This window comes from Chenopodium album, chromosome 2 (assembly GCF_948465745.1).
Source record: "Chenopodium album chromosome 2, dcCheAlbu1.1, whole genome shotgun sequence".
Lineage (NCBI taxonomy): Eukaryota > Viridiplantae > Streptophyta > Magnoliopsida > Caryophyllales > Amaranthaceae > Chenopodium > Chenopodium album.
This window is the reverse complement of record NC_137835.1, coordinates 13,118,843-13,190,931: the sequence shown is the minus strand read 5'-3', so window position 1 is coordinate 13,190,931 and position 72,089 is coordinate 13,118,843. Positions and strand designations below refer to the sequence as shown.

General features: G+C 36.4%; 1 protein-coding gene, 1 long non-coding RNA gene and 1 pseudogene across 4 annotated transcripts; 2 read left to right on the top strand and 1 right to left on the bottom strand.

Annotated features, from left to right (window-relative positions):
* The first annotated feature begins 30,583 nt into the window (after positions 1 to 30,583).
* LOC145596278 (uncharacterized) lies at positions 30,584 to 33,393 on the top strand. The gene is made up of 2 exons (XR_014103136.1): positions 30,584 to 30,867; positions 31,569 to 33,393. It is a non-coding gene; the product is annotated as an uncharacterized LOC145596278 (long non-coding RNA).
* A 1,383-nt stretch (positions 33,394 to 34,776) lies between these two features.
* On the top strand, positions 34,777 to 41,811 carry LOC145596261 (ATP-dependent DNA helicase Q-like 2; annotated as a pseudogene). Its single transcript, XR_014103123.1, has 10 exons — positions 34,777 to 34,985; positions 36,389 to 36,609; positions 37,567 to 37,713; positions 37,781 to 38,023; positions 38,529 to 38,633; positions 38,744 to 38,848; positions 38,930 to 39,052; positions 39,151 to 39,239; positions 40,007 to 40,043; positions 40,134 to 41,811. The product of XR_014103123.1 is annotated as an ATP-dependent DNA helicase Q-like 2 (transcript).
* Positions 41,812 to 42,813: 1,002 nt separating this feature from the next.
* On the bottom strand, positions 42,814 to 50,044 carry LOC145596235 (E3 ubiquitin-protein ligase APD2-like). 2 transcript variants are annotated; one of them, XM_081652625.1, is made up of 10 exons: positions 49,633 to 50,044; positions 47,888 to 47,994; positions 47,593 to 47,718; positions 47,320 to 47,410; positions 46,936 to 47,010; positions 46,734 to 46,816; positions 45,414 to 45,560; positions 44,741 to 44,807; positions 44,066 to 44,372; positions 42,814 to 43,433 (listed from the first exon to the last, which is right to left on the bottom strand). In XM_081652625.1, exons 1-10 carry the CDS (start codon positions 49,913 to 49,915, stop codon positions 43,358 to 43,360), a joined length of 1,362 nt encoding a protein of 453 aa, XP_081508751.1. In that variant the 5' UTR covers positions 49,916 to 50,044; the 3' UTR covers positions 42,814 to 43,357. The 2 variants fall into 2 exon arrangements, with proteins under 2 accessions (XP_081508751.1, XP_081508750.1); XM_081652624.1 differs by having other exon boundaries at positions 44,735 to 44,807; positions 49,633 to 50,043.
* Positions 50,045 to 72,089: the final 22,045 nt, after the last annotated feature.

Here is a 72,089-nt window from a genome sequence, read left to right as displayed (position 1 = left end):
GAAGATTGAGAACGAGAGAACCCTAATTTCCTCTCAATAGTGGTATGGACTATGGGCTGGGCTAACTAGCTTAAGACTTAGGAGCGAATTTTTTTTTTCTTTTTTTTTTTTTATCGGGTAATCGGGTACCCGAAAATGAAAAGATGCGCCCCATGTCCCGACCCGAATAGAAGGCACTTTTCCCGGGTCGGGTACCCGACCCGAAAAAACAGTTTTTTCACCTAAATTCCCCGTCGGGTATTTACCGGGACATCGGGAAATCGGGTCGGGTTTTTTTGAACACCCCAATCACATTCCATGTAATAACACCCCCATATCTCCCTCTACGTAAATGCTATATTTATACGGATACAAATACCGTAGAGATAGACTTGGGCGTATTACCACCACGTGAAAACGTAAGGCCTAACTAATTACTCAAATTGCAACGGAAAAATAACTAACTTTTATTAACAATAAAATTAGTAGTCATAGTAATTGTTTCAAAATAATCCAATAAAAACTCCACACATAAATAAAATTAACTCCTAATTATGTGATCCCAATCCCGACCCTAGTATGCGCACGAACAACTCCACACCTGAAATTAAGACTGCTTACCAAAAATGGTAAACAGGGCGAACCAAAACAAAAAGGAAAACGGATTAGCACAAATGCTAAGTACGTATAAGTGCAAGGCATGTAAATACTTTTACTAGTCAAACATGTTTTCGAAATAACCATTTAACTTGTCATAAGTCACTTTCAAAATTAGACTTTCTAAAATTAAACCTTCAAAGGGTATTAATGTTCATCAATCAAAGCTTTCCAAACCAATAGATTTTCAATTTATAAACTTCCAATTTTAAAATATAATTCCAAACCAATTTTCCTCACCTAAGTGTGCACACTCCCCCAAGCAAGTTATACTATACTCGACGAAAGACCAGATCATACAAAGCTCATGATCTTACTTAACTAGTCCCGGGTAGAGGGACAATTAAAATATCAAATACTTAGACTCGTAATGAGCTGCAAATTTTTGATTAACTCAATCAAATGATTTATAAGTTAAACCAACTTTTGTTAAATCAATCAACACTTTTAGAGATCAAACCTTTAAATCATAAAATCATATATTTTAACTCGTCATAAAAATCATTAACTTAAATATTCATATGTAACATTTATTCAAACAATCATTAAAACAAACATTTACCAAACACGCATTCAAAATTGTATCACGGATCTAGCCACCTATACGTACCTTGATCACGCAAAAATAAAGGCACGACCACTAAACTTGACCACGGTCGAGAGACTCCTCCTACACAATAACATAACCTTAATTAATAAAAGGTTAACCAAACAAACACAAAGCTACGGATAATACTCTATTTGTGCATGAACTACCAAAACTATCAAAACTTTAATAGTTTATGTTAGTATCAAAAGTAGTGATATTAGTATCGAAATTGTAATTCTAGTATCAAAATAGCATTAGTATGATAATTTAGTAATATTTGTAACAATAGAAATAAGAGCAAGCAAAGACTGCAAAGTATCATTTTTTTTTCTTAGAAACTTGCGGCAAAGATGAAGGTGAAAGAAAGAAGATGCTTTTCCACCTTCTAAAGGCAGCTCACGGGGAGGCTTGTGTGGCGGCAGCTAGGCGGTAGAGGGTGGTAGTAGCTAGTTTAACTTGCGGTTTCGGTGTTGTTGTTGCACGAGTGTGGGAAAGACAGCAAGAGGAAGGTGTGAAGGCTTAAGAGGAGTGATGTGAGGATTTTGTAACGAATTGAGGGTCTATTTATAGTGTTTTGAGGGTGGAATTGAAAGATAGAGTTGAAGGAGGATTGAGATTAGCACGGGAACATGATAAATGTAAATTTGTTAAATGAATATGAGTGAAATTTAGTCTAGGTTAATTCATGTGAAAAAAATCCAATGGAAAAGATTAGAGATGGAATTAAGATAGATGCTAATTTGGTTAAGGAAGGTAGAAGGTAAAGTAAGATAAATTAAAAGATTAAATGCTTAAAGTTAAATAGGATAAAGCTAAGCCATGATATAAACAACTAGGCCTCAACAAACTCACGACCATTTTGTTTTTTTTTTTTTTTTATTAATAAAAATAAAAATCATAAATAATAAATATAATAATTGAATTTGATGATTAAATCAAGTTATTACATAAAATATAGATAATATCAAAACTAAGATTAGTTATAATTCATGAGATAATAATTAAGCTAAGGTTGTTAAGTATTGTTAAGGTAAAATCTGGAAAAATAATTAATTTAAAAAAAAAAATAGCGTACAACGTTAACTAACAAATTATGGATCAACCAAGATCATAATTTATTTAATTATTCCAAATAATTAGAGAAATTACTAAAATAATTAAGAAAATATTTCAAAAAATTAGGGGTATTACATTCCACCCAAATGTTTTTGTAGCCTAACCTTCGTGCGATCCTTAAAGCATATAGTACTGCCATTGCCTCTACAAACTCCGGTTGAGAACCCCACGCCCTTTTAGCTGCAGTACATACTAGCTAGCTTACCCTCTGCATCACGTCCCACCACTCCAAGACCAGCATTTCCAGAATTGGGAACATGAGCATCAGAATTAAATTTCACACAACCTGAAAGAGGAGGGTGCCAGGCATCAAAACTTGTAATGCGTACCTGACTTGCAGCACGTTGGAAGACCTTGCTGGCGTAGGAATTATGCTCTTGAACCAACCTGCAAAAATCCGCTGCTAACATGACAAAATTAGGCCTCTCATTGTCAAAGATTAGCAAGTTTCTACACCTCCACGCAGCCCACATCAAAACAGCCATTGAGCATGCCACGTCTGCTGTATATTTGCTAACAATCCACTCCTAACGCGAGGCAAAAGTATCACACGGAACACCAACTAGATTGGTTTGAAGCTCGCTCTTATCCCATATGTCTCGTGCAGCTTCACACTCAAATAGAGCGTGTATGATCGTCCCCTCCATCGCACCACATATTTGTCCTGAGCTTTCATTAACAATGTGACGATAACGGAGCCTATCTTTAATAGCCAAGTTACCTTTGACTGCACTCCAGATAAAATGTTGTAGTTTAGCAGGGCCACACAACTTCCATATTGAGTTCCACACATCTTCATTTAAGTTTCCAGTATATCCCTCGAAACTACCCAATTTGGCAAGCCAATAACCTGATCTAACCGCATAAATCCCATGTTTTGCCCAGCCCCTAAACCTCGTATCAGCTTGAGGTACAGAAGGTAACAGTGTTTCCAGGATAGCAGCGCACCAATCATCCCCGACAATATCAGTGATCTTCAAGGCATCCCACCCACTCCTATCATCATACATCATCGCACATACCATCACATTACCCCCCCCATTCGCACCTATGGGAATTTTGCATGGTCTTCCATCTACAAACAACCAAGTATCCTCCCAAATGTCAATATCCGACCCATTTCGTGCTACCCTCCAAGCTAAACCATCACGCAATAAGCCTTTTGCCCCCCACATGCTTCGCCATGAAAATCTAGGGTCAAACCCCCTGTTTGCTTCAATAACTGATGAATTTTTAAAATATTTTGCTTTCATGATTTTATGGAGCAAAGGCGGCTCATTCGTATGTAACCGCCATAGCTGCTTTGCAAGGAGGGCTTGATTAAAGCATTTAAGGTCCCGAAATTTCATGCCACCCCCAGCTTTTGGAAGAAACAATTTATCCCAATTTTGCCAATGTAGTTTCCTCTCATTCTCCCTAGAACCCCACCAAAATTTGCATAATAACGAGTGTATTTCCTCAATAAGACCACCCGGCACCTTGAAAATGCTCATCATGTAAGTGGGAATAGCCTGAGCCACTGCCTTTATAAGAACTTCCTTACCCGGTCTTGACATCAATCTTTCTTTCCAACCATTCACCTTTTTCCAAATTCTTTCCTTCAAGCAGGCAAAAATTGCTTTTTTAGATTTACCAATTATCGTAGGCAAACCCAAATATTTTTCATGCTTCTCAACCTCTCTCACACCCAATGTCTCAATAATCAAATTCCTCCTTTCTACTGACACACATCTGCTAAAAGCGACATCCATCTTATCTAGATTAACTTTCTGACCAGACGCTCTTTCATACATACTGATAATTTAAGAAATTTTTTAGCATTCCTGCAGAGTAGCTTTTGCAAACAAAATGTTGTCATCAGCAAAAAATAAATGAGAGACACTTGGGGCCGAACGACAAATTTTAAGCCCACTAATTTTCTTCTCTCTAGAAGCCTTCGAAATCAATCCTGAAAAAGCATCGGCACATAAGAAAAAAAGATACGGAGAAATAGGATCACCCTGTCTGAGTCCACGAGTAGGACACACATTCCCTGAGATATCCCCATTTACCTTGAAAGAGAAAGAGACACTAGAAATACACTTCATGACCCTAGTAATCCAATCAGCACAGAAACCCATTTTTTCCATCACTTTCTCCAAAAAAACCCACTCAACCCTGTCATATGCCTTACTCGATCATATCTAATTTTAGAGCTACAGACCCATGTCTACCTTCACCACGCCTTTTCATATAATGAAAGATTTCAAAAGCAATTAAGGCATTATCAGTAATCAACCTACCCGGAACAAAAGCACTTTGATTTACAGAAATAATGTCATTCAAAATGGGTTTCAACTTATTCACCAGATTTTATGATATTATTTAGTAAATCACATTGCAGCAACTAATCGGTCTATACTCAGTCAAAAATTTCGGATCATTGCATTTTGGGATAAGTACAATACAAGTCCGATTAATTTCAGAAATATCAACAGAACCACGCCATCAATTTTTGACAAGAGTAATAATATCGAGACCAACAATATGCCAGAATTTATGAAAATATAGCGTGCATACCATCAGTGCCTGGAGCTTTGTTCGGGTGCATTTGAAATAACGCCTCCTTGACCTCTTCTGCGCTAGGCTCAAGACTCAAACTTGCATTCATCTCATCATTCACAGTCAAATCCACTCCCACCAAAGCCTCGTCAAAACTTGAGGGGTTATCCGAGCTAAAAAGATGGGCGAAATAGTTAGCTATCTTTCCCTTCACACGTTGCTCGTCACTAACCTAATTACCATCCAAATTTGTCAGGCCCTCAATGCGGTTCTTCTTACGACGTTGACTTGCCTTCCTATGGAAATAAGCCGTGATTTTATCACCATCTCGCATCTCATTTGCCCGGGCTCTAGAATACCAGTAAGACTTCTCAAGTCGGCAAAGTTCACCAATTGCATTCGTCAGTCTTTCACAGTTTGCTAACATAGCAGCATCCACTGAACCTCCCTGCGCCGTATGAAGCTCCTCTTCAAGTTTTTTCAGCTTTTTCTTTGTGTCCCCAAATGCCTTTGCTGCCCATTTTTTGAGGTCATCAGCACATAGAGCTATGCGCATATGAGGAGCTAATCTCTCGCTGCTCTTCCAAGCATCCGATACAACATTTGTGCAATCCTCTCTTGCGAGCCACAACTTTCGAATCTGAACAATTTTTTCTTCCTAGCCCTTTCAAAATAATTCAGGTTATCAAGAAGTATAGGAGAATGGTCGGATTCTTCCCTCACTAAATGTTGCACCGAATGATTAGGGAATAATTCGCACCACCCATCATCACCAAGAAACCGATGAAGCCTTTCCCTCACAATCGTCTCCACCGTCTTCCCTCTTTTCCAAGTAAAAATGCTTCCTTTATAACCCAAATTCCTCAAACCACAATCATTAATGGCATTACGAAAAGCATCCATAAGTACCTCTCTACTCACCGTACCACCTTCCTTTTCCCTCATACTAACAATCTCATTAAAATCCCCAAACATAACACACGGGATACTACAATTATTCTTAAGATTTCGCATTAACTCCCATGTTTTATATTTATTTTCTGTTTCCGGCCACCCACATACACCTATAGCTCTCCACCAAGGCACACCATCCGGTTTTCATACATCCACCGCAAAATGATGAGGGGGGTAAGAGACAGTATTAATCATTACACCACGCCACCAAAAACCCATTCCACCCGACCTACCATTACTGCTAATACAAATTCAATTCTCAAAACCACAACGCCTTTGAATTTTTTCTAATCTACCATCATCTATCATAGTCTCCATTAAGAACACCACGTCCGGCCTCTCTCTCCAACATAAATCTCGGAGAGTCCTTTCCGCCCAAGGGTTGCCAATCCCTTAGACGTTCCAACTTAACAGTTTCATTGTCCTTCGAGGGAGTGGCTATCTCCACCTCCCTCTACTTGGATTTTACTGTCCCCAGTAACAATAATGGCATCTGTTTTCCTTCTTTTGTCCCCCAAAACTTCCATCACCTCACTCTTATTACTTCTCTTCTTATTATATGCATAAGACTCCCCCAAAGTTTCTGCTCCTGCCAGCCGCACCTCACTCCAATAACCCTCCTCCATTCTCTCAATTCTCTTCCATGATTTTTTATTTTTTAATTTATTCCCCCCCATTATTTTTTCCTGCCACTTCAAGTCCCAGACCATCCACATTTTTTGCCACCTCCAAACTCCCATTCTCAGCAACCAACACCCTTTCCATACCCCCCCTTACTTGACCTTAACATTTTATTTTTATCTCCTCCTTCCTCTATCATCTCTCTAAACTTACTTCCATATTCCACCACCCTTTCTTCACCCCCCTGCTTGCCATAACAGGAGTTTGCACTCCCATCACAGATACACTCTTCGGTCGAAGCACGGTTCTCATATTTTGCTCATAAAAAACCAGAGCCAGAGTGGCCTCTCTGGCCTTAGGTTGTAGCCGACTTTCAGACCCCTTTTCCTTCAAAAAAATCAGCTTTCTTGCTACCCCAACAAGTCCGAGTTTGATATGTTTTGGCTTGTTCCCCTTCGAACTCTCACCACAACGAGCAGCTTCCAATTTCTCGGTCCACAACCTTTCTTTCTCCCGTACAGCATATGATTTTTGTTGCAGTTTGGATGGAGATGCCCTCAACCAAGCGCCATATTGATATACAATTTTGCCACCCTCCTCTCTGTCCTCCTCCATCACGGAACAATCTCTATCTGTATGTGTAATACCCGAGATTTTTAAACCCGATTTATTATACTCTAATTTTATTTTATTAGCTTAGTTAAGGTTTTGTCTCTATTCTAACAGGAATGAATATTTAGTTTTAAATTTATTTTAAGACTATATTATTTCAGAAGCTAATTTTTGAAGGAAAGTAATTTATTATTATTTTAAAGTGTATTTCCGGTCCATAAAAATGTTTAAAGATTGCATCAAAATTTGTACTTCTTTTACTCGAGAGAGTGAAATTACCAAAATGCCCTTGCTTACACAAAAATGGCAAATGCCCTTATACACAGAAAAGACAAAACCCACCTCTTCGTAGCACTTCCTTCACGGCTAAGTAGTAACTTTGGATAAGATCAAGCTTTTTGTTTCATCCGAACTCACCTTTTCTTCTTATATAAGCTAATTAGTAATAAAGACCAATTTCAATTTTACCTCGTTGGTACTGCTTCCCAATTCTATTAATTCTCAAAATCAATCAAAGAGACTTGACTCGATTTTCCCACTTATAAGCTTCTCTTTCTTCTTCTTCATACTACTTCCATGGTGAGTTCATGGATGACGACTTTGACACCCCCTGATTCTATAAATAGAAATTGATATTCCATTGATTCTCAAAGCTCCTCGTGAACCTATTTTGTTTATATACCCAAAGTAAGTTAACTCCTTTCCTTTGCTTTTAATTTGGCAGTAAGCTTGACATCATACTCTTTGAAGACAACTCTTATTATTTTTATGAGAAAATGATGAAGTATAATTCTTTTGTGATTATAAAATGATTTTGAAATATCAAAGCAATATTTATTTTCAATGATTACGCTTATGTATGTTACTCTTAAAAGTATAGTGCTTAGCTTCATTTTCTATAAATTATTTTGTATAAGAAATGATGGTCTTACACTTTGTATTATTAACTCTTTAGAAATGGGTTTTGACACTAAATAGTAACCCAGTAATTTTATAATTAAAGAGTTTATAGTTTTAACATTTTTCTTTACTAATACGATACTTTAAATTCTTGTTTTATAAAGAGAAATCGTACCTTGGAGCTAAGTGAGAACGATAAACAAAAGCTTACAGGAAGGTTATCAAACTGTAAATTGAGGTAACGGCTATTGCTAGTACCCGCAATTCCCTTCGAAATGTGTTTATAAAAGCGTGATATCATTTTTGAAAGTTATTTATATCTCTGGATTTAATTACTTGCGGGATGATGAACGTGTTTATTAATGTATTTCAGTCTAATGATTTATATGAACGATTTTATTGATATACGTCGTTTTATTGATCTTTGGATCTCACGAAAGTATGTCATGAATCTATGAATGACTTATATAAAAGTTACACAACATGATAAATAACAATGAAAGACCTACTCCGTCTGGCAGTATATGTTTACAGGTTACTTCTCGGTCATGCATGTACCCATGGGGCATTAGCCCAACTATGTGACAGGGTAAAGTCGTATCCCCTAATCAAAAATAATTACCTAAATCACTAACTAAGGTAGATAGAGAAGTAGGGTCGATCTCCACAGGGAAACAAGTCTTTTTACTCCTAATTAAATATTATAATCTAAATTATTTAAGTAACCAATATTTATAATTAAGTAAAAGATTAAACTACTAAGGTTGAGAATGGGAAGAAAACAATATATGAAAGGATCTAGGGCATAGGTTCACCAATAAATAATATTCTAGGGTAAAACATAGTAATCAATCATTGACATTGCATAAATAACATGATTAACAGGCTCTCGCAATTTATTAATCAACATAGATCTAACAGGCTCTCGCAATTTACTAGATCTAAGTCCTTATTGAAAATAGCCTTTAATATCAAATTAACATCTGCTCGATTCATCAATTTAATATTGCTATACTTTTACAAGCCGCAATTGTAAAACATTAAAACAATCCAATAAGAAATCATCATGGAATACCAATAATCAATAATAGTCAATCATCAATGCATCAATTAACCAGATTGTAAAGGGCTCTCGCTACGTATTACAATCACACAATTAATTTACCGGTATTAAATCTCATCTCTCGAATCTTGACCTAACCATTTATAAAGTAACTTGCCTATTGAAACTAGACCTAAACACTAATTCTCATCTCTCGATTCTTGAATCAATATTGTCAAACTCATGCATAAAAGATAGGCCTAATCTAGTCACAGAGCATTAAATCAATCAATAGGTAATTAATCTAGCATTGATAATTAACAACAATAATTTACCCCTTCATATTATTTATTAGATCCCCTTAAACCCTAGAAATTAAACTACTCACACATAATAAAAACTAAACTAATCAAAGTAATAAAATAAATCATGATGAAAGGAATAAAATAAATAAGATTAAGGGAAAATAAATCGTTACCAAAATAAATCTGGAATTAATGAAAGAATTAAGAACAAAGGTTTAGAGAGAGTTTAAGAGAGAGAGAACTAAGTAGAGAGAGAAAATCTAAGAAGAAAGGTGCTAAAATCGTATTACGTAGGAGTATTTATACTCCGTACAAAAATCCTAAGCTAAAACAAATTAAAACTACGTTAATCATCTACTAAGAAAACATGCGCCCGATCGGGCGAGGCACCGCCCGATCGGGCGCACCTTTTTGACTCTAACACTAATCTCGCGCCAGACTAAGCTTCTCCCGCCCGGCCGGGCGCGCCTCCGGGCGCCAGCCTCTTTGGCCGGGCGGATCATTTGGGCCACTATTTGGACTTCGATTGGCTCCAATTCTTCGGGCCAATCTGGTTTTCCTCTTTGGGTCTTGAATACTCGGTCCAAATGCCCCAGTATCACCTATACCGAGCCCTTAATCACCGGTTCAATGGCTCTAACCGGCCCTGGGCTATAAACTCTGGTCGTGCTTCTCCAATGCTCGTGATTGCTCCAAAATATCTCGGGAAAATACTTCAAAAGTGTAAATCCCTGCAAAAGTCAACCAAATCTACGAAAACACTGGAAAACACCAATTAGTAATAAAAGTGGCTCTAAAGAGCCAAAAACACTACTAATTATGACCAAGGGACGGGGGTAAAATAATATATAAAATGGACACATCAAACTCCCCAAGCCAAACCTTTGCTTGTCCCTAAGCAAAGATCTCATCAATGAATCAATAAATATGCTTCACCCCAAAAGTACAAATCAAGCACAAACGATCCAGGGTAAATCAAATAAACATGCTTCAGAGTCAACCAATCAAATCCATCCAATTACCAATATTCCCTAACAATTGTCAAAAAGAGCAAACCACAAGAGCATATAGAATTCAAGACTAGTGCTCACACACTCAACGCTCATTTATGTGGCGAGTAAAAGATGTACTCGATCGCTCTCCAACCACCCCTTTAATGTGAACAATGCCCTCCCAATTCACACTCTCGTGTGTATAAAACAATGAACGCTCAATCCTACTAGTAGACTCGAAATATGCCAAATCATAACTTGCATTGATAGACAACACTTTCACACTCATACAATTCTATGCACAAAGGTCGGAAGGTCTTTAAAGCTTGTAATGTAAGGCTAGGGTAAAGGGTAGGATAAATTTGGGAATAAGTGAGAGAGAAGCTATGCTTAAAGGAGCCATATCCTAATAAAACCCATGATCAAAATAAATAATGATCATACATCTCCTACATAACCAACTCTAACATCAACCAAATATACTCCAAACAATATAAATAATCCCAACACTTACAATAATCACTCATAAAAATATGATAATGAAGAAATAGAGTGAATAAACAAACTTTATTTTTCAACTTGAATTTTTTCAATGAAGCTCTTTATTTTTCCTTTGATCAACCTCCAAATAGAACATTTGAACATTTTTTTTTCTTCGAAGTTCACTTATTTTTTTTCACATTTTTTTTTCTTTGAACTTCCTTTTTCTTTCTCATAATATCATGCTTTATTTTTTCAAAACAATATAACTCTCAAACTCATCAAAAATAAACATGAATAACAACAAAACAACTTCTCAAATCCCACCCAAATTGTGCACATAATAAGCACACTACAAACTTCCTCACCTCACTCACTAATAGCTCCCCCAAGCCAAGCTTGGGACTAGTAACCAATGGGGCAAAATAGGCTTGTAATGTGGCCAATAAACAACAAAAGGTCAAGGCAACAACATGGGTAGCAAGAAGGGAACAAATGTATCTACAATATATGGAGGCTACCTAAAGAACAAATGCCTTCGTCCTCCACAATGTGCATAATAATGAATCATATAAATATTACTAATAGTTGCAAACCAATACTCAAATTCATTGACATACCAGGAAATATGGAACTATCACACATTCCTTACCAAATCAACTAGTCAAGCACTATATTCACAAGTAGTTGGACAAAATTGACGCATGTTAAGGTTTCAAGGCAATCAAACATCAAATCATGATCAACTAATCCACAATGCCTATCATCAAATACTAAGAATCAAAACAAATTTTCTCAAGTAAGGGGCACAGGGAAGCATAATTTATAATTCATTGGAACGTATTTTTGGTTTTTTTTTATTTTTCAATTTTTTTGTATTTTTATATATAAAGAAAGCAATAAAACTAACCTAGAAAGCAAGAAAACTATCCTAATAAAATACACCAAAAATAAAAGAAAAGAGAAAAGGAAAAATACCAAACCAAAATCCCCCCCAAGCCAGAATCAGACAATGTTCTCATTGGCTCGGAAACTAGCCCAGCATAGCTAGTCCTCATCGTCCTCGTCCATCGAGCCGAAGCCCGCACCTCCACTGCCACCTGCACCACCTGCACCAGAAGAGCTACCACCAAAATAATCAGCGTGAAAACTCCCCCCCGCCGGTCCCCCTAAAGGAATGTCCTGCCCGTACCCGAAAAAGGAAGAATAGTTAGTGTAAATACCACGGGCAGTGGGATCCCTATCGTATCCCTGGGGTGGAGGCTGAAACCAGTCAGGGTGAATAGCGTCGTCGGGAATGTTGCCCCGACGAGCATAATCATCGTACACAGGGTAGAGAGCTCTACCCTGGTTCCTCTCTAGGTACCCTAACCTCTGGTCAATAGAGCCCACCATCCTCCTAAGGTTAGTATGTGAATGCTCGATACGTCCTAGGGCCTGACCTATACTCTGAAGATCCCAAACTGGGTTAGAGTCAACATGAGGGACGGAATGGGACATACGAGGTGGAGAGAAAGCCACCTCGGGCTGAGGCTGGGGTGGTGGAACTGGTGGTGGCTGCCCCCTAGCGTTGGCAACTAAAGCATCGTAAGTGTAAGAAAGTTGCCCTGGGGGAAAGGCGGTCAAGTCTGGACTGGGTAGGGGAAAAATGGGCAAGGGTTGCTCGTTCCTAGTCCGAATACATCAAAAGGGTGTCTGCTCGCTATCCGGTCTAACCCACCCCACATCCTCAAAATACCTAGCAGTCATGTAGGTATCTGGTCCGCAGTTGGTCAGCTGGTGGGGTCCGTCTACTACAAAACCGGCCTTTTTCACCGCTATTCGAGTGATAAGGCCACCTAAACGGATAGGGGACTTGGAAGTGGTGCTGGCTGTGGCATGCCGACTCAAGTGGTGAACTATAAACCTGCCTATGTTTAATTTCCCGAACCCGTATACATAGTGTCCTATGATGGCTAGTTCGTTGGTTTGAGCGTTATGAGGCTCGGCCCTACCTAAAAAACACAGACCCGTAAATCTTTGCTAGATTTTCGGGACAGGGTGGTGAATAGGTTTGGTACTAGCATGTTGGGGGTCGGGGGCAAGTAAACCAGTCAAAACATAATATAAATCACCCATTTTATAGTCTGCATGCCACTGGTGAGATAATTCAGAATTTAATTCAAAAATTTTACAAAATTCAACAAAAGTTAAACTAATATTTCTATTACTTAACCTGAAAAATAAATTAGGCCCATTCCTACTACTAACAACATGAAAAGTGGACAGGAATTCACAGGTAAGTTCTCGGTATGTAGGATAATGCATGTCAACAAATTTTCTCATGCCAATATCATTCAAAAATCGTTTAACATAATCAAACAAACCATATGATTCTAGGGTAGGGCGGTGTAACCACCGAGAAGGAATTACCTCACGACCGACCAAATGCTCCAATCGTTCTTTTTGTTCCCGGCTCACGATCCGGATCGTCGGCCAATACGGGAGCTGCAAGTCTGGGTCGTACTCCTCCCTCGAGCTGGAGCTCCTACCAAAAATGGATCTTGCCCTCTTTGAAGCCATGTAGAAAAAATGGGTCGAAAATTTATTGAATTAAAACTGAAAAATTTTTGTATGAGAGTGAAGAGGATGAAGAGAGGATCACGAATATGTAAAGAGTTTTGAATTTGGGTTGGTAATGGAGGAGAAATCTTAGAGAGAAGTTAGAGAAAATTTGAGTTTTTTAGAGAGAGCAAGTAATGGAGGAAAGAAGAAATGAAGAAAGAAAGAAGAAGAGAAGGAAGAAGAAGGCCGGCTAAGCTCGCGCCCGGTCGGGTCCCAGCTCGCCCGGCCGGGCGATCTAATTAGGCTGAATCCTTAAACTCGCGCCCGGTCGGGCGGCAGTCGCCCGGTCGGGCGATCTGAAGTGCTTTATGTTCGCGCCCGGTCGGGCGCCTTTCGCCCGGTCGGGCGATCTGACCAATAATTTCCACCTTTCTCTCGCGCCCGGTCGGGCGCCAGTCGCCCGATCGGGCGAATTTTAGGCCAAAATTACTTCCCTTCTCGCGCCCGGTCGGGCGAGGCTTGCCCGATCGGGCGGATAATTAAGTCCGTAAACGTCAAGTTTCGCGCCCGGTCGGGCGAATTTTATTATTTTTAAAACCTTGCTCTCGCGCCCGATCGGGCGGGCTTCGCCCGGTCGGGCCCGAGACTAATCGGGGGACGTTAATTATCTTCTTTTCTCTAAAAATTGGCTAATTCTTTTCCTTCAAACCTGTACAAACACTCATAAAACTCATTAAATTCCCTCATCTCTCCTCTCGTAAGAAAAAGAAAAAGGAAAAACTAGACTAAAAAGCATTAAAAATACGGGTTGCCTCCCGCAAAGCGCTGGTTTATCTAGGTCCCGCACGACCTTCTTACCAAGTACAATTTCTAGGACCCTTGGCCCAACGCTTGATCGGGTGGTTTCTCACCCGGTCTAGCGATGTTTAGGCTGCGATGCGGCTTCCTGACATAACCTGTGGGACGCCAAGTCGCCTTATCTGGTGGATCCTCCTTGACTTGGATTGGGGGATCTTCAATGCTACGCACTAAAAACCCTTCTTCGATCGAATGTTGCTTCAAATTGTCATTGCGTTCAACACTTGCAACTCGATCTGGCGGAACACTTACCATAGGCACGATTCGCACAACTTGCTCGATCGGTTCCACTTGTTCATCCTCGAAACCAAGACCAATGTTGTAGAGTGCTCTTTCTATTGCATCGACTTCATTCTGCCATTTTTCTATCTCATCTGAAAAGGATGCAACACAAGATACCGCCTCCAAGGGATCTTTTTCAAGAGCTTGGGGCATGTTAGAATAATTTACAACCACATTAACACTGAAACATTTCTCCTCAGTCACGGAGCTTTTAGGGGCATTATTCAGATTAAAGACCACTTTATCGTCCCCTACTGATAGTGTTAACTTACCACTTCTTACATCTATGACTGCTCTTGCAGTGTTAAGGAATGGTCTACCCAAAATAATTGGGGTTTGCATATCCTCAGCCATATCAAGAACAACAAAATCCATAGGTATATAAAATTTACCTACTCTAACGGGGACATCCTCTAAAACACCTAAGGGGTATTTGAAAGAACGGTCGGCCATTTGTAGAGTTATATTGGTAGCTTTTAACTTACCCATATTCAACTTAGAACACACAGATAATGGCATGACGCTAACACTAGCACCCAAATCACATAATGCATTATCAATCAAGAGATTGCCAATATGACAAGGGATAGAAAAACTACCCGGATCTTTTAATTTAGGTGGAGACTTATTTTGAAGTACGGCACTACACTCTGCAGTGAAAGCTACTGTCTCTACCTCACTAATAGACCTTTTTCTCGTCAATATTTCTTTCATAAATTTTGCATACGAGGGGATTTGTGTGATCAATTCAGTAAAGGGAACTGTTACCTTCAAATCTTTAACCACCTCCAGGAACTTACCAAACTGCTTATCCAAGTTTGTATTCAATTGACGATTGGGGAAAGGAAGTTTGATGATTGGCTTTGGAGCATTCTTATTCTTGTCTGGAGTAGCCACCTTCTCTGGAGTTTTACCCTGCAATGTAGAATTAGATGTGTTAGTATTATCCTTTAGCCCTGCAGGGCTATCAACTACATTGTTTGGTTTAATGGAATCAAGATTAGCATTATTTAATAAAATAGGTTCATCAACTCTGGGCATAGAGGGCCCTTCATAGTTTGAACCACTCCTTAGAGTAATTGCAAATGCTTGATCCGTAGGCCTAGTCGGCTGTGCCGGCAGGGCTCCCTGTTGGCGTGCTTGTAGAGTAGCGGAGAGTTGCGCAATTTGATTATCTACAATTTTATTATGCGCTAGAATTTGATCAATTGTCGCATCCCTACTCTCCATGTGCTTTTGCATATTGACCAACATTGCTCTAATTTCCCCCAAAGAAGGGTCGGAAGATGAGGAGGGTTGTTGTGGTTGGTTCTTCTGGCTAGCATTGGGATGATAATATTTCTGCTGCTGTTGCTGTGGCACCTGTGGTTCTTGTGGTGGTGGATTTTGAACATTAGTGCTCCGGTAGGAAAGGTATGGATGATTTCGATACCCAGGATTGTAAGTGTTGGAGTATGGGTTATTCTGCCTATAAGCTTGGAAGGCATTAACTTGCTCCACGGAGCTCCTGCAATCCTGCTCCCAATGACCTACAATACCACAATTTTCACAGAAAGCCTCATTAGAATTATTATTAATCGCAGAAACATTGGCTACACTAGCAGTACTGAGATTATCTAATTTTTGGCAAATAGAGGTCAGTTGAGCTTGCAAAAAGGATACAGAGTCGACACTATGTTCCCCTTTGTTAGCAAATCCTCTGGGATTCCCATATTGGGAGTTGTGTATCGCTATGTCTTCAATAACCTGACCTGCATCATCAACATTAAGATTCATAAATCTCCCACTAGCTGCAGAGTCTAAAATTATTCTAGAAGAATTTTCAATGCCGTTATAAAAGGCTTGGATCAATTGCCATTGTGCTAAATTATGGTGAGAGAATTCTCTTTGTAGGTCCTTGAACCTCTCCCAAGCCTCATATAAAGACTCATCGGCTTCTTGGGCAAAGTTTTGAATCGCACTCCGTAGTACTGCTGTTCTCTCTGCAGGATAATACTTGTTATAGAAATTCAAAACAAGAGTTTCCCAGTCAGTTATACCAAGTGTAGTTCTATTTAAGCCATTAAACCACAATTTAGCTTTTCCAGTTAAAGAGAAAGGAAAGAGAATCTCCCTGATTTGGTCTTGAGTGACCCCGGCTTGCCTGATGGTGTTGCAATATTGACAATAGTCGGCAATGTGAAGATTCGGGTCTTCACCCTTTGCTCCATTGAATTTCTTCCTCTCTATCATCGTTATAAATTGAGGTTTGATTTCAAATTGAACGCCATCAAGAGCCGGAGTAGGGGTGAGATGTGGAAAATCCGTAAGCTTTGGTTGTGAATAATCACTAAGCTTCTTTGGAGCCGTCATCTCTGATTCTGCGTCTGATGATGCCTCTAAATCGCTGTAATCAGTTGGAGGATCGCAGTGATTATTGTTATTATCACCAGAATCCGCCAGGATTTGCTTGTAGAAGTTTTTCTGTCTATGGAAGGAATGTTCGATCTCAGGATCGAATGGGATGTAACCTGATCTGGAACACCTGGGCATAAACAAAAACTAGAAGCAAATATGAGATTTGTCTCAGAGAACTAACGCTCTCTGAGACAAAAGGGAAATAATCTAGACTACAAAAACAATCAGAAATAAAAATAAAACCGTTTCCCCGGCAACGGCGCCAAATTTTGACAGGGTAAAGTCGTATCCCCTAATAAAAAATAATTACCTAAATCACTAACTAAGGTAGATAGAGAAGTAGGGTCGATCTCCACAGGGAAACAAGTCTTTTTACTCCTAATTAAATATTATAATCTAAATTATTTAAGTAACCAATATTTATAATTAAGTAAAAGATTAAACTATTAAGGTTGAGAATGGGAAGAAAACAATATATAAGAGGATCTAGGGCATAGGTTCACCAATAAATAATATTCTAGGGTAAAACATAGTAATCAATCATTGACATTGCATAAATAACATGATTAACAGGCTCTCGCAATTTATTAATCAACATAGATCTAACAGGCTCTCGCAATTTACTAGATCTAAGTCCTTATTGAAAATAGCCTTTAATATCAAATTAACATCTGCTCGATTCATCAATTTAATATTGCTATACTTTTACAAGCCGCAATTGTAAAACATTAAAACAATCCAATAAGAAATCATCATGCAATACCAATAATCAATAATAGTCAATCATCAATGCATCAATTAACCAGATTGTAAAGGGCTCTCGCTACGTATTACAATCACACAATTAATTTACCGGTATTAAATCTCATCTCTCGAATCTTGACCTAACCATTTATAAATTAACTTGCCTATTGAAACTAGACCTAAACACTAATTCTCATCTCTCGATTCTTGAATCAATATTGCCAAACTCATGCATAAAAGATAGGCCTAATCTAGTCACAGAGCATTAAATCAATCAATAGGAAATTAATCTAGCATTGATAATTAACAACAATAATTTACCCCTTCATATTATTTATTAGATCCCCTTAAACCCTAGAAATTAAACTACTCACACATAATAAAAACTAAACTAATCAAAGTAATAAAATAAATCATGATGAAAGGAATAAAATAAATAAGATTAAGGGAAAATAAATCGTTACCAAAATAAATCTGGAATTAATGAAAGAATTAAGAACAAAGGTTTAGAGAGAGTTTAAGAGAGAGAGAACTAAGTAGAGAGAGAAAATCTAAGAAGAAAGGTGCTAAAATCGTATTACGTAGGAGTATTTATACTCCGTACAAAAATCCTAAGCTAAAACAAATTAAAACTACGTTAATCATCTACTAAGAAAACACGCGCCCGATCGGGCGAGGCACCGCCCGATCGGGCGCGCCTTTTTTACTCTAACACTAATCTCGCGCCAGATTAATTGGTCGGGCGGCTCATTTGGGCCACTATTTGGACTTCGATTGGCTCCAATTCTTCAGGCCAATCTGGTTTTCCTCTTTGGGTCTTGAATACTCGGTCCAAATGCCCCAGTATCACCTATACCGAGCCCTTAATCACCGGTTCGATGGCTCTAACCGGCCCTGGGCTATAAACTCTGGTCGTGCTTCTCCAATGATCGTGATTGCTCCAAAATATCTCGGGAAAATACTTCAAAAGTGTAAATCCCTGCAAAAGTCAACCAAATCTACGAAAACACTGGAAAACACCAATTAGTAATAAAAGTGGCTCTAAAGAGCCAAAAACACTACTAATTATGACCAAGGGACGGGGGTAAAATAATATATAAAATGGACACATCACTATGTCAAGCATCTGCTCTATGTTATGGGCACCGGCCCATCGCGGAAGACGTTCCGCCATGTCATACTTGCTAGCGACTAGAATGTTAATATGAACGTTATATGTATCATTATATGAATTTTATTAAATGTTTTAAGATATCCCATTCTCCCTGTTTTGTTAACTAAAATGAATTGAAATGATGTTACACTACTAGAGTAGTTCATTACTGAGTCTTCGGCTCACCCGTTTCTATGTTTTTATGTTTTAGGTACTGCTGGGGATGATGGAGACGAGTAGTAGCGATGATTTTATTTTCAGTTATCACTTAATAGTAGTTATAGTTTTAAGTTGTTTAATTTGAATAGTAAGACTAAGCTACTTAGTAAGTTTGTAATAAGATAGGATTTGCTATTATAAAAATTAAGAATAATGTTTGTAATAAATAGATTACTATGTTTTATAAATCAAGTTTGTTAATTAAGTATGATTTTTGCCTTGTAAATCTCGTGAGGGATTTACGGCAGTGACGTCCCGGCCGTGTTAGGTTAATTCCGCTGCTAAGATTCTCTTAATAACGGAATTAGAGGTCAGGGCGTTGCAGTATGGTTAAATCGGCCACAGAAGAAGCAGAAATCATCCAGCCTTTCATACTTGATGTCGATCCATTTTGGCTTCGAACTACCTGCCGATATAAACAGACCATGTAACACCCCAATAATTCTCTCTTTAAACCTGTGAGGACCCTGAACAATATTCAAGAGAATTACTGGCGTGCTACCGCCACGTGTTCAAACGTTAAGGCTTTATCAGAAAATAGCAGCGGAAAAACTAAATCAGTTATAAATAAGTTTCAAAACCAACGAATGAAACCAAATTAAGTCATACAACTGTGAACCATTAAGGCCCTTATTCAAAACCCAATAAAATTAGTAAGTGATTAAATTCAGTGTTCAAATAAATTCAAACCCAAAAGAAATAGTGTCGAATAAAATTGAATTAAAATAAATTCAAACTTGCAAAAGAAATAAAATGCAAACAACCAACTCTCTACTCAAGATCCCACAACCCTGATGAATGCTGCATGTGTAAGAACCTGTGGTAATTCTGCTCCCCAATATTACAAGTGTAAAAATTGGATCGTCACAGGGTCATTGAAAGGCGAAGGACATGACCAAAGAAAGACACACAAAGCACGCAATCAGCAAAGCTGAGTACATACAAGCTGCGAAATAAATTAAGAAATCCATAACATGCTACTAATAATCAATCATCATGCATTATTAAATTATAGACTCGACACACGACTCAACTACTTATATTACTAAGAATCCATTAATTAATAATAGGTAAATCATTATTTTTATTCATTGGATTACGCAATAGACAAGGTTGTCCAACCCATGCTCCATTTGGAACATCAATAAAAGAAAAACCCCATGCCTCCTTTCGGAAACATCAATAAACATCCAACGACCACGGGCGCGACTCCGTGACCGTAGTTAGTATGAGATCTCACCTAACTCCTAGTTTTGAAAAATATTTGAAATAAGAGACTCGTAGATCAGACGGCCTCGAGAAAAGTACACGGCTAATACCCCATGTACCCCAACCCCTGATTGTCATTACTCCAGAAGTGCACCAATCCAGAGTTTTATTGCTCATCCATCTTGCACTTTACGTGATTTACAGGTTTAGACTTGGTGATGACTCATATGCATAACAATACAATCAATCCAATATCAATTCAATCAAGTAAAACAACTTTTCAATTTCAATTCTTGATTTATTAGTGGCAAGCAACATTTATTATTTATTCCTTTACTACCTCGGTGTATAAACACCTTGAGTGCATAAGGCACCCCAAAACCTTAACCTCGTCTTAGAAGACTTAAATTCTTCCTTTACTCATCCTGCTTGCATAATCATGAATGAGTAATAAATTAATCATTACACCAATCATATACCTTTGCCTCTAAGCGCACCTTGCATAATTAGAGCTCAAATAATACTTGCAATATAAAATAGTGCACGTCATACGAAATTCACAATGTATAACCAAACAATTTAACTCGGTCATCCCTATACATGATACTAAGTTCTCGATCCGTCGTCCTTAAACATGCACCTAAAAGAAAGGTTTCGTAACTTGTACGTACCTTGAGCAAACGAATTGGTATGCCACTTTACTAACTAGAAATCACCTTCAATAAACTCCTCTCCTTTTTGTGTGGGAAATTTTTGGAGATTCATGGGGTATTTATAGGAGAGAATTATTGTAGGGTAAAAAGAAAGATTGGGCCTCATAAAAATAATGGGTCGATTAAGTAAACAAATGGGTTAGGCTTGTGTGATTGGACATAAATTGTAGAATAAAGGTGCATAAAATAATTTGTTCAAATAATTTTCGACCCAGATTAATAATTTGAAACTTTTGAAATCAAATTATGAAAAATAACAAATAAATATTATAAATAAAATAAATTTTCATTTATAATATATTTAAAAATACGGGGGATTACAGACCCCTTCTTAGAGGCTTTCGAACATCAATCTTCGCTTTTATGCGCATATAATCGCCCCACCCTAACGGATTAGAGTCATCAAACTCCAAGAAACCACCAAGTAATTCACCATTTTCATACATAACAGAGAAGTTCCTCTTATTGAATGGGACATCTAATAATCGAATCCACATAGGTGAGAACGCAAAAGACACCTCCGAAGGTTGCTCTCCACCATTAATCTCCTTCAGCAGAAGTAATTTCCCATCAAAGAACCACGGACTACCATCTATGATCCTCGTCCTATCTTCATCCTTCAAGAATTGAAAAATAAAGAGATTTGTGTCCACAGAATTTATCACAATGTTATCATGTAGATGCCATACAGCAGTTAGGGTACGTTTCATGGCTTACACACTAAACGTTTTCACAGTACACAGTTTCCCAATCAGAGCAAGACTCAATTGGTCCTCATACTCACACCCTACATCAGACTCCTCCGAGTTTCCAACAATTTTATTCTCATCCTCCGTAAGCTTAAGTTTTTCCCAATCCTTACACAAATCACCATCCATCACGAGCATACACACAGAAAATCAATCACATACGGTCAAAGGACCAGGAAAATCACAAAGCAATCACCAAAATTCACACAGAAATCACAGAAAAACACAAAAAAAACACTGAAAACCACTAACCCTAGCACGAGACCACGAACCCCAGCACGAGGGACTTTTACTAGCTTTTTTTATTCATTAATTACTTTGACGGATCTTAATTAAATTATATTTTCTGCCAAAGATTTTTATAAAATAAATTAAGAATATAGAAATTGTGTTTACCTACCACCTAATACTATTTGAGCCCTGAGATATAATTTCAAATGTTTTAGTGAGAGAAAGTTTTAGTGAGAGAACGTTTTAAATCCTCTGTTTTCAAGGTTTTAAGTTGTTCTTCTTCCCCTCCAATGGAGGGGAATCCTCCTTCATCAAATGTTTCTGTTCCATCTGCTAGTCCTTCTGTTCACAATAATAAAAGTTCTAGCTCTTCTTTAAGTTTTAGGGAAGTAGTTGCTACTTCTTCTGAATGGTTTGATCAAGCCCGTAAAATTATTTTCACAGCAAAGGAATGGGATGATTTAGAGGATGCCTGATGGTAATTTATTTGTGCAGTTTAGCAAGGAAACTCTGTCTAAATTACGTCAGCCATGGTCAATGACTCTCATGGGTAAGGTAGTGGCCATTCCTATTCGGCAAGAATTCATGGCAAAAAGGGCTCAGATCATGTGGAAAATCAAGGGTAATTTGGAAACAATTGATTTGGGTAAAAGCATCTTCTTGTTTAGATTTTCACTCCAAGATGACTATGAGCGAGCTCTTTTTGGTGGTCCTTAGCTTATCTTTGTTCACTACTTGATGATTACTCAATGGAGACCAAATTTTCGCCCAAATCAATCTCAATTTGAAACAATGGCTATTTGGATTCGTTTCCCGGAATTGCCGAAGGAATATTATGAGAAATCAGCTTTATTTAAGATTGCTCGAGTGGTGGCGAAGCCAATTAGAGTTGATTATTCTACCGATCATCTTACAAGGGGGAGATATGCCCGTGTTTGTGTTGAAATTGATCTCAATCTGCCTCTATTTACCAGAGTTTGGGTAGGTGGCGCGTGGCGACAGGTAATATATGAAAACTTATCCTCTCTGTGTTTTTCTTGTGGCAGGGTCGGTCATGAAGCTGCAAAATGCATCAATGGAGGAAGCAGCAAGGGCAAGCAACAACAATCACTGTCTAACTTGGAGGAGTGCACACCTAAACCAGCATTGGGGATGCCAGATGGTAGTGGGAGATTTGGACCTTTGTCAAATATTTCTAAATTGGGCCAAAGTTCTAAAGGACTAGAAATTAATATTCCTACTATTGGGCTGGCCCAAGTTATGCAAGATGAGGTGGATAATATTTCAGAAGATACCTATGGTCCATGGACTATTGTGTCTAATAGAAGAAAACCAAGAAAAAACATAGCAAATTCCAATGTTACTGACAGGATAAAGTCGTATCCCCTAATCAAAAGTAAATACCTAAATCCTCTAACTAAAGTAGATAGGGAAGTAGGGACGATCTCCACAGGGAAACAAGTCTTTTTACTCCTAATTAAATATTATAATCTAAATTATTTAAGTAACCAATATTTATGAATAAGTAAGAAACTAAACTACTAAGGTTGAGAATAGGAAGAAAACAATATATAAAAGGGATCTAGGGTATAGGTTCACCAATAAATAATACTCCAGGGTAAAACATAGTAATCAATCACTGACATTGCATAAATAACATGATTAACAGGCTCTCGCAATTTATTAATCAACATAGATCTAACAGGCTCTCGCAATTTACTAGATCTAAGTCCTTATTGGAAATAGCCCTTAATATCAAATTAACATCTGCTCGATTCATCAATTTAATATTGCTATACTTTTACAAGCCGCAATTGTAAAACATTAAAACAATCCAATAAGAAATTATCATGCAATACCAACAATCAATAATAGTCAATCATCAATGCATCAATTAACCAGATTGTAAAGGGCTCTCGCTACTTATTACAATCACACAATTAATTTATCGGTATTAAATCTCATCTCTCGAATCTTGACTTAACCATTTATGAATTAACTTGCCTATTGAAACTAGACCTAAACATTAATTCTCATCTCTCGATTCTTGAATCAATATTGTCAAACTCATGCATAAAAGATAGGCCTAATCTAGTCACAAAGCATTAAATCAATCAATAGGAAATTAATCTAACATTGATAATCAACAACAACAAATTACCCCTTCATATTATTTATTAGATCCCCATAAACCCTAGAAATTAAACTACTCACACATAATTAAATATAAACTGAATAAAGCAATTAAACAAGACATGATAGAAGAAATAAAATAAATAACTGAGATTAAACAAAGAGTTGTAGAGAGAGAAACAAGAGAGAAAATAATACTAAGAGTTTAATTAAGGGAGAAAGAGAAAAGTTAGAGAGATAAAGAGAGAAGAAAAACTAAACTAAAAAAAGAAAACTAAAAACTAAAAACTAAAACTAACTAATGAATAAAAACTCCCGTAAAACTAAAACTACTACTCCTTAAATAAGAAAAGCTAATGGGCCATCAATCCCACTAACAATAGAACTCCACTAACAACTAAGTCCTAGATAAAGTTCTAGAAACCACGCCCTTCGTAAGAACAGAGCTATTGGGCTTATTTTGCAACAAGGCCCAACCGAATCAAGGTAGCAGCAATCATCACTCGCCCGATCGGGCCCGCTAATCCACACGCCCAGCAGCAACTTTGAATTGGGCCTTTTTCACTTGGGCTGAAATTTTCTTCTTCTTAATTTATCTTGGACTTGCAACAAAATTAATACTCCGAACAAACCGAGCCCTTAATCACCGAACCAAATTTAATTAGCTCGACCTTGGGCTTCAAAAACTCGTCATAAGGTACGATCATCTCTAATATTTTCATAGTGGCTCAATAAGCTCGGGAATTGTCATAATTCTTCAAATTCCTACAAAATAATACCAACTCTACAAAAACACTAGAAAACGTATATTAGTAATAAAAATAGCTCCGTAGAGCCCAAATAAGCACAAATATGACCGTGGGACGGGGAATAAATATATATATATAATAGACTTATCAGTTACTCCACCTAAGGTTATTTCCCCTAAAACGACTCGTATTGAGCAAAAAGGGAGCCAATCAACTTCTAAGTGGCAAAAGAAACCTTCTGGAGGTTTTTCACAAAATAAACTTTTGAACTCCTCCTCGATATCTGTGCAGAAGCAAAAGGATTCTTCTGATAATTTGATTTTGTAGGAAAAAAATCCTTTAGCTTCTCAAATTCTCAATTGTCAACATGCAAAGGAAATCACTCAACATGTGTCATCTATGGTGTGTGATGACTCCTCTCTTTCTCATGTGCTTTTGCATGATTCTCACTTACCTCTTCTACATATACCTTCTGATTGTCATGAGGAAGCTCAAGTCCTTTCCACAAAAATTCCCTCTTCTCCTTTGCATGCTACAGAGGATCAAAATGGATCAAATAAACAAAGTCCATCCCCCCAAAAGTCACAAACACAACTCACCTCCTTCCCCACCTCCAATAGTCAAGCCATGGGAAGTGAGGAATGTCCTACCACTCACGAATTATCAGAAATGGAAATCACCACCTCTTATTTTGACCCCGATGGAGAAGGTGACCCTAGGTCTTCCCATGTTTGGAGCAATAGGGCCGAGATTAATGAATTATGCACGACAACACTATCCGGGTTCGAAGCAACTCTTGAATCTATTTCCCGAATCGAGGGTAATGGATTCTCTCCCTCCACCTCCAACTATTTGCCGTTACCCATCTCCCTCGACGGAGATGGAAGGTGCATTGAGGCTGATGGATTCCCTTCGGAGGAGGGAGGAAAGGATGATCAGAACTCCACCCCGCCTTCTAATGCACGAGGGATTGTCATTACCAAAAAGAATGGAGGTCGTGCCCTTGGTGTTCATCACTCGAGGACACAACATCGAAGTTCCAAGTCGCCGTATAGCCATGTTCGTAACCAAGGAGGAGGTTGTAGGAGCGCAAATCCAAGTGAGCTATTACTCTCGTCCGAACGGCTCTCCGGAGATTCCCTTCTTAATGACTCCGATCAAATTGGAAGATGTGGGTCCAATGCAAGCACTAGAGTACTGGATGGATTGGGAGAGTTACTTTCATCCCCTCCCAATTCGAACTCACCTGGGTGACTCGTCTTACACCACCCTGCAACGTTTTGTTCCCGCGTTAAACATGAAAATCATTGTCTGGAATGTTCGGGGTGCAAATAATGAGGAATTTGTTCCTCATGCAAAGGATATAGTGGACTCTCATCACCCTAATGTATTCGTATTTTTGGAAACCAAGGCTAAGTCCCAACTCGCAAGGCAAGTTGTTTTACAGTTGGGCTTTAATGATTTCAAAGTCATCGAACCGAATGGAAGAAGGGAGGGTGTTTGGATTTTTTGGAAAAATGGTGTGGATTTACTGAAATTTTCGGATCAAGGAAATCTTTTTCATGGTTTGTTTCACTTTAGTAACAACACCCCCGAAGTCATGCTAACTGGAATGCATGCCTCGAGTGTGCCTAAAGAGAGAAATTTGGACTGGCAGCGCCTTAAACATTCTATCCCTCCAAGTGATATGCCATGGTTGATTCTTGGGGATCTTAATGAAGTCACAAAGCAGTCAGAGAAATCGGGAGCTCGGCCCTTCAAGGATAGTCAATGCAAGGACTTCAAGGAATTTACTGATAAAGCGGGAGTTGTTGACATAGGGTTCCATGGAGCTCCCTTCACTTGGACTAACACAAGAAAGGATGGTGCCCTTATTCGACAACGCTTGGATAGAGCTCTTCCAAATCTGTCATGGCTCGATCGCTTCCCTCACACTAAGGTTTTGCATCTCACTCATACTAATTATTCGGATCATTGCCCTTTATTAATTGATATGACTAATCCTACTGTGAAGGGCCCCTTCCCCCTAAGATGTAAAGAAGTTTGGATTGAACATCCAGATTTTGCTAATTTCTTTGTTAATAATTGGACTCACTCGAATGATAATTGTTTAGTTGGTCCGGATAATTTTAGTAGGAACATAAAATTCTGGGATTCGAATGTATTTGGTAATTTAAAAAAACAAAAAAAAGAAAATTTTGGCTAGGTTGGATGGAATTCAATTATATTTATCATATAATAAATCGAATTTCATAACTAATCTTGAACAAAATCTGTTAAAGGATCTTGAAGATATTCACAAAAAAGAGAGAATTATATGGGCACAAAAGGCAGGGATAAATTGGCGCAAATATAGTGATCACAATACAAAATACTTTCATATTTTGGCCAAGATTAAGAAAAGTCAAGGAAAGATTTTAGCTCTTAAGGATAATGATGACATTTGGGTTAAAGATTGTGATAAGTTAAAAATCCTAGCTACTATTACTTCATGGACATTTTTAAATCAAAGTTGCATTCTAATTTATCTTCACGGGATAATTTTGTGCCAAGCTTTAATTTATCTTAACTGATCAAAATCGAAGTGCTATGTCTCGTATCCCTTGCCTAAATGAGGTTAAAGAGTGCTTATTCAGAATGAATCCAATGAAGTGTCTAGGCCCAGATGGGGTTCAGCCACGTTTTTTAACAGCATTTTTGGTCTAATCTTGGAACCTCTATTTATAATTTTGTGCTTAATTGTTTCCATTCTTGTGAGGTTCCAGCTAGTGTTAATAAGTCCTACATTGCCCTAATTCCCAAGATTGAAAATCCTTCCAAAATTTCGGAATTTAGACCTATAGGGTTATGTAACACTAGTTATAAATTGATCACCAAATTGATTTCTGACAGAATAAAACCTTTTCTTTCTAAAATTATTAATCCTCTTCAATCAAGTTTTATTCCTGGTAGAGGCATTGAGGATAATATCATAGTAGTCAAGGAAATTGCTCATGTTTTCAAGAAGGCAAAAAAAGGAAAAAATATTTGTGCTCTAAAGCTTGACCTTACCAAGGCTTATGATAGCTTAGAGTGGTCTTTTATTGAAAATACTATGACTTTTTTTGGCTTCCCTGTTAACTTAAGCAAGTTGATCTTAAATTGCATTTGTTCACCTAGTATTTCAGTTTTATGGAATGGTGAAATTTGTGATTCCTTTTCTCCCTCTCGTGGCATAAGACAGGGGGATCCACTTTCATCTTACACCTTTGTTCTATGCTTAGAGAGATTATCTATTATGATTGAACATCATGTTAGCATAGGTCTCTGGGAACCTATTAGACTCACTTCTTCTATTCACATGTCACATATTTTTTATGCAGACGATGATTTCCTTTTTGGAAATTCTTCTAGAAAAAATATTAGTGAGATGCTGAATGTTCTAAATCCTTTTGGTGATATGTCTGGTCTAAGATTAAATCAAGCCAAATCTTTCATGATCTTTCCCCCAAAAATGAACCACCTAATCAGATCTAATACTGCTCAATTTTTTTGGATTTAAGTGTGCTATTTCTTTTAAGAAATACTTAGGGATTGAAATTAGTCCGAATAGGCTTAAACCTTCTCACTATTTTGGTCTTCTTGATAAAACTATGGATAGGATTAGGGGATGGCAAGCTAAGCTTTTGAATCTTGCTGGAAGATGCACATTGATCAAGTCAGTTTTAAATTCTTACCCGGTTTTATCACATGCAAACTAATCTCATCCCCGTTACAATGCTTGATAAATTGGAGCAAAGGTGTAGGAAATTTTTATGGAATAAGGTAGATAATATTCATTACAATCATAGACTTGCTTGGAGATATGTTACTATGCCTTTAGCTGCTGGTGGACTGGGGATTAGGAGATTAAGAGAACGGAATATGTGTTTTATGGCTAAACTAGGTTGGATTCTCTGAAATAATCCCTCGAAGCTATGGGTGAGAATTTTCAATGAAAAATATTTGAAAAACTCTGCTCTTTTTTAGTGTGTTCCAAAACCTTCACACTCACCAATTTGGAGGGAGCTCCTTAAAGGTAGACACCTTTTGGCTTCGGGTTTGAAAATTGGTATAGGTAATGGTGCAACCACTTCTCTTTGGTATCACCATTGGGTGGGTAAGGCCCCTATTTATCTTCTTATATCTCATGACATCCCTCCTCATATGGCTCATTGGTTTGTAAGTAATATCATAAAGGATGGGGTTTGGAACTTGGATGAAGTTAAGTACTTGTTAACTGATTGCTTGATTTCTGAGATTTTAGCAACTCCTATCTCTAAGGTTTCCAATTTTGATGACTTCATTCATTGGACATTATCCAAAACAGGTAAGTTTACCATAAAATCTGCCTACCAAGCTCTTATATCTCCTTCTTACCATCCTTTTCATTACTTCTCTTCCTGGAAATCTCTTTGGAAATTGACTGTGCCTTCAAAATACAAAATGCTTTTATGGAATGTTGTTCACTCTATCCTTCCTGTGGCTGAAAAATTGTCAATTTTTATGCCCTTTATTTCCCCTATTTGTGCTAGATGCAATATGTACAATGAATCTCATTTACATCTTTTTCGAGATTGCTTTTCTTTTGCTATTTTATGGAAAGATATTTTTGCAAAAGTTCATCTGCCTGCTAATTTTAGCTTCCATAATTTCTTTACTTTGAATTGGTATGAGTGGATTAATTTTAATCTAGCTTTGGATAGCCACTGGAAAATGACTTCCACAATTGCTATTTGGCACATATGGAAGCAAAGAAATATAGCTGTTTTTTTATCTTAGGATGTTTAATTCTCGAATTGTGTTTAGTAGATTCATCTTGGATTATCAGTGTACTAATCATATAATGCAGGGTAAGGCACAGGTTACTGATACCTCAAGCAGTTCTCTCGTCCAGAATTCTTGGAGCCCACCTCCAAAGGGTTGGGTAAAACTCAATACGGATGGAGCCTGGACTGCCATCAATGTAGCTGCTGGAGGTGGTGTTGTGAGAAGAGATGATGTACTTGGATCATGGGTTTCTCAAGCAAGTATAATGCAATTTCAGCTTTTGCAACAGAATTGCTAGCTGTTAGGGAAGGTGTTGCAATGGTAAAGAAGCTCAAAGCGAAGGATGTGGAATTGGAGGTAGATGCTTTATCTCTAGGGATCATGCTCAAGTCTGCAGGCAATACTCTTCACCATGAATTAGATGCAGTAGTGAAAGACATTGAAGAGGATATCAAGTATTTTGATACCTTTGAAATCCTTCATGTGAAAAGGAACAACAATGATGTTGCTCACGAATTGGCTCAGATAGGATTGGCTATGAGTGTTGGGCACTGTCTTCATCTTACTTGCCCTGAAGCTATCCTGCCAATTTACAACATAGAGCTTGCTACTGTGGCTGCTCTGAATGCTGATGAAGATTCTGACGAGGAGTAATCTGTTTCTTGGTTGCCTTAGTAATAGTTTAGATGTTATCTTAACTCTTGGTTTTTTTGCTTTTTGAAGGGGCACTGTGTTTTTAAGGAAGCAAGGTCATTATCTTTTTTCTTAGTATATGGTCTTCTATTTTAAGCTTTTTAACAACCTCACATTTTGCAAAGCGGAATGAGGTTGTGCCTTTTATGTGTAAAACTCTAATTAATTAATATTATCGTCTTTTATGTGTTAAAAAAAAAAAAAAAATACTATTTGACCCCTAATGACGTGGCCTAATTCAACCGTCAAACTCTATCCACTCTATTAATAGACCCCTTTTTCCGCCAAACTTAAAACCAAGTCCTTCTAAGCAACTAACTGCACGTACAACCGTCCGATCATCCTATTAACCATGCAATCTCAATCGTCCATTACTTTTCTTGATCCCCTATATATATCTCATATTTTTACCTGTTCTCTGATTTCTGATTCCTTTTCTCTCTCCTCTTAACCATGTCTTCTTCTCTTCGATCAGATTTCTCCAAACAATTTTTTGTTCTTCGAATCATTCAATTAATCGTTCTTCAAATTCATCGATTATTTTGTTCAATGATTTATTTGATTCGCGTCGATTCGCGTTAATTCTTCCCTTTTTGCGGATTTGATTGATTACGGAAGTATTAAGCTATCATCCGATCTTATTTATTCAATTCAATTATAATTATATGCAATAATTATGATTTCTTGAAATTTTTCGGCGTTTTTGTTTGATTTTGGTCGAATTTAATAATTCGTTTGTCGTAAGAGATTTGAATTTGATTCGAATCGGTTGTCTCTGCCTTTCTTTGAATCTATTTATCTGTTTGATTATTGTTGTTCAATCATATCAATTTTAAATAAGATCGTTGAATTTTCAAGATCATTAAATTTTTGATGGAGAAATTGCTTAATAGTTTAATTTTTACATTATTTCTTTCGTTTAATTTAAATGAAATTTACGAATATTTCTGTCAATTTAAGTGAATTTTTCTGTTTGGATTGAATATATCTATGTGAATTTAGGTTATTTTGGCTGTTCGCATGTGATTACATCGCCATTATTTCAAGATTTTGATTGTTGCATATATAAATCTGCCTCTATTGTTGGAAAACTGTGAAATTGGTTATTATTTTCGTTCTATTGATTATATCTGTCATGTGATGAATATTAGATATAATCTTTATAGGTTTGAAATTGAAATTTAAAGTTCGTCTATGAAATTGATTTCATGCGATGCAAGAAGCTTGATTCATCTTTGATTGTTCGGCTAGTCGAATTTATAAACATGATATATTTATACAATCGATTTAATTTTGCTACATTGGTTGTTGGAACCAGGACTTTTGCAGTGCTGACGTCTGGACTAGTGGTTTGGTCCTGATTGATTGTCAGATGTTCTGCACAGTTCAGCAGGCTGATAGGGCTGTGTAGGAAGATGGCTGCGTTGCGGTTAGGCTCGCCCAATTTATGGTGTGTTCATATAATTTGTACAGTTGTGATAAATTACTCTCAATACATGTGGTATTGGTGAGTTTTATGTTATGTGGATGGAAACTAGTAGTATACTTCGTATGGTCGGGGTTGTTGGGGAGAATGGAGTGTTTTCCTTGTTTTGGTGAATTGGTCTTGTTAGTCGACCTTTGCCATGTCGGGTGCGCTTGCTTGGCAGGTCATCAATCTTAATAAAAGATCTTTTTTGTGGTTTTGTTGGGAGATGGCACGGGGTTTTTCCCGGCTCTCCCAACCGTGTGTGTGTTGTGTCTGTTTTTCTTTATTTGTCTCCCTTTCCCTGCACCCCTATGCGCTTGAACCATCAAACTCCACTGCTATTGCACCAACATCGAGCAAAGCCACTTCAAATGATTTCGTTGGACAACATATTTGGCCAAGATCCAATTTTGCCAAGGTATATTTATCAAATTCCATATTTATCAAAAATCCTTTCTAATTACTCGTACTATTTAGATTGCAATGTTATCTGCGAAGGTTAAGGTGGTGTCAGTACTCTTCATTAGTCCCTTGACATCAAGGCTGTCCTACAATTGCTGTCTTCGAAATTTTTTGCATGCACAGAGCTCTGCTTTTTGAATCTTTCTAAATTGGGAGTCCTACATTCTTGTACGGAGTATTGAGAAATTCTGCTTATTTAGAACTTAATTTATGTTCAGAATGTCGAGCATGTAGAACATCTCTTCATTGACTTACCCATACAAAACATTCATTACGAACTTTAGGTTAACTTCCATGATCATTATGTGGAAAGCTACATACAGTTCCCGTCATTGCATTTATATTTATCAAAAGAATAGCTAATTATGTTCTTGAATAAGCTACTCTGATTGAGCAACTTCCAAGCAATTTGTAGAGGGTATTGCAAAATAGATGTGATTACCACTTGCCAGCTGCACAGATAGGTCATATATTCCACTAGATTGTATTCTGTACCGATACTCGGTTATGTTTATGCTGCACCAATCCTCGTATGTGGACACTGCACCAACCATCATATATGTGTACATAGTTACCCCATACAGATTAAAGTATTTGAAACCACTTTGTTTGGGGCTATTTGGCAATCTCTCAACCATGTCAATATTTATTTTCACAGCTTCATGCCACCGTAATCCTTGAAGTAAATTGTAAGTTTATTTATTATGCATTCTGTTGGCATCTTGATGCTCAAATTAATTTATACAATCTATTACCAGCGAGCAATTTTTTATTCTTTTTAATTCTGCTCTTTGTTGCTTGTGTTTGCATTTTACATTACTGTCTATTGAGAACAACAGTGTTGAATCGTGTTTGGAGTTAGTGGTGTAATATAAATTATATCATTCTCTTTGTATACTTTTGTATTATATGTTCTTCTACAGGTTTTGTACATTTATGTGTCAGACTGCTGATACTCTACACTGTGTGGGCAAGGTGCTGTTCTGATTCCGAGGATCTCATCTGCACAAGTTGAACTGTTTAGCTGTTTGTTAGATTTTCATGGATGGTTCGCCTAGCAATGAGGCACTATCAAATATGGTTCATTGATGCTTGATGTGTTTTGCCAATGTCACAACTTCAATGTTCAATGTTGAATACCTGTTGTCAGAGTGAGATGTGCACCTATTAGGCTATTAATAATAATTCCTTGATTGATTGTTTATTGTGACTATTTCTCAAAGATATGTTTTCCCAGTCTTACCTTTATTTATTATTCAATTTAATACTCAATATGATTAATAGATTAGAATTTGCTTAAGTTTTGTCTTCTTTTTTTTTTTTTTTTTTTTTTTTTTTTTTTTTTTTTTTTGTGTTTATTACTCGAATCATATAACTAATATATAAAGCTAAACTTTTAGTCAGGTTACGAGGCTGCGACACTTGGCGTTCTAACTTTTCGCCAAGTGTCGCGCCACGTTGGATAGATTTAAATAAACCTCATAAGATAAAAAAAAAAAGTTAATTTAGAATGCTATTTGGATAGAATTTTAGGATAAAATTAGTTTTATTTTTGATAAAATACCAATATTTTAAATGTACAAATTCAATTATAATTTTATTAAAAAAATTATTAGATTATAATTCTTAAAAATTAATAAATTATTTTTTGTATCATAATATTTTTTTGGGCAATCTTAAAATTCAATAAACAATCCGGACATCGCACGGACACAAAACTAGTAATTATTAAATTTGAAGTTCCTTTGTGTTACACTTCCTGGGAGTAAAAGATGATGCTCATCGCAATCAATTTAGCTGAGTTGCAATGTGATATGATTTTAGCACGCAATGTTTTTTGTTTTTGAGCTAGGGTAGCCTCGAAATGGTTCATTGACCACTTATGAGTTTTCCAAAACTTGAGAATCTAACATGGGAAATCGATCAGTGCTGTAGTTCCTGGAGTGAGTGAGACCGGGGCGGACTCATGAACGTAGCTACTAGGGTACAAGATATGTTTTAAACAAAAACTGTGTTGTGCAGTTCTATAGTCTTTTATGAGAAAAAGCATGATGCTGAGGTCTTGGTTAGAATTTCATACTACGTATTAGTATTATGTGAGGTGCATCATGAATTCATGATCTATAAGCTCTAAATGAAAAGAGCGCCCAAATTATGTTTGGGAGGTTGGTGGTTCGAATCCATCTAGATCCGTGATTTTAATTTGTACATTTGATTATATATGTGGGATCATAGGAGATATGAATTAATAAACGAAGTGTTACAAATTACGATTTATAATTCGGTCAAAAAAATTTATCCCAATATAATCACGAGTAGTACTATCAACTTATACAAGCTTACACATCAACTCACAATAGCCACGAATTGGTCATTTACACTGCTCCATTTTGTTATGCTTTTGTGTTGGATTGAACTTTCGATTATAATTCCAGTAATTTTAACCTTTAAGACCAACTATTTAAAAAAAAAAAAAAAAAAAAAAAAAAAAAAAAAAAAAAAACCTACCAATTTAAGACCTCCTATTAAAAAAAGTCAATTTTATCTTAAAATTAAAAGAAAAGAAAAGAATGGGCTAACATTACATAACATTTTCTCCAGTTTTCATTGAATTCGCAAATTTAATTGGGCAGTAGTCTCTTCAATTACGATTTCTGGGGGTTAATTTAATTGATTCAAAAGTACAAATTTTGTTGAAATACAAATTTTACAAACACGAAGAGCAAAAATTCTGGGAAATGGACTGCACCAATGAAGTTCTGGAAGAGCTGCTGAATGTGGAAGCCGAGCTTCAAGATGTTCAAGGTTTTTTCTTTTCTTGTTTATTTTTCTGGTTTTAAATTGTAGTATAATCTTGCATTTTATTTATGGGTAATTTACTAATTTAGTATTAGTATTTGGGTATTTTTTTATATAAATATTTCCATCTTTCATGGCAAATTTTGCGTAACCAGAAAATGTGAAGAAATAATACATTTTAGTTGAGGAAGACGATGATTTTTGGGTAAATGAAGCTTAGATAATTGATACAAATTAGTTTTGGGGGACTGGTTTTTCTGTGTGTACAATTGTTTGCAAATAGTGTATAAATTAACATTTTTAAAGCACCCATTAAATAATTGGGGTATGATATGATTTCTGAAATTCGAAATTTAGCTCATTTGATGTGTTTATATATATATGGACTAATTCCAAGAACTTTAACATGTAAATAACAAAGAGCAGCAGTAAGAGCCAAGTTCTAATATTAATACTAAGTTTACTATTTGTTAGTTATCGCATTGGTATTTAAAATTGGTGAGTAGTATCGCATCCGGTATTGAAATGACGTCTTATATAGTGTTGCTAATTGATTTTGAAGTGTGCCTGATAAGAAAGGCTGGGTAAATGGACAGATAATAAGAATTGGAGAGAGTAACAATGGCTAGGGTAATCATGATGTTTTTTGTTTGGTAACCTAAGAGGAAGGGCCTAACAAAAGGCATTGTGTTACTTATCTAACTGCTTGTATGATGATGTACTGTTTGAAGACTCCTAGAGTTTGTTTTTAGAAATTGGTTTTGGAAAAGTTTGGTTTTTATATATCGTAGAGAGGCCTTCAGCACTGGCTAGAGACCGAAGCAGTGTATCGAGCTGTTTTCAAAATGTAAAAAGGAGAAATTGAGAATTACAGTGACGCTATATATTCCATAGGGGAAAAAGAATCCCATTTGACTCCTCCGTCTAATTTCTTGTAGTCTATCCTTGTCCATCTTGTTCTTGATTTGAATTTTGTAATATTAGCTTATCGGGGCTATTGTTTTGTGGCCTTGTGGTTTGAAATTTTTGTTTGGCAGTCTTTTATAATGCTGTTCTGTTAACTTTTCTAACTGCCAGTGTCAGTTGCTTTAAGCCTGCCAGAAGATCGTCGCTCCCTCATAAACACTTTTCACCTTCAATTTACAAGTCCGAACCTTGATTTTTAATACATCACAAATATAAGAAAGTGCTTGTTACATAGAATAGCAATTACGTATGCTCTACTTATTTAATATGGATTGTCAATATATGTTGACCTACAACCCAAATTCTATCTTCAAAAGTGGAAAAAAATAAAATAAAATAAAAAAATAAAAAAAACCTTCTTCGAAACAGGAAATGGATACCTGAGTATAAGTCATCTAATTTGGTATGGTAATACCTGTTTACAATTTTGCATGGATCTGCAGATCAAATAAAGCTACTGCTAGATCAACAAGAAAATTTGTATGCCTGACAATCTGAACTAAAGGCACTCCTTGAAGATTGTGAGGCATCAGGTAGCCACCGTAACGATGGTGCCTCAACAGCTCCAGAGGATTGGTCAGGGTCTTTTGGTTGGGATTCTGAGGCTGAGGATCTCCGACTAAACATTTTTGGCATTTCTTCATATCGTGCAAATCAACGGGAGGTAAATACGTTATCAACTTGTTTGTCTAATCTAAAGGAAACATAGTTTTCTAAAATCAGTAATGTTGTATATTTTGCCTTCTTGTCGACAAAATTAGGTCTAATTGGGTTGAGATAATGCATAGTCTATTTAGCTTGAGCCTTAGGGTTTCCTGATTTGTTGGAGTCCTCTTTTTATGTTGTGAATCCATTAGCTTAACATCATGATGAATTTAGTCTCTAGGCTGTGAAGTCCAGTTTAAATTATTTTCATAGATTCTCACAAAGCAAATGATTAATCTTAATCTTTCTAAAATTTCAGAAGTATCATGGCTGACTTGAGCAACATATTTATGTCCATGGAAGTGGTGAAAGAGTTAATGGGCAGTATGTCACATCAACTGGTCTTTTGGGAAACTTTGAAGTTGAGTTTAATTTGTGTGCAGTTGCTGGTTAGGAGATATTGTGTGCATCAGGGTCAGGTAATGGGTTTTGGGTTGAAAGAATTGCTAGTGTGGGCTCAGTATCTTTATCCTAAAAATTCAAATACTATTCTGGCCGAATACTACAACAACAACAGATGCTTAGCCCCCCCTACCCCGCACAAAACAAAAAAAAAAAAAAAAAAAAAAAAAAAAAAAGAGGAGGGGGGGGGGGGACATCTAGATTCTTGCTTTATTGGCTATTTATTGGTGTGTTACAAAAAAGGTATTAAATATTTAAATCTATGTAAGTAATATGTTCTCTTCATGTTTTGGGGATTTTGACTTTTTTGAGGGTTAAAATACTTGTCGTGGTGGATTTTTCCTATATTTTAGGCTTTTCAGCATTTTTCTTTTATTTTAGTTTATTTATAAGAAAATTTATGCAATGAATTTTCCCATTGTTGTGACTTTATTTTTCTCCATGTTGAACTATATCCAGGAATCTACTTTTTTTTTTCTGCCATGGTCTGACCCAGTAAATTCAATTTTACTAGATAATAAATGCAGTCATGAGTGGTAGAGATGTGTTGGTGATTATGGCTGCAGGTGGTGGCAAAAGTCTCTGTTACCAACTTCCAGCTGTACTTTGTGATGGGGTTTGCCTTGTAGTCAGTCCTCTGCTTTCTTTAATCCAAGATCAGGTATATCCATATATGCTAATGCTGCGTGAAGCAAAGCATTCATTGGTTTGCCACCAAACAAATCTAGCTATAAAATGTTGAATTTTTGCTTCGGGTGATGGGTCTGACTGCTTTAGGTGTTCCAGCATACATGTTGACTTCAACTACTAGCAAGGAAGATGAGAAGTTCATATACAAGGCCCTTGAAAAGAATGAAGGAGACCTCAAGATATTGTATGTCACACCAGAGAAGATATCTAAGAGTAAAAGATTTATGTCAAAGCTTGAAAAGTGCCACCATGCTGGCCGTCTTTCGCTCATAGCAATAGATGTGAGTTGAAATTGCTAATTCCTCCTTGAGAGTAGGAACTCATTTGATGTATGGTAATCACTTTGTTCCTGGTGCTGTAAACAAATTAATACGTCATTATAAAAGAACTACAACAATTTACTTAACTCCCTCCCACTTTCCTAACCAAAAAAGAACTTATATTGTACTCTGTTCAATAAAGTTAAGACGATTATTTGCTTGGTGGACTCTAGATAAAAAATTGAAAATAAAATAAAAAAAATCAATATGTTTGAATGGTGGTCGTCTGCTGAGGCATATACAAGAATATGCAACTTTTCTGCTGTCAATCTGTCATTGAATGCTTAGTTTTCGATTTTTTTTCCTGTGTTGCATTATTTTATGCTCTCATTAATTTTAAATGTAGGGACTTATAAGTTTGATGTATCCTAAAATTTTTGGCTAACTGTGTTTATTGCTGCCATAGACAATGATTCTTGTTATAGCTGAAATTGTTAGCACGAGTCAGTAAGTCACTCTTTTGCAGGAGGCACATTGTTGCAGTCAGTGGGGTCATGATTTCCGTCCTGACTACAAGAACCTTGGTATCTTGAAGACTCAATTTCCAACAGTTCCTGTTATTGCTTTAACGGTATCCTGCCCTTTTTTTCTTTCTGCCAAGTTGTTTTTGTTAAAGAATCAAGTGTCCGATATATTAATTTTTATGTTTTTAAACCTGATCTTTTCTCTTATTATTTTCAGGCAACTGCTACAAAGAAAGTCCAACTTGATCTGATGGAGATGTTGCATATACAAAAATGTGTAACATTTGTTAGCAGTGTGAACAGGCCAAATTTGTTTTATATGGTTAGTAGACATATGAGTGCTTTGTTTCTTATTTGCCTGAATGCCAGAGTTTCCAATGGTTATTTCTATTTTCTTGCACAGGTGAGGGAGAAGTCATCAGTTGGAAAGGTGGTGGTTGATGAAATTGCTGATTTTATCAGTGGATCATATCCAAATAATGAATCAGGAATAGTTTACTGCTTCTCTAGGAAAGAATGTGAGCAGGTTAGTTATACGGCTTACCTTCCACAATAGATAGTTTACGTACTGTGAACTATAACCTTTTTGGTTTCTAACAATTTTCTGTTTTTTCTGGAAAATAGGTTGCAAAGGAATTACGTGAAAAGAGAATTAAAGCTGATTTTTACCATGCTGATATGGAAGTTAGAGACTGTGAAAATGTTCACATGCGGTATGGTCTAAATTTTCTATGCATCAATCATGCAGCATAGCAATTCATTGTTCTGTCTTTTATTTTTTCTTGTTAAATTTTCCTTTTCTATTCTTTCCATTTTTAAAATTTTACTATCTCAGCTCACAAACTGATGTTCGCTGTCACCCCATTACTAGCTTTGTAAGATTCGCTAACAGCTTCCTTTTATATAGTCACCTTTGCCGCTTAACACCTCAAAATTGTTTTCAAAACACCTATTTTTTCAGACCTTTTTACATGTAATCCATTTGTAATGATACTAGCTTTAGGTAGATTTAAGTGGATTCTGTTTACCTTTGTTGTTTAAGTGGGTCCTTTTTTTAATGATAGTTTTCAATTAAAAGTAGTAATTTGTATACTCATAACATGTTGTGCTGCTTCTTGATCATGAGAATATGTTATCTTTTTGGATGTTGATTCTAATTACTCTTGCCTTTTACTTTTGGGTTTGTTTCCCTTTTAATGAGAACTGTTGTTGCCTTTATTTCGTTTCTTGTCATCGATCCATTCTATGACTCATCACTTTTCTGTATGTACATATCAATTGATGCAATATAAATGTGTGGTAAGAGTATGCCAGATCACCCTTCACTTTCACAGTGTCTTTTTGCAAACCTTGATATTTAGGTTGATTTAATTAAATATGTAGTCTTTATTTTAATGGTTTTTGATGAATAAGTGATGGATCTAGAATTGGTGATTATTGGCATATTTTAGTCTAAGTTGGTATTTCTATCACGATGCAGGTGGAGCAATAGCAAATTACAGGTCATTGTTGGGACAGTAAGATGCTAGCGAAAATAATTCAATTGTTTATCATCTATACTTATCGAGTGAATGCCTGCCTTATTTCACTGTGATCGTGTCTTTCAGGTGGCATTTGGCATGGGAATTAACAAACCTGATGGTTCGTATTGATATTACTATGTGTACACTGCTATGTGCTCCTTATGTTGTTGACCTCTTCCTTCTTAATTGTCTCTTGATAAGCTTGAAGACAATCATTGCTGAATAGTATGCATCCCATTCCCATCTCTATTTCTCAGTTTCTTGATATTGAAGTATTCTTTCCTAGAAATTATCATCAAGTCTGCTCCTTACTTTCACAACAAACCCTCTGGCAACTTATATGTAATTTTAGCAGGCACATGATGATGCTAAGAATGACTTAATATCCTTAGGAGTGATACTAGATATCATGGATCATAAACTACACTTGGTTTGGAACAACCCTGGTTTAACCCATCTTGTAGGTTACCATTCACTTCTAAAGGATCATTTGGGACCCAATATCAAAATTAGAGTAGGTTATGGAGGAAGCCTACAAGGGTCATTGGAGGCCATTGTAAATCATATATGGCACCAATACAGCTGCAGAATGGGCACAACTGAAGTGGGTTATGGAGGAAGCTTCTTAAGCTGATCAGTAAAAATAATTTAAGTTCATTAAAATTAATTTTAGTTCACCAAAAATAATTTCACTTCAGCAAAAATAGGGTGAAGTGAACGGGCCTTTAGTTTTATTTTTTTAACATATGATCATTTTTAATTTATTTTTTTATAAAAAAAAAAAAAAAAATCACCCCCACAAGCCGAGCCACCTTCCCTGGCTTCCCCGCCCCTACCCATGGTGGGCTGGTGGCCTAGCCTCACACCACTTGTCGTCCCACTGCCCACTCCTTTGCTTTGTACCATTCCTCTTTTCCTAAAAATCCCCTTCTCTTACCTTCGAAAAACCCTAGAAAACCCCTCTCCCACCCCTAACCCCCCCCCCCCCAAAAAAAAAAAAAAAAATGCTCCTCCCCCCACCTTTATTTGGTGAGGTACAAAGTAGTAGTTTAGTTAGTTAAAGTAAAAAATATACTCTTTATATATTTGATTGAGAAATTTTAATTACTTACAATTAGAGTAATTTTCATAGAAGTTGTTGAATGTTAAAAACTCTACTGTTTAGAGGAAAAATAGAGATTGAAGTATTGTGTAGTAGAAATATACTCCGTATTTTTTATTAACTTGCCCTTTTATAGGCGAAATTTTACTATATTAGCATTGTTGTACTTTAAAATGTAGTAGGTTACTTTGCATTAACCGGTTAAAGACTACATGCATGTGAACTTGAATTAACTTTGTATTTTTCTCAATATTGAAAAAGTTATAAATTACAATATTATGCTACTTTTTGCAACTATTCCCCACCTATTGTCCATGTCATCAACTAACTTTTTTTTTTCTTTTTTACTAGTTCACAATATAACCGCTCATTCGGGGCTTGTTGGACATTCTTTTTTTAAAAAAAAAAAACAAAAAACAAAAAACAAGAAAAATGTGATTTCCTTTTTCTATTGTCAGTTTTCAAAATAATCATAATTTTAATAAGTTTGACTAATTTTTTTTATTCATTATATGACATACTAGTTTTCAGTAAGTATATGATTTTGAAAAACAAAAAACAGAAAACGATAAGGATGTCAAATGAACCCTTAATTTACCGCTAAGAATAAGCAGTTTCAATTATTTTGTTTTGTGTATATGAGATTTAAGTAAGTAAACCATGCACTAATTTATTTATTTTTTGAACAAAAAAAACATTAATTCAATTAACGGTTTTACACTAACTCTATTCAATTAGCTGTTTTATTTTTCTTACAAAAAAATAACAGATTTTTATGGTGACATGGACAGTATGTAGCAAATATTAACAAAAACTAGCATATTGTTGGAATTTATAACTTTTCTAACCCTATTCATGGAAATCACTCATGAAAATTGCTAACAAAAACAAAATCACACAATTACACAAATTTTTATCAAAATTTCCTATACACCAACTTCCATTTTTTTCGCACAACCAAGTAGTAAACGCCCACAAATTTCGAATCTTGGATGGTGGTTCAAACTTTTGGGCGATTCCACATGAAACGCCTAGAAATTTCGAACCTCCGTCAAAGATTCGAAATTTCTAGGCGTTTTCACCGAGAGATTTCGAAAAACTTGGGCGTTTTAGCCCATTACAGAAAAAGAAAAAAAAACATTTGACGCGTCGGCATTCTCAACGAGATTCTTCCGATCCCTTGTCCTTCCTCAATATTTTCACGTGATGGTGATGCGTAGATCTACACTTTGTGATATTTTTGTAGTGTGGATGGTGGTGATTTGTAAAGAAAGGAGATGGTGGTGGTTGACCAGTGGTGGTGTATATGATAGATTGATACCTTTAATTTTATCTCTCCTTCAATGGCTGAATATGAATTGGTGAAAGTGATTGGAGATGATAGTATTCATTTATAAATAAGGGTAAGTTCATAAATTTAGTTTTATCTTGTGGGCGTTACTCAGATATTTGAGAGTGGTGTTTAACAACAACAACAACAAAAAAACAAAAAAAAAAAAAACTAGTCAGGGCACGTAAAAATGTAAAATAGTAAAAAAAAAAAAAAAAAAAAAATAGTCAGGTAAAAATGTAAAATAGTTATAACCCTTGTGTAATCACCTGGAATCAAAACCGTAGATCCAGCTCCTATTCCGATTAGAACCATTACTCACCCATCAACAATTTTGCAGCGATTAATGTCTAGTTAGGGCAGTCTCTTAATGTAAAATTGTTTGTCATTACACTTTGCAACTCCTTGAATGTTTTTTTCAAGACATGCCTCAATTCTACTATCGTTTAACAATGAGATATTACAAGAGCATACATTTTGAATTTTTGACATATACAATAATTACTATCCAGGTCTGTACACAAGAGGAGAGAAAATTACAGGAGGGAAGTTGGTGAACGTTAGACTATCCAGAGAGCCAACTGAAAAGCAGTTGTATTCTTCACCCTGCCTAGTGACCCCAACAATGATTTACATGTATCTGTTCATATCTGGACTACAATGACATAGTACAGATACGGTAAATGGTTAACCCAGAAAAAATACGAAGGCTTGACCATTCACCCAAGAGTGCCCTATATAAGTAATTGATGCATTCCCAATCGATGGCAATGTAAGAGGCTAAAAACATCAGCTCTCAAACTGGCCAGCTACAACCCTCCACAGAGAGAGCGATATAGAGATGGAGAACTGAGAGATTGTATGTTACTGATAACATCAGACGGTGTATATTCTTCTAACTTTTTTCATCTTCCGTCGACAAATAGGGCAAGTACCGGCAATTTCAGCGATTCTGAGAAAATGGACAAAGCACGGAATAAAATTCATTTTCTTAATGGAAATCAATCAGATAGCTAGCACATATCCAATAAATATACCTAGCAAAAGATGAAAATGCAATGAGATCATAGTAACGAGTATTGCCCTTACTGTAAACTCCCCCCCCCCCCCCCCCCCCCCCCCACCAAAAAAAAAAAAAAAAAAAAAAAAAAACCTCCCACCCCTGTTCTCACAAAAATCTTGCATTCACAAATTAAACCTATACGGTTGGTGAAGCTCAAATTAGCCATTCCACCTTTTTATCGACTCTAGAGACGTAAATATAGGACGTACCAAGTACAACTAATATAATTATCATCCAAATTATAATTTTCTTTATTATATCTGTGTCTTCATAAGCTGCTCAGCTTCCATTATCTGACCGCTTACTAACTTAATAACACAAACACAGATAAATGGCTAACAGGCTCCTAGATTTGCGAAGTCTCCAATTAGCTCATTGCTTACAACTAAGATCACAGAACAATATTAAAAAATGGTCCGGCTTCCCAGCCCACTCAGTCTCTTGTTAGCCCTTTACCTTTTCCAATAAGCACAAAAAATGTAGTAAAGCAAACAGGAAAACATAGAAAAACGAGCATATACCTTATCCCACAAGTAAAACAAGTGGCACAGTGGCCACAAGGAATGAAAAAGCAATCTTTAGGTGCATCAAAACAAATAACACACAGTCGCCGACATCCTTCTTCCAAGTCCTCTTGGGCTTCCTCATCATTTTGTGAACCAGAATCATATGAAGAACCCAAGCTAGAGATTTCATCATCTTTCTGAGACAACAAGGGAGCTCTCTCTGATCCCAAGTCACCTGATTGGCTTTCTGTAGATTCTTCCATGTTACGTCTGATTCTATTCAAGAAGTTGAATGCCCATAACATGATCGAAGTCATCCCACCTGCAATTACAAGCACCAGAATTTATGATTTACTCCAGCAATACTAATTTACAACGTTTCTTTTTTTGGTTTATGAACAATAATCCTCAAAGGATATTCAAAAGCTATAATTTTCTAAACAAATTTTCAATTATTATATATAAAAGAAAAGGACATTCCTTTCTTTTGGTTTATGAACAATGATCCTAAATTAAAGGATATATAATTTTCTAAACTTCACATTTTCAATTATTATTTACGAATGAAAAGGCCAACAGAACAAATAGTCAAATTTATCTTTTATTATACAATTTAGTGTCAGCATATTCTCATAGCACATAGCAATCTCTAGTATGACAACTGAAGAAAAAGATGAATTCTACCTATACCAAGAAAATAAGTCATCCAGCGCGGTTCATAAGACAGTTTGACATACTCTCTGTTGTTTTCAACACCCTGCAAGCATACCCATATGAACAGAAAATATAAATTAATTAGCTTATAGGTCACTATTCCATGAAAAATCTTACATCAACGTGACAATCAACACAATCCAAAAATGCATGCTGTGAATACAGCTTGTTAAATTCAAGGCCTATAAAGGAGAAGCGAACTTGCCAAAGTATCTAGAGGTATTTTTCTAGAGTCGGGTTCATGGAGCATATTTTATTCCTGCCAACTCCAATTAATTCTAAGTTGGAGTAATGTAGAGTTGAGACAAAACTAAGAATCTAGAGGGTTTAGGCTGAGTAAAATTGAATACATGTGCATATTAGTATTGGGAAGATGTTTCTTACTGTAGTTACTATAGTTATTGATATTACTAATGTTCCCATTAACTTTCTGTTAGACAGTTACTATTTCCACAATTGACATGATTTACTTGCCTGTTAAATATTCTCAGCAGTTGGCATTGCACTCCTTAAATCGGCCGTCTAAACAATGAGTGATATAAGCATGAACACCTATTAATAATAGAAGGATAATAGAGAGGAAAGCTACTCAAAGACAGTGTCCCTCCCTTGCATAGACATAACTACAACTAACAAAATAAGCCCTCACCTCTAATGGTCCTGGAGTAGTCAACAAAGCAGCATTTCCACCTGGGAAAGGAATCTTCAAATTGCACCAACCTTGAGTCAAATTACACTTGTAGTACGAAAATTCAGTGTTATGCATGGAAGATAGTATTGTGAGATTCAGTTCGACCTGTTTAGAAAAATGACAGCAAAGCAATTCATAACGTCAACATTACTCAAAAAGTGAAAGAGAAAATCATCGCATACAGTGGGAACATTAAAACCAAAGCCAAGATGAATGTTTGCTTGTATGTATGTGCCAAGAACTAGCAGTAATTCTTTCAATTAGTAAGGACAAGATACAAAACATATTCTGACATTTTGATTTCAGGCATTCCCTAGTACAATATGTATCTGGCATGACTTCTAGTTGAGCATAGTACTGTATTAAGACTACCTAAATTATCTAATAATGTTGAGATTACTCCAAACTCCTTGTACAAATTTTCACTCACAGTGTCACAATAACCAATGTGGGCCCATTGGATTAGGAGAGATCTAACGATTGAGAGTGGATGTGCATCAATTTGGAACACTATTGGCATTTAAAATCCCCTTCATACAAAAGGTGCACAGAATAAGTTTTTAACCTATTCTTCATACTTAAGCAAAAGGATTATTAGTATGTGAACATTTGACCCTCATTGATTGTTGGGAAATTTCATGACACGGGAATTTGGTTTGTGATTTTAAATATCTAAGGGCTTGTTCGTTATTGTTTGTACTTCCAATTTCACAAAAAATATGGAAACCGGAAAAATAGTTTCCACTTTTTTGTTGTCGTTTTCAAAATTAACATGATTAGTATAAGTATGACTACGTTTCAGTACACAGCCTATATCACATGAATTGTAATTTCTTAATACCGATAACTAGAAACTAACAATGAAGTCAACGATACCAAACGAGCCCTATGCTTAGGCCTTTGGGTATGAATATGGAGACAAATTAGGTCAGTGATTAAACTTTTCAAACAATGACTGCATTCTCTCCTTTGAGAAAGTAAACCAGCATTTTGTCACATAAAAAAAGTGAAGCTTCAGTATAGTATACTGCCTTTCTCAACTGGCAAGGCAGAATGACATTGCTAAGGTTGTTAAAGCAAATCTCTTAGTATTCAATGGATACACTCAAATGACTTACAAATCAAGGCATTTAAGAACAATGTAAACTATCATAGATTTAAGCCTATTTAGATGAAAATATAAAAAATTCTACAGCAGCAAGACAACAAAATCCATGTCTAACAATAGAGAAAAGGACATGTTCTCTTAGAGTAGATTAATAGGGGGAAAAAAAATACCTCCACATCCTCAGAGTTAAGATTTCCAACAGCAACATAATAGTCGTAAGATCTTAATATATCCTGCGTGATAGAACCACTTCCTGAAATACAAGAGCTGGTCAACATAAGACTAGCTTCAACTTGCAAGTCAAGGTTAAACCATACAGATTTGTAAGTGCATGTGGAAACTTAAACAGATATAAGCAAAACCAAATCTTACCACGTATGACATTCCATGACAAAGTACCATCTGAATATGACGGATCCTCCAACCACTCAGCAAGTCCTTCAATCCCTGAAACATAAGAGATCAATAATTGAATCTTTTATGCCTTCTCTACCCAAACACATTTTCTCTTTCCCTATCTTAAGGTGTGATGCCCTGATATTTATCCTAACTAAATAGTATCTCCCTTCAAGGAGCTTCTAACCCACTCCCGCCAATACCTCTCCTAAACTTTTTTTTTCCCCACAAATTTCCTCTCAGAATAACCCAGACTAAAAAAATGAGAAAGTGAACTGCAAAGATAACGACGGGTATAAATGCAGAAAATTTCTTCTGGCAAAATCCAGATGAAATAAACATCAGAAAATATAAGCATACCTTTTGCTACTATGAGCAACAAAGAAGATGAGCTTTCCACATTGTACGATATATTGATCTGAGACCCCTTATTCAAGTAATATATCCATTCCTAGAGAGTTGAATGAAAGAAAACAAAGCAAATTATAAAGTCAGTCCAAAACTCAAACGTAGCAGAATACAGCCAAAACTTAAAAGAATGATGAGGGGAGCTCGAATAATGGTCGTATCAAAAAGTTGAAGAATGGACTAAATCACATGAGGAAAAATAAAATAAAAAGAGGGGGGCCATGCCTTGTGAGACTCCGGTTTAATAGAAGCATTCACAGATTCAGACCAGATCTTAGTGATCTCTAGTGGAGGATTTTCATAGAACCCATAAAGCACAGGAGCAACCTTCATATGCTTTGATGTTTCCACCTAATAATACAGAAACATAAAAATCATAAGGACAAAAAAGTAGCTCCATTTCTGCAGAGCATGCACTTGAGCAGAATTCAGAAGTCATCCCATGGGAGACAAAAATAAAAATAGAAAAGCTATAAGATCTCTTTTCAATATAGAAATGCACTTCTGTATGTATGTTTACCTTTACAGTATGTACAAATAAGGGGTTAGCCCGTAACAGAATGGAGCTATATGGGCCAATTTGTAAATTTTCCGATCCAAAAATACCCATAATGAGTGTCATAGACACTGCAAGAAAGATGACGTTTAGTCAATTGGCATATGAGATAAAATAAAACCAGGTGTTGTGAATTTCAGTCTGCATGATTGAATGCAACCTCCTCAAAACAAAAGGAAATATTGGCAACAGATACAAACACAGATTAAAAGATGTGGAAATGTGCATCAAAAACAGATTAAAAAATTTTGACACAAAATCTAGAAACAGCTGACCATGCCTGCATTGATTTACTCTAAAGCTGTTCATTCATCATGAAAAAATTTAAGTAATGTAAGGGAGGTTTGGAGATTATCAGGCAAACCTAGTCTTAAAAAATTGCATCAACAAAAAAAACTATGCTTCTAGCAATGGAAATGCAAAGCAATTTTAGTTTTGGCAAATTATAGTGAGACATACTCCCTTACCCCCTAAATACATTTCCCATTTGCTTTTCAAAAAGTCAATTTTAATTTGCCCATAAATTCTTGCTAGTACAATTTGGGTGGGGAAGAGGGGGACGTAGGATCTTGTAAGATTTATCTCGTGTATACAATCAAACTATCAACTTTTTATAACTTTTATGAGTTCATCAATAGGTAATTAAGAAGACTGATGGTCAAATATGTGTCATGAAATCTGCACAAAAAAGCAAACGGGAAATGAATTTAGGGACTGCAGAAGTAATATAATGACAAGGGCATGCCATCTATGTACCAAAGGAGGGCAAAGGACAAAAAGGTATGCCATTGAACTATCAAACATTAAATAACATAGCCTATTCTTGACTCCAACTATACAAAATCCTGGAGGGGGACCTCTAAACCTTGACAAAAGGTGGGTATACTCTCAAACTACATTAATTTCTTTCTATCCAACTGCACCACCAATTCACCCTCAAGAGCAACTTAAAATAGTCTATCAAAAACTCTTTTCCACCTGTCATACACTCATACCTCTTTCAAAACAAATGGAATCATAGCCCTCTTGATGAGCCTGCTTTGTACGTCTAGCAAGCAACAGCAATTTAATTATAGCTCTTACATCCAAGTGAGCCCAATTCATATGGCTGACAAGAAAAGGCAGTTTAATCATACATCTTATGTCCAAGTGAGACTATCCATATGCCTGGAAAGCAAAGGCATCCCAGGGCCCACAGGTCCACAAGCGGGGTCAATACAGACTTATTATAGCTCACAGCTTTACACACTTCTGATTGACAAGATGCATCTACAGAATCCTAGTTGGCCTGATTATAAGTTTTGTAAAAGTCCTACACTCTCCTACTCTAGTTTGATACATGAAAACTTCATCTAATTCATGGCCTTAAAACAGGATTCCTCGACTAGGCGACTAGCCCTTCAAATTTTTCAAGAACATATAGTCTTGGCTGATTTTTTCACTCATTTCTAATTGATATCCCATATTTTTTACCCTGTTCTAAACAAAATTAATAGTCAACCCAAATCGATTAAATTTTCCGGGGATTACGAGCTAAATTGCCATTGCTCAGCAATGCAATGCTTCAAAAAAATATCAGCAAGACAACATTCAAAAATCGCAATTGAAATTTAACAAATTACACACAAAAACAACACAATCAACAACATCAAAAAAACCAACTAATCAAAAAATAACAAAATAAAGGAATAAAGGAATAAAGGAATTACCAAAGAACCAAAAAGTTAGAATAACGATAACGCAAGACAAAGTATCATCACCAGGCGGGTCCTCCATCGCCGGCGACGACAACCGACGCTGAACAGGCCGAACACGATACGACATACTCGATTGCTGCCGAATAAGCTCCGGCGAGGACTCCACTTCTCTCTCCTCATCGGAAAAAACTTCCGGCAACGTCGTCGGAAATCCGGACGACGTCGCCGAGGAAGTCGACGGACCTTCGTCCGCCGACGGAGGCGGAGACAACGAGGACGAGGATGTCGCCGCCATTAAAGGGGGTAAATTATAAACCCTAGGAGAGAGAAAATTGGAAGAAAAGGGGGGGCGATTTAAGAGGAAATGGAAGAAGAAAGAAGAAGACTTTTTGCGTGTTGGTGGGAAGTTCTTCGGTGGTCTTCTATTGAGATTGGGATGAGAAAAGGAGGAGTGGTAGTTGATGTCAATGTCAACTAATAAGGCGGCAGGTAATTGGATAATTTAATTATCATTATGATATTTATTTTTAATGCTATTTTTATGGAATTATTATATGGTTAATGTTATACATAGTCTTTAGGGCTACACATAAACATTAAATTTACACTTGAAATCGTAAAAAGTTAAAAATCATGAAAATATAAACATTAATTACACTGATTTACGCGTGTTTTTATCATGAATTTCTAATTTTTTTCAATTTTCAAGAGTATATTTAATGCTTATATATAGCCCTAAGGGCTACATATAGCATTACCCTTATTATATTGATATTTTTATGTAATTCAACTCTGTCATTATTCATTGATTTTTTATTTTCTGAAGAAATAATTTAAGAAAAAATATCTACAAATGTGTTGTTATGAATGAGTTAAGTATAATGTTGGGTACTAACATTTTAATTTTTTCACCTTTTGGGTACTCCCACTTTTTTTTCACCTTTTGGGTACTCTAGTTAAGTTTCCGGCTAATTAACTCAACATAAACTCACCGGAAAAAAGTCAGTCCCCTCATTCAATTATTTGGCAAAAAAAGTTAGTCCCCTCCTTGAAAAACGTTTCAAATAAGTGAGTACCTTGATTAATTTAAGCATATAAAAGTATTCCAAATATTTTAAACAAAAATACTAAATTCCCAAAAATTGATGAGGCTGCTTCATATATTCAACTAGCCGTTGAATTTAAAAATAAAAACAAAAAATTCATATTAGCTGCCACATGAAGCCATCAGAAAGCCTTCATTTCTTCAAAATTGTTCTTCAGTCTCTGCAAGGAAATTCCTATTGTTATTGCTGTAATGTATATGTGCAATTGAATTAGTGATTGTTAAGAAAAAAAAACCTGGTTAGAACATGCGCACTGTTGTAGTAGTTGATCCTTAGTTGGATTGTGGCTGACTTGGCTGTGATGTATGAATTGGCTGCAACAATTATCAATAAAAGCTTAATTATTTAGTTGATCAATGGTTGTTGTTTGTAGTTACAGTAAATACAAATGGGGGGTTTTAGCTTACCGTTGCAGGTCTAGTATACCCTCTCGTGGCCAAATTCAGCCTCTAAATACGATTTTCGAGCAGTTTTTGATTTTTAACGAAGTTTTTTTTTTATGCTTTAAATTTTATCTTTGAGTTTAAAAGGGGTAAGAGATAATTTAATGTTTCTATGGATAATCATATAACTAATATATAAAGCTAAACTTTTAGCCAGGTCACGAGGCTGCGACACTTGGCGTTCTAACTTTTTGCCACGTGTCGCGCCACGTTGAATAGATTTAAATAGACCTTATAAGATAAATAAAAAAGTTAATTTAGAATTATATTTGGATAGAATTATAGGATAAAATTAGTTTAATATATGAAGCTAAACTTTTAGCCAGGTGACGAGACAGCGACACTTGGCGTTCCAACTTTTTGCTTTTTGCCAAGTGTCGCGCCACGTTGGATAGATTTAAATAGACCTCATAAGATAAAAAAAAGTTAATTTAGAATTCTATTTGGATATAATTTTAGGATAAAATTAGTTTTATTTTCAATAAAATACCAATATTTCAAATGTACAAATTCAATTATAATTTTATTAAAAAAATTATTAGATTATAATTCTTAAAAATTAATAAATTATTTTTGTATCATAATATTTTTTAGGCAAAGGAAATAGTTCAAAGCGTAAAACATACATTTATAATATATACTAATCGGTTAGAATAATATACTTCACAATCTAGCAAATCGTATAAAGATTAAAAATTTATTTTATAATTCAATAAACAACTCGGGCATCGCACGGGGCACAAAACTAGTTTAAGTATAAAGATGTATTTTGATGAAGTTTTAAAGGATTTTTTGATTAGTTTAAAATGTTGGAATTTTATTTAAAGTAGTATAATTGTGATTTAGAATAAAAGGGTGTGAGTATCCATTAAAAAGGAGTTTAATTAGGGGTTTTTAAATAATTTTCAGATTATTATAAATTATTTAAAGTGAGTTTAAGTTGCTGGAAATTGTGTATACAAGGGTAATTAATATAATATTATTGTCCCTTTAAGTAGGAGACTTGGTTCGGGAATTGTTGTAGTGTAATCGGCTACTTTAAGGGCTTATTTGAGGTACGTACGCGTACTTAGCATATTTTGATGATGTAGAATCATGTTAGGTTTGATTTCAATCAATGACAAGTAGTATCATGCTAAGGTTTATGTATGGAATTGAGAATTTATGGTGGTTGTGATTGAATTGTGAAGCATGAATTATTTGTGATGGTTATGGATTTGGAAAATTATATTTTGGGCATGTTGTGTTTGAACCACATTTTTATTTATGGCATGTTAGAAGGCATGATTAATTAAACTACATGTTTAATTATGTTTGGAATATTGAAAGGGAATTTTATTATGGTTCAAATAATTTTTATTGATGCTTTAAGCATGAGGAAGGAGCTATATAAGTGTCTATGTACACAAGGAATAAATAGTGTGTTGGTGCCTTTGTGCACTTAAGGTGTTTTTAACACCGAGGGATAGGATTTTTGGCGCATTATGCGTTTAAGGTGTCTTTGACACTGAGGTATAATTAAAAAGGGTTCAACAATAAATAATATGTGGTCACTAATTATTCAAGAATTAAATTGGTATGTTTGTTTGATTGTATAATTATTGTTGATTGACTTATTATGCTTTGAGAGTCATCACCAAGTCTAATAATCTGTAAATAACGTAAAGTGAAAGAGATTACGCACCAAAACTCTTGGAACGTATATACCTTGAGTATGAACAATGGGGGGAGTTATGGGGTTTTATATTTAACCATAACTTCCAATGGAGTACAGGACGCTGTATATTCCTTTTTTTATTATTTATTATTATGCGCAGGAATTCCACCACCTTTGTGTGGTTTTGTCGCTGGTACGGTTAGCTCCCGTGCCAGTTAACCTCAAATTTATTTGGGGGAGGTTAATAGGTGGAAACCCGTTCGATGCGTAATCAATGCAAAATGAATTAATTAGTGTCTAGTCATTGTGTCTTGTTGATTGGTGTGTATGCTTGTGAACAGGTGCAATGAGGTAAGTGTGTGTTGATAGGTGAAAGCATGTTAGTGTGGCTAATTTACGCTTATGTACTCAGCTTTGCTGATTGTGTGTGTGTTTGTGTATTTGGCCATGTCTTTACCTTGGCCCTATGATGACCCATTTCTAATGGAGAGTAGTGGAAACAAGTAGAGATAAACTTTTCAGGTATTGAAGCATGATCATGATGGGGCATGAGTGAAGAGTGAATCTTACTAGTTTTCATTAGGTTACAAGGTGTTTTATGCTTTATTTATTTATGACATATTTTATGTGGACTAACACAAAGGTTTGGTTTTGGAACGGTTTTTGAATAAGGGCCTTTAATGGTTCCAAGTTGTAGTTTGATTTTATTTAACTTTGTTTGTTTGGTTTTAAACTTTATTTTCGTTTGGTTGACTTTTGAGTTGACTTGCTTAATCGGTTTTTAATTTTGAGTCTTCCGCTGTGTATCTTTGATAATTGCCTTAGCCGTTTTCACGGTGGCGGTAATGTCTTAGTTATTCCTAAATCGTGTTTTTAAAGGGTAGAATGGGAATTTAAAAAAAAGGAATTTCTAGGGTGTTACACCCGATAACCGTTCCGAAAATCCGGGTACCCGAATTTATCGGTTCGGGTTATGGATATCACTTTTGGTGCTACAATTGGTGCATAAGGTGATTCAGGCCATTGTTGAGGACCATTCAATGGCTCTAAAGGGTACTAATATGCCTTTAGATAGGTCTCTTTGCTGAACCACTCAGACACATAGTGCTCAGGATGCTCCACTGCCTTCCATATAGCTGCCACAGCATGATGGCATGGCACACCACTTAGTTGCCATGCATTGCAGCTACAAGTTTTGTCTAATAAGCTAACAACATATCTTGTTTGTGTAGCTCCCTCTCTCACTCCATAACAGTAATGCCCATCCCAAAATGCAGACCAACCCCTAGCATTGATTTTTGATTTCTCTAACCTTGTTTGGATTCTAGGGCAAATATTGATCTCTTTTTTGGCAATGAAATCCCTTTTTTTTGTGCAGCCTCTCCATCAAGCTTTCCCTTATGTCCTCCAGCATGGTTATAATAGGCTTATGCCTACTAGACAGAATGTAAGCATTGAAAACTTCATTCATGTTGTTATCAATGGTTTCACAAGTGGACTGGGGTGTGAAGAATGCCCTCACCCATTTCATGTAATTTCTCTTGAGCAAGTCTAGCCCTGCAGTAGCTGAAATCTTACTAAACTCTTCCATATTCCTGTTGAATCTGTTCTCTGTTGTTGACTTAGCTATTATCCAAAAGCCTAGTCTGTACTGCAAACTCCCTCCAAAAACTTGTCTGAAATTACAGTTGACATGTCTGGCACAGACTCTTGTCTTAGCAGAAGGCCAAATATCAAACACAACCTTGAGTAATCCCTTTTGTTGATCATACATAATGGTGTAGCCTCCACCATCTACAGTACCCAAATCATCAGCTAATAATTGCAGAAACCAGGTCCATGTGTCAGTGTTCTCAACCTCCACACAAGCCCAAGCCACTAGAAACATTTGGTTGTTTCCATCCCTCCCCACTGCCACCAGTAGCTGCCCACCAAATGGACCTTTCAAGAAACATCCATCCAACCCAAAAAATGGTCTACACCCAGCGAGAAACCCTTTTTTTAAGGCAGAGAAGCAGACATAAACCCTTTCAAATACATTGTTGTTCAATTTGAACTTGATTGTATTATCAGGGTTTGACCTAAGTATCTATTGGGCATATCTATGTAACAATGAGTACTGCTCCCTATATTCACCCAATATTAGCTTCTGTGCTAATCTCCTGGCCTTGAGAGCCATCCACAATGAGATTTTGATACCCCATTCAGTTCAAACAGTATTAACTATTTCTTGACACTTCAGGTATGGGTTGACATTGAACTTAGGATGATACTGTTTAGCAATCCATGATGCTCTGATCTTCCTAACTTTAGCTAACCTACCACAATTATGTTGTGAGAAGTGTGTTTTGACAGTCATTGTTCCTTTCCCTCCCTGAAGAGATGCCCACAAATACCATTGACAATCTTTGCCTTTACACTTAGCACCTATCCTGTTCTTGGCATTTCTTATGTAATGAACATCTCTCCCTATACTCATACAGTAAGAAGTGATTGCTGACCTCAGTGCCACAACATCTTCAAATTCCTGTCCAAGATAAAATGGTGATTGCACCTCTACCCTTCCCCTTATTGGTTTATTTAAGTTGAACTTTGGTTTAACTGTTTTAGTCTTCAAAGGTTGAGGCAGGAGGTAACCACAATCTTCCTCATTGTCAGATTGGGGGGGGGTGAATATAGGTCAGAACTTAAATCATCACCATCTTCACTACTTACCTCTATGTTCCCCTCCCCTGACCTACATGCAAGTCTATTAAGGGACTCTACTTCTTGAGTGAACTGGAACTCATTCTGTGCATCCACCTTAAGTTTCTCGCTAGCCTCCTTCAGTTCAACATCATCATTATCACTCCCCTCCTCATCATAGTCTATGTCATCTTCTAAATTGACAGTGGCACCACCAAAGTTGTAACCACTAGTGTCAAAGTTATTCTGTCCTAGTTCCACTACTCCTACAGGATCATGTAATGCATCAGAATCACTTCTAGACCCACATCCCATACCACCTGACCCAATGTTAAAACCTTGTACAGTACCATGATCATGTTCAATGTACATATCAACAATTTTATACTCAAACAATATACTCTTAAATTTGGTGAATGTGCAATCATCATATGACAAGAACCTAACACCATTTGACAGATTTTTCAAAGGATCACAATAGTGCAACTTGATCACATTATTGTAGCCTAAGGAGTTGATGAGGGATTTCAGGAAGGTACCATCAAAATCATCTCCCAAGTCATTGAAAACCTTGACTTGTCCACCTACATAGTCTGGGATGGGGTTCATTTGCCAATGCCCACCATGATGCAAAATGATACATGGTTCAATTTCATCAGCCATTTCTACACAAAATGCATTTTAGGATTTTTATTAAACATTCAATGCATAAAATTAACCAAACAAAACAATGTAGTACTCATTATCATAAACAAATCAGAATACAAAATAAGGGACAATAATTTCACAAAATATTCATTCATTCATTCATTCATTCATTCATTCATTTCATATCAGTCAAATACATACATGAATATTGTCAAAGCTGTGACAAGGTGTTACAAAAACCAACCTCACTTTGTCACCCAAGCATTGACAACCAAAATACCTAAGTCAGATTGTTATAACTACTACTGCACTTCAACCAAACAATAACAATTTGAGCCCCAAGACTGTTACCTACAACCACTAAGCATAAACCCCAAAATGGTAACCCTAACCTCCCATCCTAAGTACCTACCCACATCAAACACTATTCATCCCCAAACAAACATGGGAAGCCGTCACAGTAGGCTATCCAGTCCCCATTCATATGTGCCCAGAAGTCCTTCCCTCCATTGTCCACTATGTCATCAGCTTCCCAGCCCCTTTGTGCATTGAAATTGTTAAAATGACGGTACGCCACAATCCTACGCCTATGGACCATGTTGTGCCATGCCATACATACCCGCCAGCCTCCAGTTGGTCTTCCCAACTTAGTTTGGGGAATACATTGATCACCATAATATGCTCCATACCTAGTACAGGGTTCGCATCCTCCAGACCAAACCTTATCATCTCCCTCCAACGCCTACAAGTGTTCGAGGCAGCGGTTGTTGACACTGCGTCTAGCCTTGTGAAAACATGGAAACGGAGGACATCGAGGTGTAGCAAAGGGTGAGCATTCTCAAGTCCGTCCATTTTACTCCTACAAACACCAAACATAACAATTTTCAAGATTTCTAACACTAACACTCTGTTTTCAAGTAAACCCTAACCAAAACTCAAAATAAAGACCAAGGAAAATCAAATGAAACAATCAACATTCACAAAACCTAAATTTACACAACTAACAACACATTCGACATCTAAATTGAACAAAATTTTGCATAATTCAACCAACAAAAACAAAACAAATTTACAAACCCTAAACCCTATTTCATCCAACTTCAAATTACTAACATTTTCGAAGAAAAAAAATAGCACAGTAAAGGAGTATGATGCTTACCTCAGTATTCTTGCAAAATTCTTGGACAATTTCCAGATTAGGGAGCCACCAAAGAGGAAGAATATTCAGAAGAAGAAGAGAGAATATGCACAGCAGGGGAGTAAATGTGATAAAATGGCGCCTAAATGGAGAAATAAGTACCCAGTACACGACGACGTTTGGGTTTTTTTTTTAAAATAAATATTTTAGATAGACGAAAGGATTGAATTTGGACCACTGATTTTAGTCACTGCCAGCAGACATTCCCGCTTCCCCGTGGACACGTGTAATTCCCCTAGAGGCCCCCATCCAATCATATGTCAGTCGCAATTAATAGGGTACTAACATTTTTTGTTGATTTTATTTCTTAACCCAAGGTACTAACTTTTTTAACCCAAGGTACTAACTTTATCACCGGATTGTACACTTGAGTACCCAAACGGTGAAAAAAAAGTGGGAGTACCCAAAAGGTGAAAAAATTAAAATGTTAGTACCCAACATTATACTTAACTCTGTTATGAATTAAGACATATGTTTTTTTTTTTTTTTTTTTTTTTTTTTTATGTCTAAGATAATATGTAAATAAGTAAAGAAAATAACATTTGGTATAGAAGTACAACAAACTACACTACGAAATAATTTATGAAAAATATTTTCGAACAAGATTTATTCGGCTCAAGTCGTTGCACTACTTGAAGTCCATAATAGGCACTCGACTACAATTTGCACCCACTCGATCTGCCTAGCAACGTGCAAGAGATCTAATTCAATGTATCATCATACTTGGGGCCTGTTTAAATTTACTGAAAATAACTTAATTAAATTGAATTGATTGGAACTGAATTGAACTGATTGAGGCTGAACTGAGCTAAACTGAACTGAAAATTTTTACTATAGATTAATGATTTTTAACTATGGATTAGTAATGATATTAATCCACGGATAATTTTTTTTGTTTAAATTTTTTATTTTCATGTAATTAATGCCTGTGAAATTAATCTACTGTAATAGTTTGGTTGTTAAAAAATTAAACAAAAACAAACCCAAAAAAAACGAAGAAAATATCCAAAGATTTAAAAAAAAAAAAAGAAAGAAAGAGGAAACAAGAGAAAAGCAGTAAAGCAAGTTGAAGTCATGGCCTGGAACCAAGAGAACGAAGATCATAATATGTATGATGATAACAGAAAAGCAACTATGGATAGTGTACGACAGCAAATAACTGATCAGATATGGCGGTCAATTTAGAGGAACCCGAGCTTGATGGACAAGAAGAAGACGAAGAACAAACCGATGATGAAAACTAGTAACCAATGTTATTTAAATCCCGATTTAAATCTTAGAATCTTACGATTTTACGATTCATGTATATATATCATACGATTTGATTTACGATTCTATTCGATTTTACATATTTTTCTGAAATAGCGAAATCCTTACAAGTAAAAAACATTTTTATATAGGTTTTTATAAATATATATTGTCAAGTATTGATTGCTTAATGGTTAAATAACTATTATCTATCAATAATTAGGTTTCAAACTCATAATTTCAATATATTTAATTAAATTTATATTTGACGTCTTGATTATTCATGTCAGTAGAATCTTACGATTCTACGATTCGATTTTACGATTCGATTCTGATAGCCCTTTCCGATTCAAAGTAGAATCCTGATTTTAATAACTTTGCTAGTAACTATTCTGTATTACTCTCATTTTGCCATTCAACAAAAAAATGTGTGTCAAAATTACAATCATTTGAACAATGAATATTATTATTATTATTATTATTATTATTATTATTATTATTATTATTATTATTATTATTATTATTATTATTATTATTATTATTATTATTATTATTATTATTATTATTATTATTATTATTATTATTATTATTATTATTATTATTATTATTATTATTATTATTATTATTATTATTATTATTATTATTATTATTTGCCAATTGTAGCGACTAGCGAGCCATTTAAAGTTTGTATTTTGCAAATTGCATCTATTTTAAAAAAATTGCAAGCAACCCAAAAGTTCATATAAATTGTAAATATTGCAGCCCGTATCAATTTTTTCATAGGTTTACATGTCGAAATATTCGGTTAAGGTTTTAGGGGCCATTTTAGTCCTTAAGGATCTTAGAAAAAAAATAATAATTTACATAAGTGCCTCGGTTTTACAGCAAAAAATAGTTGCCCACAAATCGATACATTTTTGTTACGCAAAACGAGACACTTACGTTATTTTTTTTTGTTACTTCCGAGCTCAATTCGGATCCTTAAGGGTTAAATTGCCCCTAAAACCTTAACCGAATATTTTTTGACACGTAAACCGATGAAAAAGTTGATATGGGCTGCAATTTATAATATACAAGCTAAGAGGTACACGCATAGAAGGAAAAAAAAACTTAAGAGCGGTTTTACAGTTGAAGATATACATTTATGTGAAAGAAGTGGAGCAGTTATTATAGGGTAGTTATGATAGGTAGTTTTATTTATTTATTTATTTAAATAATGGTTATGTTTATGAGTAGTTATGATAGGATAATTTTTTTTTTTAATAAAATAATAATTTTTAATTGTGGGTAAATAATGTAATTTTAAAAAAAAAATAGAAGGGTATTTTAGGAAAAACAAAATTTATCGACGAATAAGTGCTTTCTCTTTATATAGTACTATAGATAAGAACTTTTGGACTGCAATTTACAATTTTTTTTAAATGGCTGCAATTTGTAATTACAAACTTTAAATGGCTGCAATTGACAAATTTTCCTTATTATTATCATTTATTATCTTGTTATTAGAATATTAACAAAAATAAGAAATTAGTGGGAACCAAGATATAATCAAGGCCTTACTCCTCTAGCTATAGCAAACCCAATCCCGCTGAAGATGTAAGCAGTTGCACGAGCACCTATAACATGAGTCCTTGCGAATGCCTGAACCCGCGTCAGCAACACAACAACGTCCTTCTCTAACTTCCTCAACTAAGAAAAGGAGAAGGGAAGAAAACCATAGCCAATAGCCTTGCAGCGCTCGTGCCCCATACTTGTCTCGTTTCCGCTAAGCAGCAACCGACACAACACGACCAGGAAGAAAGTCAGACAACCCTGATATTGTTAAAGGAGAAAACCCCATCAAGTCAACACACACATAAAGGCCTCTATCCCAAGAATAGAGCAACACATTTGTCGGTCGAAGAGCTCTATCGTTTCCTCCGGTCAAACCAACATTAACCTCCTTTCTTGCAGAAAACCAGAGCGAATTAAAACAAATATCAACAAGGGTATCGCGAACAACATTATGCCGATGTTTAATACCCACCATCCTAACACATGACACTTCATGATCCCCAAAAATATTCCCCTCGAAAACCCTTGAGCAAGCAGAACAAGGTGCCAAAACGAAGAACAATGGAACACCCAGTCGGTAGCAAAGAACAGAACGATAAGTCTTACCATTCATAGTCTGACCCAACCTTGATATTAGCACCGCACACAGCCAGGCAGAAGTGTGATCCCCTTGCTGGGACTTCCTTAAGGCAACCTGACGCGGAGATAAGGAGAAAGTGGACGTTGCAAAAGCAGTGACCTTCGTGAAATATATATCTGCCAATTTCTTCATGAGTTTTGGGGCAGCGATCTGGCTTGGGTTACTTATAAGGTCAGTCTCCACAGTCCTATTAAAAGACTAAGAGCACAATCGAAGGCTGGTCCCGGACCAACAATACCAGAATTGCGAAGAAGCATAGCATGAAGACCAGTAGACTGCAAACGTGACGTAAGGAAAGCATAGTTCCGAACATCACCCGCTGAATAAACACCCAATCCGACAGAATTAAGGGTGTTTTTTGCGACAGATTTTTTCCGTCGGAAATGGACGAAATTTAGTAGTGATTATTGTTGTTGTTGTTGTTGTTGTTGTTGTTGTTGTTAGTGGTGGTGTTGTTGTTGTTGTTGGTGGTGGTGGTGTTGGTGTTGGTGTTGGTGTTGGTGTTGTTGTTGTTGTTGTTGTTGTTGGTGGTGGTGGTGGTGGTGGTGGTGGTGTTGTTGTTGGTGTTGGTGTTGTTGTTGTTGTTGTTGTTGGTGGTGGTGGTGGTGGTGGTGTTGTTGTTGGTGGTGGTGGTGTTGGTGTTGTTGCTGTTGTCGTTTTTGTTGTAATATTATTATTGTTGTTGTTATTGTCGTCGTCTTCGTTGCTGTTGTAATATATACTAAAAAATATGAAATTTGGCTTTAATTATCATTAGCAATATCATTAGACATAAAGATGAACTTAAAATGATTGGCCCAAAGTCATGCATAAACTAAATTGTCATTAACTATATCATTAGTTAAATAATGTTATACAAATAAATTAGTAAAAGAACTAAACTGAACTGATATACAACTAAAGCCATGTTCAATTCATATTAAAAAAAATATTTAGTAAAAATAAGTTTATTTTAGTAAAAACAACAATTGTAAAGAAAAAATATAATAGAAAATCAGTAATGATATTTTTTATACAGTTAAATTATTTTAATTCATTAAAAATAATTTATGTTCAGTTAAATTTTTTTACCCACTTAAGCTATATATGACATAATCCGCTCTTTCATCAGAGCTCTTCGCCTATAAAACTTGTTATATACACCCAGGTGCACCGTGCACCCAACTAACCAAAGGACCAAAGGTTAGTTTTGCTCTTCATTTGATGATAAAATAAAAAACAATCATCAAAATGAGAACAAAATACCCATGGGTGTACTGTACACCCAGACATTTATAACAAGCTCTCCTTTGGCTATTTGCTTGCGAATCCTTCTATTTTTTTTTTATTATTATTATCCTTTCCAAGTTCCATAACTAAATAATAATTCTTTCAAAAAAAAATAATGAAATTATATGACTACACATTTCTCAAACAAAGAATAATTACCACTTTTTTTACGAGAGAATACAAGTTTATAACCTTGATTCTTGTTTATCAAGGGTGTATATGTAAATTACATCTAACTTTAGTTAGCTGTTGTTTTCTCTTCCCTCTTTCAACCTTTTGGTAATTTATGATTTTCTCTCTCATGCTTCAACATTTTGTTGTTTTCTCTCTCCTCCTCCAACCTTCAATTTCAATGGAGGAAAGTACATTTTTTCACTATATGACGTCGAACAAGTCAAAATCAATGGAGAGAGAAACTTATATACCCTTTAGAGTTAACCATGCCCGTTATTCTCACTTTGTTATTTGGATTTTCTTTCGCCGCCGGAATTGGTGGTGCAAAGTCAAATTTAATGGAGGAAGAAAAACTCAGCTATCTTTTAGGGTTAACCATGCCATTAATTTTTCCTTTTTGTTATTAGGGTTTTCGTTTAATTTTGCCGGCGAAAATGGAGTCGAACGGACTTGAAAGAGAAGGTGAAAGTGGGCAGAGATGGTGGGTGGGAAGAAAAAATATGAACAAGAGGAAGAAGATGTGGGACGGCGGAAGAAGATGATGAATAGTAGCAAATGGAAAGTTAGCGGTGTTAACTTTGAAAATCTGTCCAACTTGTCATAGTGGCCCACAAATAGTAAAAATAAATAATTTTTATCAAAAACACAAATTTCAATGCAACTTATTTACGAAAATGTCATTTGATAAACATAATTTGTTTATCTAGGTTATAAACCAGGGCCCGCTCCTTTATTACATACATAATAAAACTATTTAAATCGTGCAACGCACAGAACTAATATAGTGTAAACTAAAAATGGAGTTGATCCCCACTAAATTGAGGGTGATATAGTAATTTTGCACATAAACTTTTAATCTAAAAGAAAAGGGATGCATCTATAGTATCAATAATTATATGCAAAAGGCGAAAGACATTCCATCTTTTGGTTAAAAAATTTCCTGTCATTTTTACTTTTTTTTTTTTTTTTTGTTAAATTTGCACGAATGTTAATTTATATCTTATAATATTTAACTTCTAATATGGCAATTATATACGAAGTTTCTATAACATTCAATGAAAATATTTTAACATATCTTTCATATGTTGTAAAAAAAAAAAAAATGTATATTACCAAAATACTATGGAGTACATATAAGGTAATATATTAAAATAACGTATGATCATTCTACATCGTATTTTATTAATACTATATTAAGATAATCCCATGCATGTCCACTATGCAGACAATAAAGACATCGAGGTTGGTCTATTCATGATGATGGATGAGATAATGGATCTTTGAGCCCACACCAGTAAATAATGCAATCTACTGCCATTGTAGCCACATTTTTTTAATTATTTTTGTTTTAAAGTGTCTTTTTATAAAATATTGGACTACAATCACTTGCTGAGTCATGACTTGTTGTAAGCCATAAAAAGTGTTGGTAATCTGAGTAAGCCTTCCCATATATAAAGGCCTTTAAGTAAAGAAGTGAAGGCAAAGTTGGAAGAGTAAGTTAGAGCGTTCTTCTAAAAACATAATAGAGCCATCTAGAAAAAAAAAATCCTCATCTTATGAGACAAATTGGTTCTCCAACTCTTTTAAAGTAGAGAACACACTAGTTTAACTCATGTATGTGTAAGCTTTCAGCTAGTGTGTTGTAAAATATGAGTATTGTAATATTTTCAAATTAAATAAAAGTTTCGTTTAAGAAGGGAATGTTGTAGACACCCATTTGTGTCTCCCCAAAACCAAACCCAGTGATGAGTGCCTTTCACGTCGAATCATAATCGAATGAAACGAAAGTGTGGAAAGGTCTAGTGTTGCGGAAAGTTTTATTTCTTTTCTTTTCTCTTCTCTCTGTTTTTGAAAACTTTATTTTAAGAAAACAGCCGATCCAGTTTGGTTGGTCCATGATATGGGTCCAATAGTGGTGTAGTTGGATGGGGCTTGCAAAGACCTTTCCAACGATATATTATAAGCCCAATTCCGATGAATATTGAGGAAGTTATGGCCAATTTACTAAACTGGGCCCGGTTTGAGCTTTAAGTACGACCCAATGATCTAGGGGAGGGCCTAATATGATTTATCATTCCTAATGTAATTAGGAAAGGTTTTGGTCTTCTAGAACATTCTAGAAGGTTTTATCATTCTTAATTCAGTTAGGATTCTTTAGAGTTTTAATTAGATCAAATAACATTTTCGACTGAAATTATATGATTTTATCTTCCAGTACGGTAAGTTTATCAGTTTTTCGAAAACGCGTTGAAATCCAAATTGGCGTCCAACCCCAGGCCTTGGCGCCTGGAATCAGGATTGGCGCCAGACGCCAGTATTGGCGCCTGGCGCTAGCCACTGGTCCTGGCGCTAATGAGCCAGGGCTGGCGCCAAGGTGTTTTTGTGGTCTTCAGACTCTGTTTTGATAAATTATCTTTTTTGGATGATTTTCTCTATAAATATTGTATCAAAAACTCCGGTTTCAGGGATCAATATTCACGGATTGTCCATATTCATTCATCTACAATTATCGTTCATCAATTTTCAATAACATTCATGCATTCTTTCTACTTTGCTCTTTAATACAAAATTCCGCATTCACAAGATCTTGATACATCTAGCCATATTCGAAGTTGCCTTCGCCCTAGACGTGAAAGGTTTTAATTTCTGAGGGTTTGGTCCAAAATCTCTCTTTCAATTATTTAATTTAATTGTTTTTATTATTTTTCCTTGAAGTTACTAACGTGTGTATTTTGTTATTAGAAAGAGGTACGAGGCATCCAAGTAAGTACTTTAATGGTTTAATTGATTTATGATGTAGATATCATGTTTAGATTGTTATTTTGATTCCTAGTATCATGTCTAGGGTATCTTTAATATTAAGTATGATTTAAAGTATGATGCTTCCTATGTTCTTTCTAATTATTATGATTATTTATAATTATTATGATTATTTATCATGTTGCTTGATATGCATATTATTTTGTATTGTTATTGCTTGATCACCTTTTATTGCAGGTTAAAGGGAATTGGTATTTGCAATCACGCTTAATAAGATAATTAATAATCTTGTTAGGTTAATTGTGATTATAATTCAAGTGATCGCCAATAATAGTTTATTTGTGCATTAAATTAAACCAACATAGATTAAACAGGTTTAGGGTTAATCCTATTGATTGCATGTTAATCAGAAAGCGCACATGAATATGAGCAGAATAAAGTAGAGGCCTATTATTAGGGCATGTTCAATCTCTTTTAGGTTGGATTTGTACCATCATCCCCGAACCCTTATTTGGTTCATGACCTTATGGAGTTGACGATCTCTTGGATCGTTAAGGGGTGTAACCTTCACCTCGTGAACGGTTTACAAGTTCCTTAAAAACTTGTTGGCGACTCTTTTGCTCTATCTTCTTCCCTTTTGGACGCCACCGTACTTTAGTGTATGATCACAGTGGGGTTCGAGCTAGTGGGATTTTAAAGGCTTGAAACTATTCCCCATAATTTTTGGCGACTCCACTGGGGAAGATTTCTATTTTAATTCCTGAATTTGTTTCGGCAATGATTTAGAATGAGTGGATGAGACTTGAAAAGTTCTAAGTATTTCATATGCGTAATTTTGATTAACATTGTGGCATATGCATAAAAAGGTTCTCATTGGAAAGACCATCCGTAATGAGTCAAAAACATAGGATTTTACACGTAGGAAATTTGAGAAATGTCTTTCACAACTAGGACTGAAATAACACCACGCGAAACGGGATGATTTTATTGAGCACAGAAAGCTGCTGAGGCATGTGGGAAGTAGCGTCAGGGGCCAGAGCTTGGCGCCAAACTTTTAGCCGTAGCGCCAGACGCCAGTATTGGCGCCAGGCGCTACAGTTAAAATCTGGCGCCAGTCTCTGTTTGCTGGCGCCAATTTCCCCCAATACCGAGCCAGAAATATGCGTTCTAATTTCGACCGGTTTTTCGTATTGTTTGCTCGATCCTACTTCCTGATTGAATTTTTTCTCATTTTTCTGAAACCCATATGTGTTCTACATATGGACATAACCCTCTGGGAATTCATGCTCTATCTACCCGATTGAACGCTCCTGGCAACAAAGGGTACATCTGAGAGGTTGAATTCACCAAACCATGGAAGTGAGTTTTTTTCTAAAAAAAACTCGCGGTGTTCTATCCACACGCGTTAACCCTTCACGGTTAGGCTTCTACGCGGTGCATCTGAACAATTAACCATGGACCCTATTTGACTAAACCATATCCCGAACTTTAGAGAACTAGAGCCATGGTTAGGTTGCGAACTCATTGCATCATATTGTGCCTACTTGCCTAATTGTGCATTATTTGTTGTGCATATATATTCTATGCTCCTCCTAACCGTTTGTTGATTTGTGTTGAGATTTAAATTAATGACTTAAAGAACTTTGCCTAATTAGTTAATTAATTAATTAATTAATTCGGGTCTATAACGTTTTTTCTTCTTTTAATCGGAATTGACCTAGTACGACTTTAGGCATACCCCGGTTGACTAATAATACCGAAAACAGTCCCGGATCAAGGCTCCAAAGTTGGTGCCAAAATCTGAGCTGTAGCGCCACTGTATGGTGTGTAGCGCCAGACATTTACTAAAAAGTCTGGCGCCAACCACCATATTGTGACGCCAGTCCTGTCGCTTGGCCGACAGTTCGGATTATTTGTCGAGTCATCACCTAATGTCTAATTAATCAGTTTCCTGTTTAATTCGGTTAATTTTGCTGGCAATATTGCTTAATTGAATCAATATTCGAGTTTAGGCACTAAGTCCCATGGTCTTACACAAGAGTCCAAGCATGTCACATACACTCAATACACACACTAATACACATGTCTTGACCATGATTAAGGGAGTCTTGGTGCGCGCGTTTTTTTTCGTCATTTTTTTTAGGGGGGTAAGTCGGATATTAATCCTCCAATAAATAATAGTACTTAAGTTCCCTAAAACACATGTACATTATTGCTCCCTAAAAATAAGCATACTCTTTTTTTATATATAAAAGCCATAAAGTCAAACTGATTCGAGTCAAGTAATTAAAACGCAAACTGGCTTAATTTACAGCGCGTGGTTAAGAAAGGAAGAACGATTAATCAAAGATAACCTCTTCGTACAAGTCCAACTTTTTGACAAACCTATAGCTCGCAAGAGGAAAGCAAGAGTTATAATGGCAACTCAGGAAGAAGTTAATGATCTCAAGAACCAACTGGCCACTGTAACTGAGACACTAAAGCTTCTCGCACTTAAGATCGAAGATCCCGCGAAGCAACAACAAATGGACCTCATGCAAGAAAGCCTAAGCAAATTGTCCAGCGACTACAAGTTTCAAGAACTCACATCCCAAGGGGTCTCGGTGGATACTTCCGCAGAAGTTCAATGCCAACGACATCCCAAAGTTTAGGGCAATCGACAACCCCTATTTCCATCTAAGGGCATTTGAAACGATAATGAGTATCAAGGGTATCGATAAGAAAGTTTTCCCTTCTTTGTTCTCGCTATCTCTCGAGACCGTTTGCCAACAATGGTTCTTTTCTCTTGAAAAAGAAAAGACCTCTACCTGGGAATCCATAGCAAACGCTTTTGTTGATAGGTACAAGTGCAACGTTCAAGTCGAAACTGACCATAGAGAACTTGAAATCCTCAAACAGAAAGAGAATGAAGGCTTCACATCTTTCTTTAACAAGTGGAGAGAAACCTCAGCTAAAATGATTGAGGTACCAAGTGAGAAAGAGTCCGTGAGATTGTTCATTAAAAATCTCCAAGAAAAATATTCAAAACATCTTAAATATCAAAATAACCTTCATACCTTTAAGGCTGTTTATGATATTGGGATTAATATTGAAGATGACCTAGCTAAATCTAAAGCCGCCAACAATAACTCCAACAGTGGCTGGAAAGGAAAGAAGAACGACAATCCTTCTTCTTCCAAAACCGCCCACTCAAATAATGTTAGCGCCTTTAATCTGGGAGAAGTCCTCGCCATGAACAACCAAGGACAAAAGAAATCGTTTAGGAGAAACTTCACTCCTATTGGCATGAGTTATGACACCGCTTTTGATCGGCTAAATGCAAAAGGTCTTATAACTCCCGTTGGACCATTTGGAGATCCACCAGTCGAGAAGAGGTCGCCTAACTGGAACCCCAATGCGCATTGCAAATATCATCAAGGTAGGGGCCATTCTATTGAAAGTTGTTGGAAGCTTAAGGAAGCTATTCAAGACTTAATTGAAAGTAACAAGCTGCCGTTGCCTCCTGCCAGTAAGAAATCGAGTATTGACAACGCACCTCTAGCCCACACATTGGCTATCTCCGATGAAGAAAGCGAAGTTGACCCCTCATCTCTCATTAAGCCTGTCAAAGTAATCAACGTCGAAGAAGAAGAAGAAGAGACCTTTTTCGATGTCGAAGATAATCTTCCAGAATCAGCAAATGAGGTAGAAATACGAATACTCACACTATATCTGAGGGAGACATCGCAACTGTTACATGAAACTCTCAAAATTCTGAATGAACTTCGCAAGGAATATGATCAAGAACCTAAGAGAGAATTCACACCAGTAAAAACGACTTATGAGGCAAAACACTTTCCTTTACAAGTCACCGAAAGACCCAAGAAGAGCAATAAAGTTTATACTCCAATTGGGATCCCGTATGCACAAATGTTTAAAATGCTCTCCGAGAGTGGCAAGGTCAAACCTCTCGAACCGAGACCATTTGAATCATTAAAAAGAACAGATAGATATTACTGTCAATACCATCAGTCAGGAGGACACACCATAGAAAACTGCTTCAAATTCAAGGATTTGGTGCAGAAAATGATTGACAGAAAGGAATTAGTCCAAGTTCAACAAGAAGAGGATATAAATGTTAATGGAGTATGGGACAGTGACGAAGAAGATGTCTATCTAAAAGACATATTAGGACATTCACCTTCTGTATCATACACCACGGACGACATTTGGGCTGAAGAAGATTCATCAATAGACGTCCTCACAAGATCCGGGAGAATACAACCTCCCGTTTCAACACAACCTATGCCTACTGTACAACAAATTCCCATACCTGTCATCGAAGACAATGACATTGTTAAACAATTTAAGAAAACAAAAGTGGAGATGAATGTATGGAAGCTTCTGGCAACATCTCGAGAACATAGGTTGGCTGTGATGAATGCCTTGGATAAAATTGGGTAGATTCTGACACTACTCCTGAGGGACTAGCTAACTTCCTCACGAGTGATCTCCCTAGTCCAATTAATCTAATCACCTTCTCTGATAAAGATTTACCCCCGGAAGGTGACAAGCACTATAAAGCGTTAAACCTCACAGTAGTCTGCAAAAGAATGAATGTTCCCATGACTCTTGTAGACAATGGATCGGCTATTAATGTCTGTCCACTTAGGACTGCGAGGATGCTCGGCATAAAAGATGAGGATTTAACTCCGTCCACACAAGGAATAAGAGCCTACGATAACACTCGACGTCAAGCTCTTGGCAAAATAACTCTAAATGTGACGGCAGGAGCAATAGAACATGCTACTACTTTTCAAGTGGTAGACATCAAAGCCTCATTCAATCTGTTATTAGGACTCCCTTGGCTCCATGATCTAAAGGTCGTCCCTTCATCTCTCCACCAACAAGTGAAAGTTATAGTTGGAGGAATTCCCATCACCATTGACGCTTCGCCAATGAGGATCAAGTCAATAGAGAATCCAATCATCAACGTGGAGCACGACGAAGATGATGAAGACCTATGGGGCTTTAACGAAGAAGTCTCCTTAATCCAAGAGGATGAAAGGACATCTCTTTGCCACGACCCCCATTCCAACATGATTATCAACACTATGCTAAAGAAACAAGGACACTTCCCTGAGATGACCTTAGGAAAGAAGAAGGGGATAGCAAAATCGATAGAGTCACCTGGCCTCCCTAAACTAGATACTTTCGGACTTGGTTTCGAACCGACTCGGAAAGATCTCAAGCGAGCCCAGGACAAATTGAAAGCACGTAGGGACGCTCGCATTCAAAAGAAAGCAATTCCAATGGATCAGTACCCTCTTACGCTTAATGGACAGTTTATAAAAGAAGGAGAAGACTATCCATGCCATGAATTTCCCGAACCATTTGTTGTAAATGGCATACGACAACCAGGATTTGAGATTTTCTTGGATTGCTACTTCACTGACGAAATCCCAACTCCCGTACACAAGGAGAAAACACCTCCATTCTTTGACTTTAACATCATGGGATTATTGTTTGGGCGAGAAAAGAATGAGCCAGTTTATGAGGAAGATAACTCCTCACTCATTCAAACAGTCCTACAAAGTGAAAACTTCGACCCCTCAAAGCTCATTACTCTAGCTGAAGGATCACTGTAAGGGTGGCGCAAGACTATCAAGGTGACTACTCCAAGTGGAAGGAAGATATCAATCACGACAGGACAAGGGCCGATGTTTGAAGAATCGTCAGAGTCAGGGTCAGAGTCTGAGTCAGAGCCTTTCCCTGTAGAATCTTCTAAGTCTTTAGCTATAACGCCTTCCCTTCCTATTTCTTCTCCTAGGATAGTTAGTGATCCAGTCCCTGAGGACATATCACTCTTTGATGTAATGGTCTCAGAGTATAATAATATCGCTCATTCTTCTTACTTCTCGTGTTCTTCCCTAACCCAAGATGACGAACATTTCTTAGCTAACGATGAAAAAGATAAAGAATTTATTAAAGCAATGGAAACACTTGAAAAGAAAACATCAGTAATTGAAGAGACCGAAACAGTTGACATCTCAAATGATTCAACTCATAAAAGAGAAGTTAAAATCGGACTAACATTGAATAAACAAGAAAGAACCGATTTAATTAACTTGCTTAAAGAATTTATCGATGTATTTGCTTGGTCATATGAAGATATGCCAGGCATTAACAGAGAAATAGCTCAACACACTATACCATTAATACCAGGAATGAAACCTGTAAAACAAAATTTACGTCGAATGAAACCCAACGTAGCACTTAAAATAAAAGAAGAAGTTCAAAAACAAATAACTGCAGGTTTCATCAAGGTATCCAAATACCCCGAATGGGTCGCCAACGTCGTCCCAGTTCCAAAGAAAGACGGAAGGGTAAGGATGTGTGTCGACTATCGAGATCTAAATAAGGCAAGTCCGAAGGACGACTTCCCTTTGCCACACATCGATATTCTGGTAGACAACACAGCAAATCACGCACTTCTCTCATTCATGGACGGATACGCAGGGTACAATCAGATTCTCATGGCGGAAGAAGACATGGAGAAGACAACTTTTATCACACCATGGGGCACTTACTGTTACACGGTAATGTCATTTGGGTTGAAAAACGCAGGTGCTACTTACCAACGTGCAGCAACTGCCTTGCTCTATGACATGATGCACAAAGAAGTTGAAGTATATGTCGACGACATGATTGTGAAATCAAAGGACCGTCCAGGCCATCAAGTGGCCTTAAGGAAATTTTTCGAAAGGCTAAGAAAATACAATATGAGGTTGAATCCATCAAAATGTGCTTTTGGAGTCACCTCAGGCAAGCTCTTGGGGTACGTCATAAGCTCTAGAGGAATAGAGATAGATCCAACCAAGATTAAAGCAATCATGTCAATGCCACCGCCCAAGACCGAGAAACAGATTCGAGGATTCATTGGCCGGTTGCAATACATAAGCAGGTTCATATCAAAACTAACAACGATATGCGAACCAATCTTCAAAAAGCTCAAGAAGAACGTACCAGTAGTATGGGATGACGAGTGTCAAAAAGCCTTTGGCCGGATCAAAGCCTATCTCGCAAATCCTCCCGTATTAGCGCCAGC

Coding starts and splice junctions, on each gene's coding strand:
- LOC145596235 (XM_081652624.1), bottom strand. CDS start 49,915: ATGGCGGCGACATCCTCGTCCTCGTTGTCTCCGCCTCCGTCGGCGGAC. Junction 47,995..49,632: donor TCTAACTTTTTGGTTCTTTG/GTAATTCCTTTA, acceptor TCTTTCTTGCAG/TGTCTATGACACTCATTATG. Junction 47,719..47,887: donor TATTTGTACATACTGTAAAG/GTAAACATACAT, acceptor CTGTATTATTAG/GTGGAAACATCAAAGCATAT.